This window comes from Beta vulgaris, chromosome 9 (assembly GCF_026745355.1).
Source record: "Beta vulgaris subsp. vulgaris cultivar EL10 chromosome 9, EL10.2, whole genome shotgun sequence".
NCBI classification, from domain to species: domain Eukaryota; kingdom Viridiplantae; phylum Streptophyta; class Magnoliopsida; order Caryophyllales; family Amaranthaceae; genus Beta; species Beta vulgaris.
Genome location: NC_079210.1, coordinates 43,325,317 through 43,397,405, shown reverse-complemented (window position 1 = coordinate 43,397,405; position 72,089 = coordinate 43,325,317). Strand labels below are relative to the sequence as shown.

The 72,089-nt window shown below is 35.7% G+C and overlaps 5 protein-coding genes and 1 non-coding gene across 7 annotated transcripts in view; 3 read left to right on the top strand and 3 right to left on the bottom strand.

Moving 5' to 3' along the window:
• The window catches only part of LOC104903911 (aquaporin PIP-type), a 2,390-nt gene extending 1,629 nt beyond the window's left edge, over window positions 1-761 (top strand). The window contains exon 3 of the mRNA XM_010692053.4: window positions 416-761. Within this exon, the coding sequence (XP_010690355.1) occupies window positions 416-535 (120 nt within the window). The 3' untranslated portion in view covers window positions 536-761. The remainder of the gene's footprint in view (window positions 1-415) is intronic.
• A 7,298-nt stretch (window positions 762-8,059) lies between these two features.
• Window positions 8,060-13,178, bottom strand: LOC104903910 (uncharacterized). 2 transcript variants are annotated; one of them, XM_057391895.1, is made up of 7 exons: window positions 13,021-13,178; window positions 12,665-12,809; window positions 10,960-11,156; window positions 10,570-10,810; window positions 9,557-9,693; window positions 9,242-9,470; window positions 8,060-8,285 (listed from the first exon to the last, which is right to left on the bottom strand). In XM_057391895.1, the coding sequence occupies exons 2-6, from the start codon at window positions 12,789-12,791 to the stop codon at window positions 9,243-9,245; spliced, it is 930 nt and encodes a 309-aa protein (XP_057247878.1). In that variant the 5' UTR covers window positions 12,792-12,809; window positions 13,021-13,178; the 3' UTR covers window positions 8,060-8,285; window position 9,242. The 2 variants fall into 2 exon arrangements, with proteins under 2 accessions (XP_057247878.1, XP_057247877.1); XM_057391894.1 differs by having other exon boundaries at window positions 8,060-8,282.
• A 16,383-nt stretch (window positions 13,179-29,561) lies between these two features.
• On the bottom strand, window positions 29,562-29,668 carry LOC125493947 (small nucleolar RNA R71). The gene has a single exon (XR_007270270.2). It is a non-coding gene; the product is annotated as a small nucleolar RNA R71 (small nucleolar RNA).
• Window positions 29,669-29,992: 324 nt separating this feature from the next.
• Window positions 29,993-31,383, top strand: LOC130590231 (uncharacterized). The gene is made up of 3 exons (XM_057392275.1): window positions 29,993-30,464; window positions 30,521-30,660; window positions 30,853-31,383. The coding sequence occupies exons 1-3, from the start codon at window positions 29,993-29,995 to the stop codon at window positions 31,381-31,383; spliced, it is 1,143 nt and encodes a 380-aa protein (XP_057248258.1).
• Window positions 31,384-50,051: 18,668 nt separating this feature from the next.
• LOC104903909 (transcription factor ABORTED MICROSPORES) lies at window positions 50,052-55,014 on the top strand. Its single transcript, XM_057392097.1, has 9 exons — window positions 50,052-50,181; window positions 50,713-50,815; window positions 50,951-51,124; window positions 51,221-51,299; window positions 51,879-51,947; window positions 52,037-52,681; window positions 53,446-53,781; window positions 54,064-54,240; window positions 54,790-55,014. Exons 1-9 carry the CDS (start codon window positions 50,052-50,054, stop codon window positions 55,009-55,011), a joined length of 1,935 nt encoding a protein of 644 aa, XP_057248080.1. The 3' UTR covers window positions 55,012-55,014.
• Window positions 55,015-64,741: 9,727 nt separating this feature from the next.
• Window positions 64,742-66,480, bottom strand: LOC104904203 (stellacyanin). Its single transcript, XM_010692399.4, has 2 exons — window positions 66,207-66,480; window positions 64,742-65,368 (listed from the first exon to the last, which is right to left on the bottom strand). Exons 1-2 carry the CDS (start codon window positions 66,403-66,405, stop codon window positions 65,022-65,024), a joined length of 546 nt encoding a protein of 181 aa, XP_010690701.2. The 5' UTR covers window positions 66,406-66,480; the 3' UTR covers window positions 64,742-65,021.
• Between the last annotated feature and the right edge of the window lie 5,609 nt (window positions 66,481-72,089).

The window sequence follows — 72,089 nt, the reverse complement described above, 5'->3', positions numbered from 1 at the left end:
GTCTTTTTTTAATGATTATCATGATAAGGGTATTTTCGTCATTCTAGGTTGTATTATTGTGACAAGGGTATTCTATTCATTTTACGTTGTAAGTCTTTTTTTTTAGATTTTTTAGTTCAATTTAGTTAATTTTAATTTAGTTTTTAGTTTCGCAATTCAGTTTCTCTTTGTTCAAAAGCAAAAATTATTAAAAAGACGGTCGAATTTTAATATGATAGTAGACCTAGTCATAAAATGAATTAAACTAGTTACCAAAAGAAATTAACCTAGTCACTATTAGGCTAATTCTCCTTCTATTATTGTACTCATTATTATCTAATTTTAATTTAAAAGTAGACAATTTCTTATAAGACAAACTCGTTTAAAAGAACGGAACCGTATTATGTAAATTACTAATGTTTAAATAATTATGCAGTGGATATTCTGGGTTGGACCATTTGTGGGAGCATTGGCAGCAGCAGCATACCACCAGTACATCTTGAGAGCAGCAGCAATTAAGGCTTTGGGATCATTCCGAAGCAACCCTACCAACTAAGAAGAATTGGAACAAGAAAAGGAAAAAAAAAAACAATGGAAAAAAATTGATTTGTTTTTTTGTGTGCAGCAATCAAGTATGAAGAAGAAATATTGTTCAGTCATTCTCTCTCCTCTCTAAGTCTTTGCTCTTTTTTTTTTTTTTTGGTAAATTTTCCTCTTGTAATTCTTGGGTATGTGAAGTAAATTATTGAGTTAGCATCAATCAATGTCTCTATTATTGCTCATCATCTAGTGTTATTATTTTTTACTCCTATTGGCCAGATTGTCTCGTGCTGTTAACGATATTCTTTATCAAATTACCTTTTATTAGGACGAAAATGCCCTCAGTACAGAAAGGAAGTCTTTTGATTAGATGTTATCATGCTAATAGATGATTCCGGGTTATTCAAAATTCCCACATTAATTCATGTGAATTATAAAAATTCTTTAATGTTTGACGTATTAATTACATTTTTGAGGAATTATATAAAGGAAATTTCAAAAAATAAAACATGCAATGAAAATTAAATTTACATGTATACCAAACCACCACTAAATTTACATGAGACAAATCAAACAAGATCCTACATGACTATATTTTTTCTTATATATTGAGAAAAATATAAAAAGATAAGATCTTGTAAATCAAATCAAGATCATATAAAGATTAGTTCAGATCAGAAAAAATAAGTTCAGATCAGAAAATTTCAGGTGAGTTAAACATAGTCTTACAATAAGTTCAGATAGAGTCTAATACGTTCAAATTAGTCCAGAAGAACAAAAGTAAGCTTACTGACTATGATTATATTTGGTAAATGGCCTTTTGATTAGTTTTTGGTTTGTTAAGTTGGTCAAATAGCCAAAGAAAGTGTTCAGTGATTTAAAAGCTGGCTTTTAAGCGAAAATGAAAAACCTGTTTGAAGCAACTTTTTGGATTGACTTTTGGCTTGTTGGTCCACAAACCCCCTAAAAAACAGCCAGCAACTACAACTAATTTAACCAAACATCTTCACAAACAAGTGTCTTAAACTACCAACTTAAAAACCAATGCATACAACCAATTTCCAGCCAGTCAAATCAGCCAAAAACCAACAATCGATTGCCAAGCAATCCTTATATCGATTAGTTAAGCTCGTTCATTCCCAAGATTCAACTTAGATTCTCACATTGCTGTATTAGAAGCTTTTAAAGGGCAACAATTTGTTTTGTTAGCTTTAATCATAGTAATTTTTGATATTTATAATGTTTAAAGTTGTTCTTTACAAACTTGCAAAAGAGAGATGATATAAATTAAGAAAAACAAAAGTACTTTAAACACAATTTCATCTCAATTATTAGTTATTATCTTTTAACTCTTGGCTAGTGAGCAACCTAGCATCTAAATGTAGTACAACTCTTTTCTACTACTACTACTACTAAAGTAGCAGTAGATTTACTAAATTCATGCAAAAAGAACCAAAATATAGATAGGTCCAAAATAATATGTGTTGTCATATCACATGGAAAGACACCATCAGCAAACCCATTTGCTGGACGTAGAATTTACTCATTCAGATAAGAGACCACGCAAACTCAGGACACTTGTCAGCTAATCATTGAATTACACAAGAATTTACCCGTTACAATTCTTGAGAATCGTGCAATGTGATGACACGTGTCAGTACAACATAGGGGATTACCAGTAACTGTTCAACCAAAAACAATCAGTGGTGGTTTGAAGAAGTGTAATTATAGAGTGAAAAAAAAGCTGGTGAAGTTTGGTCACTTTTTGACTAAAGTCCAAACAAAGCGCAATAAAGGGTTTAGCAAAAAGATGGAAAGATGCATAAAATTTGAGCCCAAAATTTATAATTTAATGTGTCGTTAAGATATGATGGGCTTTGCTAGTTTTTTAAAGTAAATTAAAGATCACATGGGGGGGAAGTTGGGGCCATATTCAATGATTTGCATAGTAGAGAGAATATAAATAATGGAATGATATTTTTATTTTATTTACTTTGATTTTCTAATGGATTCTTTTTATTCAGTGATTAACTGCCCCAAGTAAGATCAGATCAACCCTCATGAGTTGGGGGTAAGAAGGGAGATCCTTACTCATAAGAAAACTTCCAGAGACTGGAAAGTGAGAACTTATATCCAGAAACAAATATTTATACAAATTTTCAAATTGAGGCTAATGAGAGTCGGATACCCGACCAATAAGTTGGAAGGTGGGAGCTCCAATGATTGGACTCCCACATGATTCTCAAGATTTTCTAGTGGATGAATCATGAAGGTTCATATTTGTGTTTCTAAATAAATTAAAAAAAAGTTGATTTCAGTGAGGTAGGGGTTGCAAAGTACCATCTCTGATTTCTGTCACAAGAACAAATTATGTAAATAGTAGTCAAGACTCAAGAATCAGAACAAAATCTGCATTTGACTAGCAACAATCTGACAGATATGATAATTTTTCTATCCTTGGTTGTTATTTTCATTGATATGATCTTTTGTATCAAATTTCTTGTCGATTTTGGATCCGGTCTTTATTAGTTTACTCGTTTTTTTTGTACAAAGTTTTAGGAGAAACAATATTGTGAGATATAGAAGGAAAGAGAAAATATTATTTTATGTTAAAGCTGAATGTATGTGTGATGGAAAGTTCGTGATCTCATGCCAAAAATAAAAACAAAAGAAATGATTAAACTAATAAGGGACATTCCAAAAAGAAATACGGGTAAATTAATAAAGACCGGAGGTAGTAGATGACAAGTTGTAATACACTATCTAATACTGTAACTATTATATGTTGAAATTATGGCCAATAAGTTAAGAAATGACATAATCTTAATTTGAATTTATCGCTACTTTAATTTCGTACAAATATATGGTGATAGATACTCTTATTGATGAATTTAAAACATTTATGATGATTGATTGAGGAAACACCAATAAAGCCATAAATACTTATCTCTGAAATGGAAAAGAATATATCTAAGGTGCTTAAACAAGTGAAAAATTAGGTTATACATAACTTGCTTTTATCAAGCACTGTGGTTATCAAGCGAGGATAAATCCCAAGAAATTCATAGGTAATTAATTTGAAAGGTACTTCTCAACAATATATTCTACGTTAATATTCAATGGAAGTATCAGAATGAGAATGTAATGCTAGATTATTATACTCCTATATGGTCAGACTGAGACATCAAAATAGCTAAATTTAGATCATCTAAACTTTGTTAGAGTAAGTTCATTACCAGAAAAAGAAAACCCCTAGGAAAAGTTATTTATAAGCATAGTTTAATAGAATTTCTACTTATTTCAAAGTAGAAATTAATCTTGTTATAGAAAATATTCTTGCATAATTTGAATAAAATATTGTTGTTAGGTATCTTAAGTACTTCCTCCATTGGTTTTTAATTGCGACGTTTTCCTTATTTGCAAGTTTCATATTAAAACCTTGTTTTTTTCAATTCATTTCAGTTTCTCGCAGTTCAGTTTCCCACAATTCAGTTTAGTTTCTCTAGTCCAAAAAAACAGACATAATTACAACGTTTCTTTTTCTTAAACAGTAATATCTTCTCTCTACCTCTCTCCTATCACATAGTCGGATGACCCCTTACTTTTTGTATATCTCAATTTCTCTTCACTTGACATGAGTTTCATAAAAAATGCGCTAATTAAGTACTTCCTCTGGTCTTTATTAGTTTATCCGTTTCTTTTGCACAAAGTTTTAGGAGAAACAATGTTGTGGGATGTAGAAGGAAAGAGAAACTATTATTTTATGTTAAAGTTGAATGTATGTGTAATGAAAAGTTAGTGGTCCCATTACGAAAATAGAAACAAAAGAAATGGGTAAACTAATAAGGAACATCCCCAAAAAGAATTTAGGTAAATTAATAAAGACCGGAGGTAGTATGTTGTAACTATCATAGAACGGAGGAAGTAAAAAAAGCTTACAAGCCAACTATGTTTTTTTTGTGTTCTAAATTTTTTTACTTTATTTAATGACCCAAAAATATGAATTAAACTTGATACTAACCCCAAAAACAAACAAAGATACTGTTACCATCAAAGCAAAGTATACAACTCATGTTAAAATGACCTACAATTCTACAAACAATTCTAGTGCATCATGATTTATGACCCTTGTCAATATCATAAGGGTATCTAGTCCTTTAAGAATTTAAAAAGGTGCAAAATTGCAAATTCCAACTTGTAAATCACCAAGTTTTGTTTTTAACAAGGAGAGCAGAGAGCAAAAAAAAAGGACCAATGAAGAATAGTGAAACAGAACAGATTACAGAGGTGGAGACTTATCATCTTGTGGACCACAATTTTGGGCCTACATCTCTTATTTAGATGCTCCTTTTTTAAGGGGGTTTTAATAACAAATCAAAAAAATTGAGTGGTCCAAAATCAAATCATCTTATCTCTAGAGACTTCTGCCAAACTTAGCTTCAATGTCTTTACCTCATCTACTTACACCTTTAGCTTACAAATTACAGAAATTTTACAGTTGCAAAATGACACAAGTCACGTGCAATGCAGGGGTCATGAAGGTGGGAGTGGGAGTGTGGGACCCACTTGCATAGGGTGCTCTTTTCTACGGAGTGGGTTTTTTTACTTTTTAGTTGGAAGCTGTAAAAAATAGCACAAACAGCTAGGTCAATAGTAAACAAAAAAGTATAGGCTAATGGTAAACTTTGAGATAGTTTTTACCATAAAGGCCTCGAAAAGAAGCAAAGTGAGTGTGGACTAGGGAGTCAAGAAAGTTGAGAATTACGAGGGAGTTCAATAGTCGGAAGTTCGTCTCTCATTAAACTCAAATTTGGTGTGTGTGTGTGAATTTTGTGAGTATAAATCCCCACTTTGCATTTTTTGGAAATTTTTTTATGGGTGGAGATCACCTTGTTACTCTCCTAACTCATGAGGATTGAGCCTAATTAACCAAATAATTACCGAATAAAAAAAAAAGAGTCAAGAAAGTTAGTTGTGCGATTTGAGCACTCCAACAGGAAAAAAATTATTGCTAAAAGAGTGGTAGCATCAAGTATGATTATAAAGATAACATGAGAAGAGTAAAGAGATAAAGACATTTTCAAGTTATGGTTTTTCTTTGTTTCCGTTCTTTTTGGAACTTTTTTTTATAGATAATGCTAGACTAAAAAGAATTTTTCCACTTTATACTGCTTTACAAAATATTTCTCCATTATCGTCCACGTCGAACTAGACAATACAAATTATTCTTTTAGTTATTACCCAAAACAAAAATACTACACCAATTAGACGTTCCCTTTGAGGAGAACTGCTAATCTGATAATCGAATATGTTTTTCAAAAAAAAAATGAAGAACACTGTATCAGGAAGAGAGAATAATTGTTTTTACTTGTTCAATGCTAATCGAATTAGTGGTTTATCACATTCATAGCCCACTAATTCCATAACACCAACCTCTCAAAGCTCATCCTTTGCCACATGAAGTATCCATTATCAGATGCACCATCAACGTCAGCCTCAAACATCTCCAATTATTCTTTTCATTTTTTTTTTTCCTGCAAATGATGTCTACGGTATACCTTGCGAACAAAATCGGAAGACTTTGGAAATTAAAAGATTTTGGCTGGCTAATCTTTAGTTAATAACATGATCTTACTTTAAAGCTATCTTCTGTACCCTTCGAAGACTCAATTATGTTAGTAGGCCAATTGCAAATATACGAGATAGGAAGCTGATAGAAGGCTAGGGATCAAATCTCACCAAGCTCATTCTAGAAAGGATTTCCCCTTAGGCATTATACCGTTTCTTAGGATGAGATCTCTTACCGCAAATTTTTTTTTACAGGGGGAACAACTAGCTCAACTAGAGTTTATTATAGTAAGACCTTGTTTGGTTGGATTCCTAGAAAGTTATTTTTTCCATGTATTTGAAATTCTTAGAAAGTGTAAAATTGTGTTTGTTGATAATGAAAAGTAGAACTTCTTATGGGAAGCTCTACTTACCTAGGGGGACCTAGGTAAGTAACTTCTTCCATTTTGGAAGAAGTAAAACTTCCTAAAAAGTGCAAATTCCCATGGTTTTGCCAACCAAACAACTTCATATACTTCTACTTCCTAGGAATTTGCACTTCCCACGATTTGTTTTGTCAACCAAACAAGGCCTAAGATGCTAATTGAATTAACGGCTTAGTACAGGACAAATCGCTATTTAAGTTAACAATTTATCCAAGGATACTGTTAGTGGTTGTGTCTAGTAAAGGTAAAACATGGTATGCTCAGAATGATTTTCCAAGAGTGTATTTTTTACGTTTTAGCATTATGCAAGGACGAAAGTATTATGGCCCCTACATTATTAAGTATGATTATTACTAAAAGAAGAATATGGAGTACTTGTTAGTGTTTGATGAGAAAGAGAGGAAGCTAATACTTACCAACTCTCCCATAGGCCCTAAAGTAGAGTAATAATAAATGTCACAAATATAAGGTAATCATATTCATATACCCTTTCCGTTATCTTCTTCTCTAAGCATCAGAACTCCACTTATATATCAATTACCACTGCACTAAGACCTTATTGGCTTATTCCTAGGGGTGAAAGTTTGGTGTACGATTTGGATTAGGACCTAATGCAATCCAATCCAATCCAAATAAAATTTAGATTTTAATTTTTCAATCCGGATCAAAACCAATCAGAGCTTGAATCCGATCCAATCCAATCAGAATTTTCATATTCGAAAATCCAATTTTTTAAAACTTTAGTTTTTCGATGAAATAAATTAAACACAACAACAACCTAGTAGATATAGGAAATGAGGAATTAACATGGTGTTAGAGTTTCAAAGGAAGAGTTAAAAGAAATTCAATTAAACACTTAAACTCAATCTAGATATATAATACAAAGCATATTACTATTCGGTTATATTGGATTTTTCGATCCAATTACCCTCAATCCAATCCAATCCAAAAATTCAATATTTTTTTAAAAAATTGCAATCCAAAATCCAATCCGAATAACTTTCACCCCCACTTATTCCAATATTACCCCATAAAAAATCCCCTTGTTCAAGCGTGGACGGATTGGCGAAACTTTCCAAAAGGCAAACGGAAATCTCACCACTAAACGTCTAATTGATGCCTATAAGATCTTTCTATGATCAAACAAAATAATAGTACCAAAGGGAACATCTAATGGTCACTCAAATCATCAACGTGATACAATGTGTATGAACGGTGTGATGGCATCCGTGTTGTATTTGGTACTTAACTATCGAGCAGGATCCTTTCTCGTGTATATAGAAGTAGAACTGCCCATCCAATCCTACAGTGAAAACAAGACAATGCTTGCTACATTAAGCTACAAGACCATAATTTCCTGCATTAACTAACTAACTAACTACCTACCCTCCTCAAGTTTAAATTCGTGATCTCACCCCCCAAATAAAAAGAAGTAAAAACATCAAGTCCTCGCCTCCTAGATGTTCCTGTTAACCCCACATCTCAGAATTCGACAGGTGATATCCGCGAACAGTGTATGTAGCGGAAAAAATGGGGATCTTGACTCCATGCATGAATGCAAATAGTTTAGAAATAGAATTACTCAAATAGGTATTTACCTATTCTTGCATGCCAACACAATTTGTACAACACAAAAGCCAAAATATATATAGAGCGCTGGTCCCTTGTCGAGATTCTTATTTCTTCAGAAATGAGACTCTTCCAAAGAGAAGGCTGTTACCCTTCTTGTCCACAACCAACTTGTCCATTACCCTAGTTACTTAGATGAACCTGCTGACAAGCAAGAGAATAGGCGCCAGAAACATTAGACAAAATAAATATCTATGTACATTATTAAGGCTACAAGTTTTCTCTGAAAATCTGACATTATGAGCTGATATATTGGGTCTCTCCACCTTCATAGTCCCCTAAATAGGACACTAGCTTTCCAAAGGTGCCTACAGGATGGACCAGACGCAGCAGAGCGACGACCCGGGAGTGACTAAACGACAACCATCGTATATATCTAGCAACATGGATGTCCATCATCTTTCGACACCTACTATTGATGACAGATTTTCCCTTTAAACGACTTTGGGGCAACCATATCATATCAATCTAACACTTGTATGTTATAGTATACCAAAGGAGAAGAATTACTAGATAATTCAAGTCAATAACTGTTACACACTGTCAAATTCAAAACAGGAGCTACTCAATGATTGAACCCTAAGAACGGCTATCATGAGTCCCATCATGTTAGTAGCAAGTTTTGGTCCCAAGCTCTCTGTCAGATGTTCATTAGGCATTAGACATGTTTTGTGAAGGATAGATTTCAGATTAGGATCATACCAGATCCTAAATAACTAATTAACCAGAGCCTACAGTTTAGATCGGGTCAACCAAAATCTAGACTAGTGTCTAAACATGTTATAACCCAAAAATGATGATCAGTACTGGGTTTCTTTTGTATATTTCTCTTCCCCTTCATATTTTGGAGTTAAAGGTGGGTGTGAGTACCTGAATAATCTGTAGACACCTCCTAACAACTTAAAGGTAGGAAAGATATTAATAGTTCACATGATAAAAGTTGTAACTGGAAAAGCAATCAATAAAAAAAATTATTCATCCATACAACAAATATTGTACACAGATTAATTCCTGAAAGAACAAGACTTCTACAAGCAGATCAGCAGCTCGAACATTGAGATCATGCATTTAAAGAGCAGCAGAAAACATTGCTAGTGTACCTCAGTCAGGTAATGCAGTTCCCCTTTCCAGATTGTTCTTGATCTCCAGTGTGTATTTACCAAATGCCCGTTCGATTTTCTTGTTGAAATGTTCATTACGGTCATTGATAGAGTCAATATCCTTTTCTTCGTGAAACTTCCTCCTCCTACTGAATGATGTACGCTTCTCATCTCTATCTTTGAGCTCCTTAACCATTCTATCGATCTTGTCTTCAGAAATCTTTGGCGCCTGCATATCCAAAAAGAGAAGCAAATATCATAAATGAGAAGCAAAAGCTTTTATCATCAATGAAACTCAGGATCTGCAATACATACCTTCCCATATTGGAGGCTTGAAGCCTCTCGATAGAATTCAGGATCCTGTTCTTTCAACTTGTTGTATTCTTCAAGGTCAACCTCCATATTTTTTGTCCGCTTCTTGTATGCATTGTACAATGATTTTTGGTTAAAAACTGCATCAATAAACAATTGGCAAAAAGGAAATGTCAAAACAAGTTCCTATCACAAGCATTCTTCTAAAATCCAAGCATTCTGCCCAGAAGTTAGTACATCTGGAATATCCTTAAACACCACTTTTAGTTGGAACACCATATCTCAAAGAGAAAAACCTCACACTAATGCTCTCATGAGATTGACAAAGAAAGGTGAAGCAAAGTCCAGCAGAATATGAGACGATTAATACAAGAAGAGCAGAGGAAAAATAAACTCCTATAGACCTTCATGAAGCGATCAGCAAACTCACTAAAATAATAACCCGCCATAGATAGGAAGTTAAATGTTTCAAAAATCTAAAAAGAATGATTATTTGCTAACATTTGAAAAGGGTTTAAAAATAAACTTAACATTAATAATGAAAGCATATTAGTTATATGCACAGCACAGGCTTGAAAGCTAATAAGAAATACCTGAGTACAATTAATCTATTTATGATGATGATCTGCATAAGCTTTTGTGTTGTTTATATAAGAAAATTACAATGTTCACTTGCATAGTTGCATCAGTGACTTACAAACTTGAAGTCTCTTTCAAGAAACATCCAACTCTCAGGTGCATGCTCAAGTATCAAAAAAGCAAACTAGAAAGTAGTCAAACCACAAGAACTAAATCTCCATCCTCTTAAACGCATTCTTTCGGAAACGAAGTTCTCTTATTTACTAAAATGATATTAAGCAGAAAGTGCACAGCAATCATGCAGATGAGAAATGTCAAGGTGAAGCAGACAGCACTTCCCTTTTCATGGGGAACTTATTTTCCTGTTCATTAATACCCTTAAGTAATTTAGTCACTACGTTTTGGATATAAGCTAAAATTACTTGTCCAGGACTTACCATCCCATCCAACTGGAGCTGGATCTTTCTCCCATTTCTTATATTTCATCTCTGCTGCATCTTGGGTATCCAGCATGTATGCCTTTGTCATGTCCAAACCATTAGCTTCCAGAAGTCTGCCAACTTTTTTCTTCCTTTCTTCTAACCATTTTTCTTTGGACACACCCCTAGACTCAGTAGGAGCTTCCATTCTTTTTTTCTCCGCCACCATAGCTGTTTGATTGGCTTTTCTGGCTTCATTCTACAAAATTTTAGACAAAATTATTGCAAGTAATGAAAATTGCAGAAGAACGCAAAAAAGTTAACACTCATGAAATCCAAATTCAGATATTATTTATAGCCAGCATATTGTAGAGAAGAGCTCAAACTTTGGGCTTAGCACATACTCACCATCTTAAGCCTTAATTCAAACAACTTCTTCTGTCTACCAGTAAGTGTAGACAAATCAACTTCTGGAATAGCTTCAGCAGTATGTTCATCAGCACTGTCAGCATCCTTTCCCGTTCCTACTTCCTTGTATGATTCTTCGCGTTCATCGGAAGCAGCTGGATCGAGCTTGGTTTGGCTCCCACCAACTCTTTTAACCTCTGTAAACATTCAGTAAAACAGCTAAAAATATCAATCATCGCCACAATATGAAATCCTCACCACTCAATTCCTTTAAAATTGCTTAATTACCACGATAAATCTAGATACCTGTTAAGTAACTACAACAAATTTAGCAGAATGCAATACATGGTACTTTTTGGAGAGGGCTGAGAAAAAAATGCTATTGATTTAAGTTAGTAGACCAATGCTTAAATTAGGGTGCAACATAAAAGAGGCACGTAAAATTAAAAATTCAGACAGCCATACAACTTTGACGGAAGTACGAGACATAATACCTACGAAGTTCTCAAGTAAGAAATATACTAAACCAATGGTAGCACCATCTCATGGTATCCCTCCCACCTACTAATAATTGGCATTTCAATGTCAAATGTGATTTTGGCATCCAACTCTAAATGGCAAATAAAAACTACTATTTACCACTTTCAGCCACTATATCAAGGTATAGGGCACAAATACAATAAACTTAAACAAGAGACACATATTGGCATCTATTTAGTAGATCTCTAAACAATCAGCAACATATTAGCAAAAACAAAATACTAAAAAAAGAGTCCATGGCTAATTATCAGCCTTTACTATTATATTCATTTACTTCTGGAAATCTTTACAAGTGAATAATTCTTGAACTTGGCGTGAAAGTTTCATTAATGTCTTAATAAGAGGTGAAAATAGGGTACAACACCAGGACTCGGTAAATTAAGTTTCAATGTCAAATTTAATATGCTCATTGCACTCAGTCTTATATAGAGCTTTGGTCTAGGATTCTGCAGCCAGTATAAATCTGATGCAGGCTTAAATAATCTGCAGAATTAGGCCAATACAAATAGCTAGCAAGGTAGTTACCATATTAAGGGAACGTCCTAACATATCAACGCTCCCAATATTGTTGGACAAAACACTTGTAATGTTAGCGATTTTGTAGCAACCACTTCTAATCGATCATAACTAACAAGTGCTCAAATTAAGTGAACCTTGAAATCGTGCAAGACAAGGAACTATGTAAGCAATGCATCTCCATGAGAGTCCATGCTATCCTTCTTCACTCTATCAGTTAATCGTTCTTCCAAAGAAAGTCACTCTGATGTATTCTTCACAAGATAAAACCTTCCTGTTTAAGTTATTCAAACCAAGGTTTGCCAAATATCCTAACTCTTGTTTGGCTTGACAACATTATTTAGTAACAACGAAACTCACTCAAGTCTAATTGCAAAGAGCATAAATACTTTCTTAGATGATGCATCCCCATGAGAAATCATATATCTCTTCATTATCTATCCAAGGATCAAATCTGTTTTGCAACACATCGCTTTTACTGAAATTCGGCATTAACTTCCATCTCTTATAGTAAAATTTCATACTACCATTCATATTGATTCGTTTCACCCGAAACAAAACAATGCAAATAACAATTCATATAAGATTTGACCTAAAACATCACATTAAGTAACAAGAAAAATAGATAAACAAAGAAAAGAGACAACACCTGTGTTGCTTTCGGCGAAACGAGCTTTGGCTTCGGCAATCACCCTGAAGCAATAATCAACGCATTCATGGTATGGGTTTGATGCATTCCTGCAATCTGGGTGAACTCCTCTTTCTACACCCATCATTCTTATCTCCTCTGCTACCTAAAAAGCGCAAATCCCAAAAAATTTAGGGTTTATACACTTGAATAGGAAAGAGGGGCACTTACAATTAAGCAACTAATTGCAAAGTTTAGGTTGTAGAATGCACAAAACAAGAAAAGATTGCTATTTGCAACATAATGATTGATCACAGAATAAAGCAATTGAAGTGAGAATTAACCTATATTAGGACGAAGGAAAAAGAGAATTGTACCAGATAATTAATTGAAATTTGAAACGCAGATGAGCTAAGATTTCTTATAATCAGCGAATTAAGAGATTTACAGGAGTTTTTTTTTGTTTCTTTCTGATTAAGAAGCTGAGAAAATAGAGAAAATAGGGGGACGAGCCCTAGAGTTATGACAATTAGTGGGCAGTGACGATGAAGAGAAGGGTAGGAGTTCTTTTTCTATAAGAGCATCTACAATGGGTGGGTGGATTTTTGTTGGTCTTTGTAGTTTTTTCATTCTCTCTCCTTTCCTCCTTACACCTCACATCCCACTAACTTCCCACCAACTCATCTTTTTTTTCTCACAATGGTTAGACGAGTTCTACTTGGCTTTTCTAATTCTCTCTCTTACTTTTGGTATACTCCGTCATATACTCTCTTTCCTATTGAAAATGTTATTGTTCTTATATAGAGTAGATAATTTTTATTCATGTTTTAATTAGTGATATATTAATTAATTTATATACATATTGAATAATTTTAGGTAGGAGAAAGTTATTAAAAAGAAAAGTAGGTTGTGAAAAAATATGATAAAATATATCAAATTTAGGCTCAATTTATAGATAATTTTTTTTATAGTTGTAATGTAATTTTTTAAAAAAAATTATAAGCTGATTTTATTTACTTTAAAACAAAAAAACAATATTGTAAAAAAAAAACAGCAACAATAAAGCAATATTGATACATATGGCAACACCCCATTTGTTGTTATGCACACCATCCAAGGCATGGTTGGTCTAGAATTCCAGACCAACCAACTCCAAGGGCCAATTGCTCCAATGGTTAAGCTAAGTAAAGCTAGCTTTACTTTTTGCTAGACCAACCAAAACCAACCCCATTGCTCATGCTCTAAGTTCATCCTAAGGCTATGTTCAGTTTACCTTATTTTTGCTTATTTCAGATCTAATCAGATCAGATCAGATCTGTCAGTTTTTAAACTCATTTTTACTATTAAATATCTTTCATTACATATTAGTAAAAATTATAATAATTGAATATTAATAAAGTATTCATTGAGACGAATCAAACAAGACCCCACATGACTATATTTTTTCTTATATATTGAGAGAAATCTAAAAGATAAGATCTTGTAATAAGATCAGTTTAGAAAAAATAAGTTCAGATCAGATCAGATCAGAAAAAATAAGTTCAGATCAGATCAGATAAGTTCAGATCAGAAAATTTCAGGTGAACTAAACATAGCCTAAACCGCCACCGTCGAACCGGTGGCTTTGCCTTTGCTTCCCCATTTTAACACAAGTGCATGTGGATTTGACTTATTTGAGTACTAGTTTTTTTGCATGTAATATGTGCGTGAATTATTTTAGCGTTTACTATTAAATTTTATTTGAATGTAATTTTGAGATGTGATTTATAATCATCATTAGTTCTAATTAAATATTATGTGGTGTAAATATAAAATATAAAAATTATCTGATAAAGAAGTTGTTTTCTTGGGATTTTTATTACACGTTGTTAATGGATGTTGGTATATTATTATTACATTTCAAAATTTAAGTAAAACTAAAATTTTATGTCTTTGATTTTGTAATTGATTTGAAAACTGATTTAGTTATGTTAATTTGTTATCCAATCATAATTTTTTTTTTCAATACACATATTCTTATGAAAGTTTATTTTAGCAACTTTGAACTTCCTTTAATATACATATTTTAAAATAGGAAAAACTATGAGGGAGGAAAATCTCAAAATCTAAGTAGTAATTTTTTTTATTGAATGAACGGTTAAAAAATATTTTCAAAGGGGACACCATAACTCTCCCTTGGCTTATATAATAGAGACTAGTCTTTTGTGCACGCAATCCCCATCCCCGCCCCATCCCCGCCCCATCCCATACCGCCCCGCTCCACCACCGCCCGCCTCACATATATATGATTAAAAATCTACTTATATGCTTATATTATTAATAATTTTATCTTGCAAAATATAAATATGTGGGTATGACGCAGGTATGAAGTGGGTGCGGATACCCATGAGGGTAGTGGGGGTGGGGATGAAGCGGGTATGAAGCGGGTGTGGGTACCCATGCGGGTGGTGGGGTGGGGATGGGTATAAATAAATACTTGGTGGGGAGGGGATGGGTCTGGAATTTTCCCCCGCAATGGGTGGTGGGGCGGGGATGGGGATTGAAATTTTATGCGGGTGCGGGTGTGGAGGTACCATCCTCCGCACCCACCCCTCCCAATTGCCATCCCTATTCAAAAGGATTATTATTGTTGCTGTTGTACTTATTAATTATTAATATTGGTAATTATTATTAATCTCGTTGTTATCATTATAATGTTATTGTTATCATTATTTTAAGTTATTTTGTTGTTATTAAATAATAGAAACTTAAAAGTCACGTGTTAAGAACATAAGATTTGCGCAAAAATAAGAAATATATAAAATATGATAGCTCAAATTCATGACAACGAAACTACTAAGTTCGGATTACATTTCGAAATAAGCTAAGTGCGAGATACGAATTATAAATTTAGATCTGGTATACCTCTTCCTATCAAATTCCAAATCTCTCTAGCTATTTGAAATTGCATCCCATGTATTTCTATCCCATGTATTTCTTTTTTGTGCAAGTCATTGAACATATCACAATCTGCTCTACTTGGTGCAACATTTACGATCCTTAAAATCGGTATATCCATATCATAATAGCCAATCGATATGGGACATGCCGGACATCCATGTTAGAAGCGCTCTTACAAATTAATGACTTGGGTTATAGAATTATTTTTAGTAGTAATTATTATTATTATGATTATAATTATTATTATTGTTATTATAATAATAATAATTATTATTAATAATAAAAGTTGTGATAGAAATTAAATGATAAGAATAGTAATACTATCCATAAGATCTCATAATGTATCGTAAAAGTAATAATATAATAGTAATAATATATTTTATAAAAGATAAGATCTTGTAAATCAAATCAGATAGGATAAGATCAGATCAGATCAGAAAAATAAGTTTAGATCAGATCATATCAGAAAAAATAAGTTCAGATAATTCAGATCAGGAAATTTCAGGTGAACTAAATATAGCCTTTATTATATGAAATTACGGTTTTAATTCCCTTAAAATCTCCTAATCTCAGTAATTCATCAATAACCGAATGAAAGATAAACAACCCTCAAATATTTCAAAAAGAATATCTTTTACAATTTTTAACCCTTTAATCTTTCAAAAAAAAACATAAGGGTCCGTTTGATTCAACTTATTTTGTCTTATCTTATCTGAATCTAACTTATCTTGAAGATAAGTTGAACAAAATATTTTATTTTATCTGATCTTATCTTATCTTATACGATCTCACATAAGTTAAAATAGGTTGAAGCATAACATTGCCTAAGTCATACAATGCACCATGAGCTTATTAACTTAAAAAAAATATATAGGATAAGATTATAACACATGGCTATTCAGTAAGCCAACTAAAAAAAATATAAAATTTTATCGAGATTTTATCATTGTACATAAAATCCCTAAATATATGAATATTTTTATATTTTATATTTTATACTACTAAATCAAAAAAACATATTTGTACTTTTTAATTTCTTATTAAAGGGTCATAATCGCAGACAATTGAACCGTCTGGCTCCAAACTCTATCAACACTGTCGATCAATGCGGAATTCACTCCCACTAATAGTGAAATAAATTGCAGCAAAGTGACGCAACACCCAAAATACTGGTTTTTATTCTAAGCTGTATAATATTGGATTGATGGTAAAATTGAGAGGATAAAAAGTACACTAAAGAGCATATATTGACAATTATATATATATAAAAAAAGAGTATATATTTGTTGGTGCACATATTTGCCCATAGTGCCATAAACAAGATAACCATATGAAACTAACTGCTTTCAATAATCCATGCAAACTACAAAACTTATGACAACCTATAAGAGATAATTTTTTGTGCATCATAGCACGCTATTACTTAAGTTGAAGGTTCAATGCTAAGAAATGAGGAGATCAACCTTTGAACTGTTGCACTTCTCTGAGTTCTCCTACCATTGAAGTAAGGCGAAACAAAGCTTTCAACGCAGCTAATTGCACATTGCACAGAAGATAAGCCATGAACTAGCTCAAGCGAACAAGGATGATGTAGACGGAATTCGATCCCAACTGTATTGGACTCTCTATATCCAAAAAGATAAAATAAGCTTCCTTGTATATTATTATTTCCGAGCTCAAATAAACTCGGATATAACTTCAATGATTTCGACCTCAAATACTTGTGCTTACTTCTAATACGGCATAAAAACTTCCAAGAATCCCAATCCCCATATTTCTCTAACATCCACACCTCCAAATTCTTGCTTGATTTATCATCATGCCTCTTATGCCATGGTTTAATTCGACCGACACATAAACATTCATTAATTTCACATAAAAATAACTCCTGCCATGAATAATTTCCTTCTTTGTTTAAGTCATCCATAGGTGGTAAAGGTATAAATGAAAAGGATTCTTTAGCCAAATCAAACGCTATTAAGTGATTATTCCTACCTTCGATTCTACTTCGTATCAACCAGTGTAATCTCTCACCCACTATAACTTGAACATCTCCACCATAATGATAAGGTAAGAGAGAAAAGTCATGTAGCGAGATAGGAAACCATACCACGTCAAGTTTCTTCCAATTGTTGTTCTTGAATAATGTACATAAGTACACGAACGAGGATGTGCTATATCCCGATCTACATAACATTAATAGTTTATAATCATCGGAGGATGAATCATAAGCAAACCCGTAACGACATATTTGTGTTTGTCGTTTCATGTATCTAGGACCCTTAATAATACGTTGTTCTTGAGTAGTAGGGTTCCAAACTAGAAACAACATATTGTGTCTAACATATTTTTGTATGATGCACACGCAAATTAACCCGTTACACGAACCAACTATGTGGCTATAACCTAATGTTTCATAACCATGGGTCAAGTCGGATAGTACAAATTTTGATTCTTTGGGATTATTCTCAACGTTTAGGCTTAACTTTGTAAGTGAAAGTGTTTCCTTTGTTTGGCAAATTAGGTGTTTGTTTGAACTTTGATGTTGGATTCGGAGATGATATTTGCTGAAAGTGGTAGAAGATATGAATGAATTCCAGTGTTTCGCAACGGTTTTATAGCGAGCAAGAGATTTCATGGGCAATCGAGCAAGGATTTGAGTAGTAAGATCTTGAGGTATGGGATAAAGACTAGGTTCATCGTTCATGCTAGTTCGTGCCCTTTTTCGCTCCCTCATATTGTTAAAGTGAAAAACTCAAGACTTTAGATAATAACAATAAGCGCGTTAGAGAAGAAGGGAGAATATATAACGTGGGAAATTACTATTATCTATTAAAGAAGTTTCAACTTATCTAGGAAAAACAGGAAAAAAATATTATCCTAACAAAGCAATTAATAGAGTCAATGTGGTGTTTTACTTAGATTAGGAGATATTTTTAGGGAACTAAAACAGTGATTTCGGGTGAACTCCTCTTTCTACCCCATCATTCTTATCTGCTTTGCTACCTAAAAAAGCACAAATCCCGACAAAATTAGGGTTTATACACTTGAATAGGAAAGAGGGGCACTTACAATTAAGCAACTAATTGCAAAGTTTAGGTTGTAGAATGCACAAAACAAGAAAAGATTGTTATTTGCGACATAATGATTGATCACAGAATAAAGCAATTGAAGTGAGAATCTATATAATACTATAAAGCAATAAGGATTTGCTTATGTGTCAAGAGCAAATTGAATTGCTGATGTGTCAATCCTTTGTAATATCATTTACAATTTTTTGCCACGTGTATTTGTCTTTAAATATTTCTGTTATGCATTACTTTTTTTAGGCATATAATTGAAAAGCTATTTAAGAAAGTTCTCTGTTATCTATATAATACTATAAAGCAATAAGGATTTGCTTATGTGTCAAGAGCAAATTGAATTGCTGATGTGTCAATCCTTTGTAATATCATTTACAATTTTTTGCCACGTGTATTTGTCTTTAAATATTTCTGTTATGCATTACTTTTTTTAGGCATATAATTGAAAAGCTATTTAAGAAAGTTCTCTGTTATGGAATGTAAATCAACTAAATTTTAGGAATCGATTGCTATTAATTAGTAATTACTTATGCATCATAAAACTGCCAAAAAAATATATCTCCTAAATCCGATATTTTAGGCACTAATTAAAAAAATCATATCCCTTAAATACGGTTTTTTAGAAACTAATTAAAAATTCATATCCCTAAATTCGGTATTTGAGTTACTAATCATATATTTTGGCACTAATTAAGAAATAAATTTATAGAAGAAGCTGATATTTTAGGTACTACTAAGGTATTATACTATTTAAATGAACATGTTGTACTCTCTTCTTAAACCCAAATAAAAAAAAGTCTTAACAATTATAATATTAAATTAAAGTTTACCAAGGGACGTATTAATCATACAAAAGTTGTATTATAGTTTTTTTTTTAAAAAGTTCAAATTATAAGATCATTGACCACATATCTCATACCATCAAAATTATAAGTTCATTGCAAACTATAAAATCGTGGGCCGTCATATTACAAACTACGGTGTATCCCATAAAACGATGATAATTATTATTAGTGAGTTACAATGTGATTAGCAATAAAAAAAAATCCACGATAAAATCAATAATAATTGATATTAGCACCTCATGTATAACACAAAAAAAATAAACATCTTATGTATTAACACTTAGCTTACATAAAAGAATAAACATCTTATGTACTAACATTTAGCTTGCACAAAAGAATAAACATCTTATGTACTAATACTTGCACAAAAGTCTAAACATCTTATGTACTAACACTAATATTAAACTATCAATAAAAACCGATTAGCCAATATATAAATAGATAAGAAAAGATAACAAAGTCTCAACAAAAGTTAACTTTTACTTGGCTCATGAGGTTTGTAAAACTTAAAGAAGGATAGCCTAATTGTAACAACAAACATGAGATGTCTTAAAGTTTAGTATAATAACAATGAGACCCATTTCATTGTACAAAATATCACATCACAGTATTTAAAGTTCGCTAGGAATATGCAATCTTAACTGGTAAATGTATGGCATCTCTATGTAAGGTTAAAGATTAAAATTACATATAGAACTTATGTGAAATTTATTGTCCATAATTTTAGTGTAGTTGTATCTTTGTGAAGTTTATAAGTCATATACTTCCTCTGTTTCGAATTACTCGCTACATTTTGAAAATTCCACAATTGATGAATGAGGTTTGACCATGCATTATTTACTATTAGATAAAATCAAATGTTATAATGTAATTGTTGGATTTGTCTCAATGTATAGTTTCAGAAAATCAAAAATTTATACTTTACTCTAATACATAATTAAAGATATTAGTAGTCAAAGTAGTGCATCGACAAGCGTGAAAGTCAAAGTGTAGCGAGTAATTTGAAACAGAGGAAGTATATTTGTTCAGTTTATTCACGACAACCGAATCACAACTAAAAAAAATAATATTACCATACATATGAAATTTGAGAGCTCATAATTTCTAGGTGTTCATCTCAAAGAAAAGATAAAATGTTATATAATATATTTCCACATATAGATTGATTTTTATTTCTATATATTACCGTTCATTTGGAACAAGTATTATTGACCTGGATCAGTGAGCTAATCACAAACTCACAATAAAAATGAAAAAAAGGGTGAATTATGCATGTTAATAATTGACAATATAATTTATTCTATATTTTACTTTCCAAAATAAAATAAAAATGGGTCAAATAGTATGAAACTTACAAGCTTTAAATTCTAAGAGAGTGCATAGAATCTTACTTCTATCTAGAAGCCGAATATAATCTTAACAAAATCTAAATTCGCTAATAAAGTTCCAAACTGTAACAAACCCTTGCTTAGAACTCTCAGTTTTCACTGCCATAAAAATTCTGTCTTTTTCCATCTCAATTTGAACATCTAGAAAGTGAATCATCATCTTCATATTAAAATACTTATGTAGATAACATCTGAATCTCACACATCCAACGTTAATGGATAAAAACGCAATCAAATTCATTTTTTCTCCATTTTCGAAAATATCAAGTGTGTTTGATGAATTTGTGGTCAAACTTTTTGGATAACTTTTTTTCGAATAAATCTGGAATTGAACGGAAATTTTTTTTCTTTAATAACATAAGATTCAATTGATCGAATGTAGCAATTTTTCGAATAAATCTCCAATTTATTTAAATATGATATTTTTCTTTAATAACATAAGATTCAATTGATCGAATGTAGCAATTTTTCGAATAAATCTCCAATTTATTTAAATATGATATTGCCCAAATTCAGGAGAAAGGTTCAATTAAATATAACAATTCTAGCTATGTTTTAAATCTCCATTTTTGGTTTGTAATTTGCACGTGTTTAGTTAGCCATATCAAGAGTTACCAGCATTAGGGTTTGAAATTTTATTTGTGATAAAGATCACGAGATCTCAAGCACAAAAAGAGTGAGGGTGATTAAGAGGGACTGTGGAAAGTAGGGACGACAGAAAGTAGGAAAAGAAGTTGTTGCATGATTGAATCCCAATAATGGAGCGAATTGTGATTTTATTTGGTCCTCAATGTGAAACAATGGATAGAGCAAAGACTTTTTAAGTCAACGCCGCATGATAATATTAATTACATCAGTCATTGAACGCACGAGTTATAAGTTAGTTTTAAATATTCCTCATAAACGCTATGATTATATCAAGTTTAAATCACGATCTAATATTCACCCCATGATTTTGGGAGAAACATCATAAGTCGATCATAAAATTTATAAATAAAAAAAAAATCCGTGCATTTTGCACGGGTCAAAACCTAGTTAACATATATTAGGACGAAGGAAAAAGAAATTGTTGAATGGTCCATGAGCTGATTTTTTTGAGCATAATATAGCTCATGAAAGCCCACTAACTACACCACGCAACCCAAGTCACCCCGCACAACCACTCGTATTTCTATTCTTTTTTATTTAAATTACTATCAATATGTAAATTGTAATGACTAAGGTTATGTTTAGTTCACCTGAAATTTTCTGATCTGAACTTATCTGATCTGAACTTATCTGATCTGATCTGAACTTATTTTTTCTGATCTAATCTGAACTTATTTTTTCTGATATGATCTGATCTCAACTTATTTTTTCTGATCTGATCTGATCTGATCTGAACTGATCTGATTTACAAGATCTTATCTTTTATAAAATATATTATTACTATTATATTATTACTTTGTAAATCATTGTTATGCAATACATTATAAGATCTTCTTTATAGTATTACTATTATTATCATTTTATTTCTATTACAACTTTTACACAACTTTTATTAATAATAATAATTATTATTATTATCATTATTATAAGAACAACAATAATAATTATAATCATAATTATTATTATTACTAAAAAATTATATAACTCAAGTCATTATTTTATAAGAGCACTTATACAATGTTTCACACTTTCCCTTAAAAAAAAGTTTACACTTGAGAAGTCGGCAAATCAACTCTTTTTTTTCCATATAAAATAAAATAAGATTACAAACAACTATGACTTGAGCAAAAAAAAATAAATATCGTGCAACTTCAAATAGCTAGAGAGATTTGGAATTCGGTAGGAAAGGTATACCGAATCTAAATTTTTATAATTTGTATCTCACACTTAGCTTATTTTGAAATGTAATCCGAACTAATTCGTTGTCATGAATTTGAGATATCATATTTTATATATTTCTTATTTTTGCGTCAATCTTATGTTCTTAACACGTGGCTTTTAATTTTCTATTATTTAATAACAACAAAATAACTTAATATAATAATAACAATGACATTATAATGGTAACAACAAGATTAATAATAATTACCAATATTAATAATTAATAAGTACAACAACAACAATAATAATTCTTTTGAACAAATGTACTAGTAAATAATAATACTCCCTTTGTATTTTTTTTTATCTTTTCACTTAGAATCTTGACACTATTCACAATTAGAGATAATCTTTTAGATTTTTCTCAATATATAAGAAAAAATATAGTCATGGGGTCTTGTTTGATTCGTCTCAATGAGTACTTTATTAATATTCAATTATTATAATTTTTATTAATATGTAGTGAAAGATATTTAATAATAATAGTTTTTAAATATAAGCATGATATGATCTGAACTGATCTGATCTGATCTGATCTGTCTGATCTGATCTGATCTGGTCTGATCTGATCGATTGATCTGATCTGATCTGAACTTATTTTTTCTGATCTGATCTGATCTGAACTTATTTTTTCTGATCTGATCTGATCTAATCTGATTAGATCTGAAATAAGCAAAAATAAGGTGAACTGAACATAGCCTAAGGGCCTGTTCTTTTCGGCATAAAACAGCTGAACTGAACTGAACTTATTGGAGCTGAACTGAACTGAACTTATTGGAGCTGAACTGAACTGAACTGAATTGAATTGAATTAAATTAAATTGAATTAAATTGAATGTAATAATTATGTATAAATAATATTTTAAACATATAATATGAATATTAAATAATAATCATATTGATAAGTAATAATAATGAATAATAATAATAGTATTTTGGATATTTTTATATGATAATTATAAATAAATAATATTAATAATAATAATTAATGATAATAATGATAATTAATAATAATTATTTTATATTATTTTTATTAATATATTAATACTTGATGATGATATATAATAACAATAATATCTAAGAAGTAAATTAATATTACTATTTTAATAATTAGATTTAATAATATAAAAATATTTAGTAATAAAAATAATGATTGGGTTGGACCGCGAAAATTACATCATAAAACGTCTTGACGCGATTCAATTGGTTTATGGGCTAAAAAAGTGGGTTTATTTGTGCTTTGAGTAAAGCTATAATAAACAAAATAATATATAGAAATAACAACAACAACAACAATAATAATAATAATAATACTTAATAGTAATGATATATATTTAAATAATAATAATAATAATAATAATAATAATAATAATAATAATAATAATAATAATAATATTAATAAGAGTAATTAATAAAATAAATTATACCAACTAACATAATAATAATATTTAACAAAATGGTTATAAAAGAATAGAGCTGAACTGAACTGAACTTATTGGAGCTGAACTGAACTGAACTGAACTTATTGGAGCTGAACTGAATTGAACTAAACTGAAAATAAGCTGGGGAGAACAGGCTCTAAGATGTAATGATAATAAAAATAAATGTTATATTGACCATGAAAATTATTAACTATTATTTATTTAGTTTAATTTTCAAAAGTGTAAAATATTTAAATATTATGATAATATAAATCATTAAGGGTAAAATTATATAATACATCATTAATATTACTCATCAGCTCATGCTCAAATTACAACTTTTTTTTATTAAAAAAACACGATAGCTTGATCCAGTCCATCAAACCCATAGCCTACCAACCTGTTCCATGAACCCGCAAAAGCTTAAATAAGAGTGATGTGGACCAAGCAAACTAGTCCACCACACCAGCCTGCCAAATCCTCAAAACTCGTGGTCTAGTCCTGGGCCATGGCGCGCTAGTCCAACCCGTCCATTGACCACTTGTAGGCGCAATTCATGTAGGAAACTTCCAGCTTTAGTTTCCTAAAATCTATGAAATTGCTGATGGTAGTGATAAGCGGTGGTTGACATTCATTGAAAACTTATTGTGAAATCTAACCTAATTCAAATTTAGTGTTCGATCTTCATATCTAACTTTAGTGCCATGAGGTCTAGCCTCATCCAAGTTTAGTGCCCCGACATATTCATATTCAAAATTTAGTACCTTTAGGTTACGTTATCGATCTTTTTTTAGTTGTTACATTTCATTTATGAATACTATTACATGACAACTTTAACCTTATTTAATTTTATATACATAAAGAAATCAACAGGATCTTGTTTGATTCCTCTAAATGTATACGTTCCAAATATAATTTTTTTATAATTTTCTATTATACATATAATTCAAGATATCTATACAAATATATTAAAAGGCGTGCATAAACAAGAAACTGTGCCACGTGGCGCTCTTCCTAGGGAGTTTTTAGTTCATGTAATCCATGTACAATAATTTTTTTTAGAAATTGCATAATATAAAGGTTTGATCCCGAGACCTCAAGTACATATATTAAAGTCTTAACTACTAGACTAAGTTGTAATAGTGTTATTATCATAAAGTATTATATTAATAAATGAATTTTTTTCTTAACGGGGTATAGCCCGGATCTAATAATTAGTTAAAGTTTTAAACTGTGTCTTGAAAACTCTAAAAACAAACTGTGGCAACAAAAGAAAGACAAATGGAGTATAAACAATCTAATTAACTTTTTTTTTTTTTTTGGTGAAAAAGTAAGCCACATATTATATAGTCATATTAGAACGAGTTTTAAATCCGCAATATAAGCCGTAGTACAATAGCTAGGGGGAGTTGGGAACATCCTAGTTACATTGCAATTACCATCCTTAATTCTACTTTCCTTGGCAAGCAAATCCGCAACTTGATTGTCCTTCCGGCTGCAATACTCAATTGTCACTTGGGGGAGATCCCTCCATAACTTTCTGCATTCAAAAATAGCACTCATATTTTTGTCAGCACAACTCTCATGATTATACAACAATCCTACTACATTCATGCAATCAGTAAATATAATGGCCTCAAGTAACCTAAACTGCCTAGCAATAAACAAACCCTGTTGAATGGCCATGATTTCAGCCATGACCACATCTATCGCAAAACTCCTAGTCCCGAAACCTATGATCCAAAACCCCCTCTCGTCTCTAGCCACACCCCCGGTACCCATGGGGTCCGCTAGGTGGTGAAGGATGCATCTACATGGATGGTCGGACGAGTGGTCTGCGAAGGAGGAGGCCCCGTGTTTCGAGGGGCAAGGGAGGGTAGGACAATGGACTTTTTGGATTGAATAAAAGAAGAGACAGCGATATGGCTTTGGGGATGATAACGTCAGCTGAAGAAGGGGAAGCCCCATTAATGCTGCAGTCATTCCTATTCTTCCATATTTCATGACATAAATATGGAAAGATGTCCGCCCACTCATTCCCTTTAAACCTAAAATCAACCTCCAAATTGGTTCGGAGCCAATCATTGAAGGATAAGAGGGGGAGGGGATCAAAACCACATGCTTTCCAGATCTCCATAGAGAATACACAATCACGGATCACATGGGCTGAATTTTCACTAGGAAGGTGACAGCGAGGACAACAGGAGTTAGGGACAATATTTCGAAGGGCAAGAAGCATTTTATGTGGGATTCGGTCTCTCCACAGGAGCCAAAAGAAAAACTTTAGCTTTGGCTCCATCTTTGACTTCCAAATCCAAGACAGGTTGACATGGGGGGAGTTAATTTGGCTATCATAAGCCTGAGCAAGAGAAAACCCCTTCAAGGATACGAAATGAGGGATGAGCAAATCTCCTCTAGTCTCCTCTTTGGGGGGTGGAAGACTAGTAATGCGGTCCTGGATTATTTGGGGGAGCTCAAATGAAATCCTAGTGAAGTCCCATTGACCATGGGAGGATAGGTCACACACCCGTAAGGAACTCTCCGACTCCAGCAAGGGTCCATGGATCAGGCTACGAAGACACCCTATAGCAAGCCAATTGTCCTCCCATAGATTAATTGAATGTCCATTTCCTACACTCCACGAGCTATTGGATTGGAGAAGATCCCACCCTTTTCCTATGTTTTTCCACATAATGGAGCCATTTTTGAAAGGAGTAGCATGGTTATGGTGGATGTATTTTGATTTGATGCAGTCTTGGGCAAGAGATGGTGGGCCCTGAGAGATCTTCCAACCCAGTTTCATCATATATGCAACATTGGTCAATTTTTGGTCCCTTATCCCCAAGCCACCCCTGTTCTTAGGTCTAAAAGTCACCTCCTTCCCCACAAGGTGAAGTTTTTTATGATTTGTGGAATCCCCCCATAAAAAGTTGTTGCATATAATGTCTAGGTCTTTAAGAGAGGCAGCAGGAAGAAAAGCAGCTTGCATATAGTAGGCCGGGATTGTGGAGAGCGTAGAGTTTACCAAACAAAGTCTCCCTGCCTTTGATAGGAACTTAGTTTTCCATAATGCAAGCTTTGCACGAACCTTATCCACCACAAATTGAACTTGGGCACGTGTAGGTCTTTTATGGGAGATGGGTAGGCTTAGATATGTCCCTAAATTGCCATTTTCTTTAACCTTGATTGTCTCTTGGAATAATGCTTTAAGGTCCGGAGGGGTATTGATATGTCTATTTTATATAGAATTTTACCCTCATTTCCCATGGATTATTGGTATTAATTGCGCTCTTCGGAGCCCTTTTTAGTACTAATGTGTGTCTTGTAGTGCATTAGTGTTTTCAGGCTGATTATTATAGGAACAAGCATATTTTGGTGCATTTCCTAATCTTTGATATCGCTACATGAGACAAGAAGTCGGGACGTGCAAAAATCTCACATTGAGCCCAAAAATCTGGTAACCTCCCGACCGGGCGACATCTGCCCCGGCTGGTCGGGCGAGTCTTACTTAGTCAGAAATCGAACGCTGAAGTTCCAAGAAAATTTGCTCCCGCGCCCGACCGGGCGAAATCCGCCCGGGCGGTCGGGCGAATGCTACTTAGCCAATTTTAGAAGATTAAAGCTGCCAGGCGAATTTTACATGCGGGCCCGACCGGGCGAAATCCGCCCGGGCGGTCGGGCGAAGCGAATGATTATTGTGCTGAAAGGCGCCCGGCCAGGCACGACGAAGGAGCACAAGACCTGACGACCGCCCGACCGGGCGAAATCCGCCCGACCGGTCGGGCGGGACGATCTTTTGGCTGTTTTGAGCGCGTGTTGCGCCGGATTTGCAAGACATATAAATACTATTTTATTAGAGTTAAAAACCACGCCTTTTTACTAGAGAATACATTTTATAACTTTTTAGAGAGCTTTTGAGTTTATTCCTTGGTTGAACATTGATTACTACGCTTTGATTCCTTCAAGTAAAGACTAAGTTTTCTTAATCTCTTCTTTCCTTTCATTATTATCATGTCTTTTAATTTGTTCATTATTTGTTTTGCTATTTCAATTATGTGTGAGTAGTCCATTAATCTAGGGTTAAGTAAAACCCTAGCAATGATTTAATATATGAATTCTTCCATTAATCCCAAGTTTATATGATCAATTGTTCTTGTTTGATTGGATTGTTCTTATGCTCATTATCATACTAGGGATAGGTGATTTTGATTTTGACTCCGTATATCTTATTTTCAATGGGAATTGAATCTAGATGGTTTTGTTGATCCAATCAATGGTATGAATATCTTCTATGGGAATAGTTAGATGGGATTGCTAGGAATTTAATTGTGATGCTATGCTTAATGCCTCTTTCTTGCATGATTCTATGGGAATAGGTTGATTGCTTTTTAGAGTAGCCATTGGTACTCGGGAGAGATCTTTGGTAATTATAGGGTGCATTACTCCTCTTGATTCTTGATTATGTTATTTGGGATGGAATTTATTCATGTATTGGTCATGCTAGTGGTGATGCTTAATTCTAGATTTTAATTAATTGATTATATCTTGTGTGTTCCTAGAATTGTCATAGTTTAGTGTTAGTCTTAGTCAACACCCTTTTCATCATTGTTTGTCACTCGTTTAGTTAAATTGAGTCAAGATATCTAGTGTTTGATACGTTTGTCCCTGTGGATTCGACCCTGACTTGCTCTGCTACATAGTTGGGTAGTTGGTTAGGTAATTACTTTTGATAGGTGCGCGACACGCCTATCAAATTTTGGCGCCGTTGCCGGGGACAAACGGTATTAGATTAGTTTATCTTTGATTTTATTTAGCTAAACTGTCTTTGTTCGATCATTGTCACTCTATTTGCTGTTTGATCTCTTTTCTTTCAGTCTTTTTGTTGCATGCGTACTCGTAGCAAGGGTCCACAAGATCTGATTACTCTTGATCGCGAGATCGAAGCTACAGCAAGGAGATTAGGAGGTCGAAGAAGACAACAACAACAAGAACCAACAATGGGAGACGAAGCACCACCAAAGTCTCTACGGGAATATGCTATGCCCGATGAGACCACCACCACCATAAACAGACCGACAACCGCTGCCAATCATTTGAGCTCAAGCCACAATTCATCCAGTTTATCTCACAGGATTCCTATGCGGAACACCCAAAGAGAGCCCTACTGATCATTTGGCTAATTTTTTAGAAAAATGCAATACTTTGAAATTAACTAATGTTTCTGACGATTTAATTCGGTATTGTGCTTTTCCTTTTTCTCTCAGGGACGAAGCAAAGGAATGGTTTAAGGAAGAAGAAGTGAGGAAGATTGCCACATGGCCAGAACTAAAAAGGCTTTCTTTACAACTTTCAATTCTTCCTCCTATGAGAACTTCCAAGTTCAGAAACGAGATATCTGGCTTTCAACAACATGAATTGGAGTCTCTCTATGAAGCATGGCAGAGATACAAGGCTTTGCAAAGGCAGTGTCCACACCACGGCATTCCTGAGTGGTTGCTGATTCAGACATTCTACAATGGTCTGAAGCATGAAGTTCGAAGTTCTATTGATGCCGCATCTGGCGGTACTTTCATGGCAAAAACTCCAGAAGCCGCGAAGACATTGTTGGATGATATGGCTGCCAACAATTACTGAATGACTGGAGTATATCTCGTGGAGCCCCTAAAAAGGGAGGTAAGTATGAGGTTGATGCTATTGCTACTTTAACTAACACTGTGCAAGTTTTGGCAGCTAAAGTTGATCAGTTGAGTAGCGGACCAGCAGCGCCTATTTGTGAGATTTGTGAAGTGCAAGGTCACTCTTTCACGATGTCAATATATAATCTGGGAGCGGGAACTGAGCATGTCAATGCCCTCCTTAACACAAATACAAGGCCACAAAACAACCCATACTCAAACACATTTAACCCAGGTTGGAAGCATCACCCAAATTTCTCCTACAAAAATAACCAACCTCAACCTCCACCCACCAACTACTCCCAGCCACCTGGTTTCCAACAAAGACCACCATTCAACCCTTCATCATCATCCTCTCGACCCAACCTTGAGACTATCATGGAGAATTTAGCTTCCTCTCAGGCTAAGCAAGTTGAATACCAAGCCAAGCAGAATGAATTTTTCAACAATTCTCTCCAACAAATCACTGCTCATAATAAATTGATGGAGAGTCAGATGACCCAACTAGCCCAACAAATAAGCCACCTCTCTAAACCTTCAGGCCAACTTCCTGGGCAAACTGAACCAAATCCAAGGGCATATCAATGCCATTTCATTGAGGACGGTAAGGAATTCAAGAGCCTACAAGGAGGGTAACTGAGCACCACAACACTGCAAAAGAGGTTATAGAGTTGAGTGAGGAAGTTCAAGAGAAGACGGGTTTGGAAGATGAAGCTAAGAAGCCTGAGAAGGAGGAACCCACTGTCATTCCTATTAAACCATACAAGCCACCTGTTCCGTTCCCTCAAAGATTGGCACAGGCAAAACTTGAAAAGAAATATGGGAAGTTCCTTGACATCCTGAAGAAGCTACACATCAACATACCCTTCTTGGATGCCATATCTGAGATGCCTTCTTACGCTAAGTTTTTGAAAGACATGCTCTCCAACAAACGAAAAATTGAAGAAAATGTCACTGTTTCACTAACTGCTGAGTGTAGTGCTATTTTGCAGAATACGCTTCCAGAAAAGCTAGGAGATCCGGGCAGCTATTCCATTCCGGTCAAGCTTGGAAATATTGCTATCAAGAATGCTCTATGTGATCTTGGGGCTAGTGTTAGTCTCATGCCGTTATCTATCTGCAAGCAACTCAACATGGGCGAACTAAAACCCACACGCATCTCTCTACAACTAGCTGACAGGACAGTGAAGTTTCCACTTGGTATACTTGAAGATGTTCCTCTTCGAGTGGGAAAATTCTTTATTCCTTGTGATTTTGTCGTCATGGAGATGAAGGAAGATGCACAAGTTCCCATAATTCTTGGAAGACCCTTTTTGGCCACTGCTGGAGCCATTATTGACATGAAGAAGGGTAAAATCACTTTTGAAGTAGGTGATGAAAAGATGGAGTACACACTCACAAACTCCATGACTTCTCCTTCTATGGGAGAAACTGTTTATAGAGTGGATGCTCTTGATGAGGTGATAGAAGCAGAGGCTTTCAATCTGCAACTGGATGCCTCTCCAGGAATTGCTGCATTCTGAGGACACTAAGGAGAGTACTACGCCTCCTAAGGTAGAACTGAAACCTCTCCCCTCTACTTTGAAATATGTGTTCATGGGTCCCAATGATACATACCCTGTTATTGTTAATGCTGAGCTTGATGACATTCAAATTGAAAAATTGCTCGTTATTTTAAGAAAATATAAGAATGTCATTGGGTACACCATTGATGATATCAAGGGTATTAATCCCTCATTTTGCATGCACAAAATCATTCTTGAGGACGAACATGCTTCCTCTATAGAATCTCAACGAAGACTTAATCCAAATATGATGGAAGTAGTCAAGAAAGAGGTTCTTAAATTGCTTGATGCAGGTATAATCTACCCTATCTCAGATAGTAAGTGGGTTAGCCCTGTTCAAGTAGTCCCTAAGAAAGGAGGTATGACCGTTGTTAAGAATGATAAGGGTGAGCAAGTTCCCACTAGAACTGTGACAGGGTGGCGCATGTGTATTGATTATAGACGATTGAATAAGGCCACCCGCAAGGATCATTTTCCCCTCCCCTTCATTGATCAGATGTTAGAAAGACTGGCAAAACACTCCTTTTTCTGTTGGTTGGATGGATACTCTGGTTTTTTCCAAATTCCTATTCATCCAAGTGACCAGGAAAAGACTACCTTCACATGTCCTTATGGCACCTTTGCATATCGAAGGATGCCATTTGGACTGTGTAATGCTCCTGCCACTTTTCAGCGTTGCATGATGGCAATTTTTTCCAGTCTTATTGAGAACTCTATGGAAGTATTTATGGATGACTTCTCCGTCTATGGAACATCTTTTGACGTTTGTCTTGCTAATTTACAAAAGGTGCTCCATAGATGCAAAGAAGTTAATTTGATTCTCAACTGGGAAAAATGTCATTTTATGGTGCAACAAGGAGTCGTTCTGGGTCATATTGTTTCTCATCGGGGCATTGAAGTCGACAAAGCAAAATAGAGGTCATTGAGCGTTTACCACCTCCTAACTCTGTCAAAGGAGTAAGGAGCTTTCTTGGTCATGCGGGATTCATCGCCGCTTCATAAAAGATTTTTCCAAAATTGCTCGACCTCTAACTGAGCTTTTAGGCAAAGATGTCCCTTTTGTGTTTACTGATGCTTGTACTGAGGCTTTTCACAGGTTAAAAGCGGCTCTTATTTCTGCTCCTATAATTCAATCGCCTGACTGGAATCTCCCTTTCGAGATTATGTGCGATGCTAGTGACTACGCAGTGGGAGCAGTATTGGGTCAGAGGGAGGATGGTAAACTGCATGCCATCTACTATACAAGCAAGACTCTTACTCCGGCCCAGATGAACTATGCCACAACTGAGAAGGAACTGTTAGCAGTGGTGTATGCGATGGAGAAATTTCGGTCCTATCTGGTGGGGTCGAAGGTGATAATTCACACTGATCATGCGGCTCTTAAATATTTGATGAGCAAGAAGGATGCTAAGCCCCGTTTGATTCGGTGGATTTTGTTGTTACAAGAGTTTGACTTGGAGATTCGAGACAAGAAGGGTGTTGAGAACGTTGTTGCAGATCACCTTTCTCGAATTGTTATGGATGCTGAGGGTGATGAGGCTCTACCAATTGATGATACTTTTCCTGATGAGCAGCTTCTAGCTTTAGCCACTGCAGAGATCCCATGGTATGCTGACATAGACAACTATTTGGCTAGTGACACTATTCCTCATGGATATTCATCTCAACAAAAGAAGAAATTCTTTAAGGATGTGAGGAGGTATTTTTGGGATGAGCCCTTCCTTTACAAATCTTGCGTAGATGGGGTGATCAGAAGGTGTATTCCTGGAAATGAGGTATCCTCTATTATATCTCATTGTCATGATTTACCTTGTGGAGGCCATGCTAGTACCAATAAAACTGCCGCGAAAATTCTTCAATGTGGTTTTTATTGGCCTACTTTGTTCAAGGATGTTCATCATTATGTGCATTCTTGTGATCGCTGTCAAAGAACGGGAAATCTTTCCCGTCGGAATGAGATGCCTCTTAACGCTATTCTTGAAGTGGAGATATTTGATGTGTGGGGTGTAGACTTCATGGGTCCGTTCCCTTCTTCTTATGGGAATAAGTATATTCTGGTTGCTGTGGACTATGTCTCCAAATGGGTGGAGGCTCTTGCTTCTCCAACTAATGATGCTCGGGTGGTTAGTAGATTTTTCAAGAAAACTATTTTTCCTCGCTTTGGCATTCCACGGGTTTTGATTAGTGATGGAGGTAAGCATTTTCTGGAGAATAAATTTGAAGCTATGCTTAAGAAGTATGGGGTGCATCATAGAGTGGGACTTTCATATCATCCCCAAACTAGTGGACAAGTGGAGGTTTCCAACCGTGAGATAAAACTATCCTAGAGAAGACGGTTGCACGAACACGAAAAGATTGGGCTGCTAAACTTGATGATGCATTATGGGCTTACCGGACAGCATTCAAGACCCCCATAGGTACCACACCATATCGTCTTGTTTATGGGAAAGCATGTCATCTCCCTGTTGAGTTAGAGCATCGTGCATTTTGGGCTATTAAGAGCCTCAATTTCGACTCTCACACGGTGGGCGAGAAGAGACTCCTTCAACTTGCTGAGCTTGATGAGCTTCGTCTGGATGCTTATGAGAGTTCTAGATTGTACAAGGAGAAGACTAAGAGATGGCATGACAAGGGAATTGTGCGCCGCGAGTTCAAGGAAGGGGACTTGGTTCTTCTTTTTAATTCTCGTCTGAAGCTATTTCCTGGTAAACTTCGTTCGCGGTGGTCCGGTCCATTCAAGGTCTACAAGGTTTTTCCTTACGGTTCAGTGGAGCTTTGGGACCGGCAAGGAGACACTTTCAAAGTCAATGGCCACCGATTGAAGCATTACCGAGCTGGAGATCCCATTGCTGAGCAAGTTGACATCATACTCTCCATCCCTTCACCTGAGTGATACTAGAGGAGGTCGAGCTAATGACCTTAAAAACTAGCGCTTATTGGGAGGCAACCCAATTCCCTACTTTTTCATTTCTTTTTCTTTTGATTTGATTTGATTTTATTTTTTCTCTTATTTTATTTTTTTGGAGTGATTTTGGAGTGAAAAAATTTGCATAAGTGTGGAACTCTACTGCAGGAAGATGAGAAAAACGGACTCAAGCGAACAAATATGTGCACTGGGCACCGCCCGGGTGGTCGGGCGAAATCTGCCCGGGCGGGCGCGCAAGCAAACTTCAGCTGGGACATTCAAAAACACGAAAATTGACTAAGGAAGAAATTCCGCCCGGGCGGTCGGGCGAAATCCGCCCGGTCGGGCGAGGCGCAGTTTTGTCGAGAAAAACCCACGATTTTCTTTTCTTTTCTTTCACTTTCTTTCAAACCCTCATCTAACTTCATCTTCTTCCTCTCACTCTTTCTCTCTCCTCTCAAACCCTAACCCCAATTCTCTCTTTCCTCACCATTTCCACTCTCACATTTCTTCAAAATTTCTAATCTTTCACTCATCCTCACCAAATTCCCCATCTTACTTACAAACTTTTCCACCTCACTCTCTCTCTTCTTCCTCCTTCTTCTCACTCCTCCTCTTTGGGTTTTTCTTGACTAAAGGTTTGATTTTTATGGTGATTTTTGCTAGATTAACCTTGCAAATTGCGTTTTCAAACTTTATGGTGCATTATGAGATGATTTCCTTCAATTTTTTGTGAAATTCTCAATTTCTCCACCATTGCTCTGTTTTTGCAGGTTTTTCATCATCTCTAATGGCGGGTCGTCGAGGTACACGTGGCTCTCACCCTACTGCAATTGAGGTAGATCCTGACTTTCCCCATATAATTTTCAAGGATGAGGCTCAAAAGGTGCGTTTTCAAAAACTTAAGCACCGTATGATTGCCCCCACCCGATTTGTTCATAGTGACCTCTTGCATGTTTTGGGTATTGCTGACATTACCCGCACATTATTTGTTGGTATGGGAATAGAACAATTCCTCACCTTGTACCATGGCACATATGCGGACCTGACCCTAGAATTTCTAAGTTCCTTAGAGATTCGAAAACACGCTCAAAACGACCATGTCCTGTATTTTCGTCTTTCCAATGTGGATAGGCGACTGACCCTGCGCCAATTTGCCCAACTATTTGGTATGACCGTTAGGGTGGAAAGGAAGAAACCAGAGACATTTCTGCTAGGCCAACTCTGGGAAGCCCTCACTGGTGTTCGACCACCCAACTGTCAGCATTTACAGATTAAGTCGGTCCATCATCCTAGCATTCGATTCCTGTTAAAATTCTTGGGGAGTACTATCTTTGGGCGGTGGGAACCCAACACATCTAGGATGGAGGAACTAAGTGCTCTTGGCACTTATCTGTGGCCCGTCACCATGCCTATGCAGTTTGATCTTGCGTATGCATTTATGCATCATCTGCATAAGATCTCTACGACTTACCCCACTCTTGAGGAGGACGGCAGTGTCCGTTCCTCCGTACCTATTGTCATTGGGGGACTAGTCACCCATATCGCCTGTCATTTCGGCCATGTTGAGATTCGGGCCAATGCTGTTCCGGGGCCTTCTTACCTTGACCTTGACCACTTCTTATGCGCCCGGTACATTGTCCCTAGTGGTCGGAATTATAGGTGGATGATTGCCGCTAACCAGTCTATACTTCTTCCAGACCCCACCTTAGCCCAGCCGCTCATAGAGGATGACCACACAGGGAATGCCGCTCTACCTACCTATCTCCTTCCTGTTGGAGATGCGGCCCACCCACCTGAGACTGGTCCCGTACCTGAGCCTCCACACGTCTACCGTAGGCGAGAGGCCGCTTCCTTCATGCCCTCCTCTTCCTTCATGCCCTCCTCCTCTACCCAACCCCCTCCCCCTACTGCTGACTTTGAGGGGATGATGAGTGTGTTGCAGCGTATGGAACTGAATATGACTGCAAACACTCAAGCTCTAGAGCGCCTAGAGCGCCGCGTAGACACCATCTACGATGACCAACGCCTTGCTATGTTCCCTATGTATGATGACTATTGCAGGCTTGGTACGATCGCACAGGCGGGTCCCCACCCCAGTTGGTACACCTGGAACCCCGCCTATGGTGGAGCTGGAGGGAGTGGCACGGCACCGGTACTCAGGATCCTGCTGCTGATGATTCTGATTCCGATTCTATGGCCGACTGAGGGCCGTGTTCCTTGCCTTCTCCTTGTTGCAATGCGGACATTGCCAAGTTCAGCTTGGGGGAGGAGCTTCACTGCACATATGGTATCTTCTATCACTTCTTAGGTAGTTTACAACTTTTGTAGTTCAGTTTAGCATAGTTTTCTTTGTGTGTTTGGTGTGTTTTGTGTTTTTCTTTTCTTTCTCTTTCTTTCTTTTTCTTTTGGTTTGTTTTGTCTTCACCATGTATGATGGTGAAGCCTGCTGAAAAAAAAAAAACAAAACAAAACAAAAAAAAGAAGAGAAAAATCAAAGTCAAGGTTGAATAGTTGTTTCCCTGTGCCCCATGCTATCATAATGCTGTTTTGACTTTGGATTGTTAATGGACACGAAACAATGATTGATCACCAAGGCATGGCATAACTGTACTTAGATCTATGATAAGAATCAAGATTGTGGCACTCTATATGTCCTGCAAGCATGTTTAGGCTTAACTGTGAGCTTCTGTGCCTTAACGTCATGCTTTTCTTGTGTGTATGCCCACTTCATGAGGGATGCTAGAACTTGTGTTTTCTCTCCATTGATGCATTAGTTATACAATGTCTAAACAAAAATGATTATGACTCACGTAGGAATTTGCACCAAAAGACCAAATACCTTCCCTGCATTCATTTCCCCTAGTTAACCACTCTGAGCTGAGCCTGTTTCTTTTGACAACTACATTATGAGCTCCTCATTTTTCCAAAAATACGTCTCTTTACCATTGGTAGTGAAGTATTTAGGAATTTTTGGTTGATTAACTTGTGGATTATGAAATTGGTTGTTGGTATGAATGAAAAGATTGCAAGAAAGAGAACAAATATGATTGATTACATGTGCAAAAGAAATTCTTCTCTATCCTCATTAGCTAGTAGCTAAAGTAGAACTCCTAAAAACATGACAAGTAAGATTTCCAAGAGCAATTATGAAAATCAAATTGAAAAAAAAAAAAAAAAAGTTTCTAAGAGAGAGATCTCATTTGAATGATGTCATATTGGAAGTCATTACTTGGGTTATATGAAGAATAAAGGAGTGAGATGAAAGAAAAATGGGTCATAGTTGTGTTGCAATTTATTTGATGTGTGGGATGTTTGTTCAAAAGTTGTAGTAATACTTCACTACCTTAAGCACCACATTCCCAAATATTGCCACACCTACCACCTTAAGCCCCATTACAACCTTAATTGAGTCATATGATTTGTTTGCATGTATAACTACCTGATGTGGAGAGATGATACAAGCCTATGGACTAACTTGGTGAAGTGGAGCAATTGAGCGCCATATATCACCCTTCAAACACACGAGTGTGAGAGTAGGGACGGGTACTGGGGATGGAAAGAAGCAGTCATTTTAACTGCTTGGAGAGTGCTTTACAAATGAGTGGTGAGTCCCCTTGTGAGATCCTTCTCATTGATTTGCAGCGCATATTTAGTGGCCTCTCATTGATTCTTATCCCTGATTGGTATTTGTTTTTGTCAACCTTATCGATTATGACTTGTGGTGTGTTTGGATTCGATCTATTGTCATTTCAAGAATTTTATGATGGGGTGAAACTACTATTGATGCTTTGAACTTGATTTTCAGACAGGTTTTGCTTAGGGGCAAGCAAAAGTCTAGCTTGGGGGAGTTTGATATGTCTATTTTATATAGAATTTTACCCCATTTCCCATGGATTATTGGTATTAATTGCGCTCTTCGGAGCCCTTTTTAGTACTAATGTGTGTCTTGTAGTGCATTCGTGTTTTCAGGCTGATTATTATAGGAACAAGCATATTTTGGTGCATTTCCTAATCTTTGATATCGCTACATGAGACAAGAAGTCGGGACGTGCAAAAATCTCACATTGAGCCCAAAAATCTGGTAACCACCCGACCGGGCGACATCTGCCCCGGCTGGTCGGGCGAGTCTTACTTAGTCAGAAATCGAACGCTGAAGTTCCAAGAAAATTTGCTCCCGCGCCCGACCGGGCGAAATCCGCCCGGGCGGTCGGGCGAATGCTACTTAGCCAATTTTAGAAGATTAAAGCTGCCAGGCGAATTTTACATGCGGGCCCGACCGGGAGAAATCCGCCCGGGCGGTCGGGCGAAGCGAATGATTATTGTGCTGAAAGGCGCCCGGCCAGGCACGACGAAGGAGCACAAGACCTGACGACCGCCCGACCGGGCGAAATCCGCCCGACCGGTCGGGCGGGACGATCTTTTGGCTGTTTTGAGCGCGTGTTGCGCCGGATTTGCAAGACATATAAATACTATTTTATTAGAGTTAAAAACCACGCCTTTTTACTAGAGAATACATTTTATAACTTTTTAGAGAGCTTTTGAGTTTATTCCTTGGTTGAACATTGATTACTACGCTCTGATTCCTTCAAGTAAAGACTAAGTTTTCTTAATCTCTTCTTTCCTTTCATTATTATCATGTCTTTTAATTTGTTCATTATTTGTTTTGCTATTTCAATTATGTGTGAGTAGTCCATTAATCTAGGGTTAAGTAAAACCCTAGCAATGATTTAATATATGAATTCTTCCATTAATCCCAAGTTTATATGATCAATTGTTCTTGTTTGATTGGATTGTTCTTATGCTCATTATCATACTAGGGATAGGTGATTTTGATTTGACTCCGTATATCTTATTTTCAATGGGAATTGAATCTAGATGGTTTTGTTGATCCAATCAATGGTATGAATATCTTCTATGGGAATAGTTAGATGGGATTGCTAGGAATTTAATTGTGATGCTATGCTTAATGCCTCTTTCTTGCATGATTCTATGGGAATAGGTCTGATTGCTTGTTTAGAGTAGCCATTGGTACTCAGGAGAGATCTTTGGTAATTATAGGGTGCATTACTCCTCTTGGATTCTTGATTATGTTATTTGGGATGGAATTTATTCATGTATTGGTCATGCTAGTGGTGATGCTTAATTCTAGATGTTTTAATTAATTGATTATATCTTGTGTGTTCCTAGTAATTGTCATAGTTTAGTGTTAGTCTTAGTCAACACCCTTTTCATCAGTGTTTGTCACTCGTTTAGTTAAATTGAGTCAAGATATCTAGTGTTTGATACGTTTGTCCCTGTGGATTCGACCCTGACTTGCTCTGCTACATAGTTGTGTAGTTGGTTAGGTAATTACTTTTGATAGGTGCGCGACACGCCTACCAGGTATTGGGTGAGAAAATGAGTTTACTCTTCAGTTCGTTAACTTTCTGCCCTGACTGAAGACAGAAAGTTTCAAGAGTATCACGGACAGAAAAGGCCGTTGTTTCATAAACTCGACCAAACAACAACAGGTCATCAGCAAAGAGGAGGTGAGATATGGGGACTTTCCTTATCCCAACCCCAAAAGGTGTCCACTCAGAATTCTCACAAGCTAGATGGATTCCCTTAGAAAGAGATTCCAGGCAGATGTTAAACAGGTAGGGTGACATGGGATCCCCTTGGCGCAGACCCCTAGAATGGTTAAAGGGTTCAGATTTTCTACCATTGATCAGGACGGCTGAGGATGCTTGAGAAACACAGTTCATGATAAGATTGATCGAATCTAAGTCCAGGTTACAGTCTTGGAGGCACGACCTAACAAAGCCCCACTCTACTCTATCATAGGCCTTTTCAAGGTCAATTTTCAGAGCAAACCAGCCCCACTTACCCTTTTTCTTATTCATGGAGTGGAGGACCTCCGAGTCCACCACAAGGTTAATATCCGCCCCCCTCCCCTTAATAAAGCTGTTCTGATTAGGTGAGATCCAAGAGGGGATGAGGGGCTTAAGTCTGTTGACTAAAATTTTCGTCACAAGTTTGTAGATGGAATTGCACAGGCTAATCGGTCGAAATTGTTTGATTGTCTCAGGAGAGTGTTGTTTTGGAATGAGACAGATAAGCGCCTCGCACAGAGATTCCGGAATCTTGCCCCTCAAAAACCAACTTTGGATGGTTTTGCAGGTGTCAGGGCCAATAATATCCCACGATTTTTGAAAGAAAACCGGATGAAAGCCATCACAACAAGAATGTCAGCCTTTAGCGTCCGCAAAAATCAGACGCTAAAAACGCGGAATCGGACGCTAAAATAATTAGCGTCCGTCAACGGACGCTAAAAGTCTGATGCAAATCCCCTGGTCGCTAATACTTGGATTAGCGTCCGAGAGGCGGACGCTAAAGATTTAGCGTCCTATTTTTCCATTTAGCGTCTGATTTTCTGACGCTAATTAGCGTCCGACATTTCAGACGCTAATTAGCGTCCGAAATGTCAGATGCTAATTAGCGTCTGAATTTATGACGCTAAACGAAGAAGGCAGACGCTAAATGCCTAGTAGGCCACAACGCTAAACCACTTAGCCCAGCAGGTATTATGAGCTGTATGAGCTTCCTTTTTCTTTTTTTTTGACAGTATTATGAACTTTCACTTTGCCCAAGGTTTTACTTTTATTATTTTTATTTAATTCTTTTATTAACTTTTAATTATTATTTCAAAATGAATAATATTAGAATAACAAAAATTGACAATTAAACAAATGAGAATTTTATTTAAAATAAATATATATAATTACAATCTAAAATTACATTGTAACTAAAATCTAATACAACAACTTCAATCTAATAAGAGTCGGACCCACTGCCAATGTACCGCACCACCGCACCACCGCGTCTGCCACCGCAACACCGCGTCTGCCACCGCAACACCGCGACTGCCACCGCAACACCGCGACTGCCACCGCACCACCGCGACTGCCACCGCACCACCGCGACAGCCACCGCACCACCGCAGCCACCACTCTGCCACGCCAGAAACCTATAAGTACCAAAAAATAAAAAAATCAACCAAAACAAATAAAACTAATTAATTTTAAAATTGATTAATGTTATACAGTAGATTCAAGCATTCATACTGCCATAGAGACTAGATCTGATATTTTCCAAAAAATAACCCAGCACTAAAAACGAAAAACGAAAAAAAAAAACAAGAAAAACTGATTTCTAAAAAAACCAACCATAATTTCCCAAATTTAAACAAATAAATCCGAAATTCAACCAAATAAAATTCAAGGTACTTAAACTCATGTAAAATTTCAGAAATCCGAAAACTCAAAAAAATAAAGAAAAATCGAAAAACAAAAAAAATTAAAAATCTTATGGAATTCAGATCTAGGAAAAACTGAAAAACAAAGAACAAGAAAACGCAAAACGAAATTAAAAAAACAAAGAAAATCGAGAAAAGAGAGAGAGAAACTCCATAATCAACAATCAAAGCAAAAAAAAAAAAACATTTACCGTGAAAAGAGAGAGAGAACCGTGATCTCTTTCGGACGTGGAGAGAACCGTGGGCTTCGTGAGATCTGAAACAACAGAGAGAGAATCGTGAGATCTGAAACAAAGAGAGAGAAACGTGAGATCTGAAAGAAAGAGAGAGAGAGAAACGTGAGTGAGGAAGAGAGAAAGGTGTGGAAAGAGGAAGAGAGAGAAGCATGGGCAGCGTGGGCTTAGGGTAAACGTTTTGGTCGACTTGAGGTAGTTAAGCGCGTATTTATATCAATTATTTACCGTCCGTCTGTCGGACGGTAATTTCACTCAACGGACGCTAATTAGCGTTCGTTTAAAAGAGCAGACGCTACATTTCAGAAAGCGGACGCTACTTTGCGTTTGTCATACATCGGACGCTAATTGTGAATTTACCGTCCGCTTATACTGTCGGACGCTAAATTCAGACGCTAGAAAGGCGGATTCTTGTTGTGCATCCGGGCCAGGCGCTTTGAGGGGTTTCATGTTAAATAGGGCACTTCGGATTTCCTCCAAAGAAGGAGGGGAAGCAATGCTGGCTACAGGGAGGTCACCCAAGTACGGAGTCGACAGTCTAGGATTGGTCACATGGTCAGTAGAGTATAGGCCTTTGTAGAAACTCAGGATGTGGTCCCCTATCTCCCTAGGTTCAACAATCTCATTCCCTACGTCATCCCTAAGACACTGGATACGGTTTACCGCCCGTCTAATAGTGACACTTTTATGGAAGTACCTCGTATTTCTCTCCCCTTCACTAATCCTATCTAATCGGCTTTTAGTCTGCCATAGCAACTCTTCTTGATCTAGGACTTGGATAAGCTCATTTTGGAGGTTTATTTCGAGGTCCTGGTGGAACCGAGATAGAGGGTGTGATTGAAGATAGGATTGAGTTCCTTTCAAACGAGAGAGTATCGTTTTTTTCCTAGCATAGATGTTACCAAAAGTAGATTTATTCCAAACAATTAAGGCTTCTCTCATATAGTCCAGCTTAATGTCCAAACTGAGGGAGTATTTAGGCCAAGCCTCATCAATGATTTTAATAAAATTCTGGTCAAGGGTCCACATAGGCTCAAAACGAAAGGGTTTACAACCTATGTTATTCCGCGAATTTTCCAAATTAAGCAATAAGGGGCAGTGGTCAGAAGTAACACGGGGGAGATGCCAAAGATTTTGGTCAGGAAATACACTTAGCCATTCAACATTAGCCCAACCTCTATCTAGTCTCTCATAGATTGGGTTAAGCTTTCGTTTATTCGTCCAGGTAAATTTCGAGCCATTGAAACCAATATCTACTAGATTGCAATCATTCATAGTATTCGCATATAAAGAAGTTTTCATATATGAAATTCTATTACCCCCTAGTTTTTCATTTTGATTGACAACCTCATTAAAATCACCAAAAACAAGCCAAGGTTTATTGATATGAGCAGACATGGTTTTTAAATCTTCCCACAGATGTTTTCTAAGACCGAACTTAGGGCTAGCATAAATAGATGATAAAATAAAGGATTTTCTAAGGGAACGTACCTCAATCACGCCATGCACTCCTTGAGCACCTTCCCCAAGCGCCTGGAAATCAATCACATGTGAGTTCCAGAGGAGGAGGATGCCTCCAGCAAACCCGAGGGGTTCCACAAGGTACCAAGAATCATAACCCAAACCGGTAATAAGATATTCTGTTCTTTGACGGCTAATGCACGTCTCCACTAAAACAACAAGGGATGGAGAGTGCTGCTGAGTGAGTAACCTGAAGTTCGAGGCAAAAGAGGGGCGTGCCAGCCCACGGACATTCCAAAGGAGGATCGACATCCGTTTAAATAAGCTTGGAGTGTGCATGATCCTCCTTAGAATCCCCTCGTTTCCGGTTGCCCACGGATCGACTTCGTTGCCTGTCTTTGGGCACGTCCAAAGCCTCCGGTGTGGCCATAAAACCAACTCGGCCTCTCGGGGGTTTTTTCTCCCTTTTGCCTCTTCCCAAGAGAGAGTGATCCCCAACTGTTTCAGAGGGCGTTGGAGTTGTGCCACCAACACTGCATCTGTGTTGCTCATTTCGCGAAGTCGAACCGGCATGTATTTCACTAATACTACTGACCGTATCAATGGCAAGAGAGGGGCCGGGTCCAACCAAGGACCCAAGTTCTGCATTATGTTTCGGTCGTCCGTCTCCACTGTGACTTCCTTTTCCAGAAACCAGTAAAGGAATATTTTCATCAGCTTGGGTAGATGGGCTGCCACCTGAATCCGGGGCATATGAGGGGGCATTAATTCCGAGTTTGCATACATTAGAAGTTGATGGGCTGCCTCGGGTTCCCTCATGGGGTCCAAAATAAATGCTTTCACCTCCTGTAACATTAGGTCCGAGTAATACTCGGTCGGAACTTGAATGTCGTCGGGGATCAGAAAGTCGACGAACCCCGGGTTCAGCTCTGGGGTTAGGGGTCTCACTGGGCGAGAAAATAGCAGGGATGAACACTCTCTCTCTATCTGAATTCTCGAGGGTGGAGGAGGTGATGGGGGTGAGCGAGGAGGAGGGGATGAGGAGGGAGATATCAGAATGGATTCCTGGTCGCTCATTTTTTGAGGGGGTGATCGTTTCAGGGGAAGAGGATGGAAAAAGAGTGAGTAGTTGTTCATTTACCTGGGGTAATATAGGAGGGGTGGATGTTGATGAAGATAGGTTCAGGTGATGGGATGTCATAGAGCTTAGAGAGGGAGGAGGAGTGAGAAGCTTTAGGTGAGTAGGTCCACGTTTCAAAATTTTAGAGGGGGAAATCTGGTGTTGGGAAGAGAAAGATTTTCCGTCAGGTTCATCCAGGTTTTGAAGGATAGTGAAGGAGTTTTGGGTTATTAAATCCCCTTTTGCAGACTTAGAAGTTTCTACAACAGTAGACAAATCACTCTCACCTTTATCTGATACAGCCGCCTGTTTGTTTTTACTTTGATTTTCCACTTTTCTTGGGGTCCACCTGCTTCGTTGACTTTGGGACTTCTTCACCTCTCCTTGACTTTTATCTTTTGCTTTTTTCTGGTCACCTTCCTTCTGATTTTCCCCTTGGCCTCGATGCCTCGCCGGAAACCAACCATTATCCTCCTGATTGACTTTAGTCAAATGGAGGTTTTGTTGAGAGTTTTTTAGGCATCCTCTAGTGGCGTGGCCCACTTTATGGCAAGTTGAGCACCACCATGGCCCTTCATTATACAGTAGCACTTGGGATATGCCTCCAATTCGAACCCTCGTTGGGGGCGGTTTTTGGTTGTCCATTAAAGTACAAATTGCAGCGTATCTCCTTTTACCACCCTCTATAGAATGAGTATCAATTTTCAGGACCTTGCCAAGCCCATTACCAATTTTCTCTAAAATATTCCGGTTATGAAATTCCATGGGAAGTTCAGGAAGATGAAGCCAAACCGGGAACTTACTAATAACAGCCGCCGACGGTTGGAACCCGGGGACCCATTGTTGGACCCAAACCAAGCACCCTAAAATAAACCACGGTCCATCTGAGAGAATGGTTGTTTGCTCAACTTCCGAAGAACACTTGGTACTGTAAAAACCCCTGCCCAGGGATATTAACTCCATTTCTCTAGATTTCCTCCATAATTTGCTGAGTTCCTTCTTTAAAAAGTCGTGAGAGAATGACCGACCCAAAACCTTGCAAATTATCGCATTTTCCCAAGGTTGGGACAACTTTTCATATTCTTCTTTAGTAATAGGTACGAAAATCTCATCTTTTTGGAGAGTGGGGGGAGCATCTATTTCAAAAGGGAGATGAGGCCTTTCCAAAGGGAAGCTATGCGGTATTAAATGCCCAGGTTGACTATGACTGGAGCTTACAAGGGCCTTCATAAATGAAGTGTCATTAATGGCATTTAATGCTCTGTTATCACAGCCGAAAGGCTCAGGGGGTGGGGGTATTGAAACAGATAAAGGAAGGGTGGGGGCTGTGTTTGTAACTAGGGGAGGGTGGAGAAGAACCTTGGTACCTGAGGGACCCACTGGACTGCTGGAAGAGTGCTGGCATGGAGGGTGGTGTGGTGTCATGAGGACGGTGGAGGAGGGAGGGGTTTCTTTTGTGGAGTTTTCTCTCTCTCTCTCACTAAGCTTTTCTCTCTCTTCCATCTCTCATGTGGTACCACTTTAGTTTTTTTTTTTATTTCAACTTCTTTAGACTTTTTTCTTTTTCCTTTTTTTTTTCTAATTAACTTTAATGACTTGAGGACCGGCGGTTCTATATTTTCGTCAAGGCCACGTGATGTATAGTTTGATGCTTAATAATAATGTGTTAAAATCATGTATTCATCATACTAATAAATGTTAGAACACAAATAATATTTACTTCGTAGCCCTTGTCAATTACTTCCTTTACAATGTTCTAACAATTTAGTACAATGAGAACGTGATTTTGACACATCTATACAAATATATTAAAAGGCGTGCGAAAACAAGAAACTGTGTCACGTGGCGCTCTCTCTAGGGAGTGTTAGTTCATGTACAATAAAAAAATTAAGAAATTGCATAGTATACCCAAATCCTCAAGTACATATACTACAGTTTTAACCACTAGGCTAAGTTGTATTTATTGTTATTATCATAAAGTATTATATTAATAAATGAAATTTTTTCTTAACCGGGGCATAGGCCGGGCCCAATAACTAGTTAAGTATTGAACTGTGAACATGATCCAGCAGATAGGAGTTTATGACCGTTAGCCTTGCAAGCTACCCCCTCCGTTTCATAATATAGTGTTTGTTTCTTTTTTACCGGTCTGCAAGACGTAACTTTGACCTTTGATATCTTCAATTCCGTATTAATAAAAAATATAAAAAGTTGATTATGAAACTACACATTGAGACGAATCTAACAAATTCCCACATAAATACGTTTTTTTATATATACGAATAAGAATATTCGGTCAAAAATTTTAAAGTTTGACCTACCAAAAATGAAATATGTATTATATTATGGGATGGATGGAGTATCAAAGTTGGATTCTTTCATAATATTAAGGCACTAAAGTTGACTTCATTTGTAATCTTAGAGTACTCCCAGTGGTTGCCCTCCTTGTGGGTTATGAGGAGAGAGAGTGTAAAAGTATTATTAGTTTATTAGGAGAGAGAAAAAAATTGGGAAAAAAATTGATGACCAGCTCTTCATGATGGACCAAGAAAAAGATCAGAGGAGCAAAGAAGGAATTGGATGAAAGAGAAAATATGGTGGGGTAGGTGGAAGAGTGAGAAAGTAATAGAATAATCAATGACCCCAAACTATAGGGCAACCATTGGTTGTGCTCTTAGGACACTAAAGTTGAATTTTTAATCTTAGGGCACTAAAGCTAATTCTTTCGTAATCTTAAAGCAGTAAAATTAAATTATTTTGTAATTTTAGGGCACTAAAATTGCACTGAAGTTGAAATATAAAAAGGACATCAAGGCATTAAAATTGTATCTCTAACTTGAACTATATAATGTCATATTAGAATTTAAAAACACAACTCTTAAATGCACATGTCATACTCTCCCATTCCCTTGAAAATCATGTGGGAGCCCAATGGTTGGAACTCCTACCTTTCCATCGCATGGTCGAGAGTTCAATTCTTATCAGCCCTAAATTAAATTTGAGTAGTTGATGTGGATATTCACCTCTGGGTATAAATCTTCATTTTCTAGTCTTTGGAAGTTTCTTTATGGGTTAGGATCTCCTGTATTAATACCCCCCATCTCATGATGGCTGACCCTGTTTGGACCAGTTTATTACCGAATAGAAAAAAACTCTCCCATTCTTTTTCTTTCTCCAATACATAATATTTCAAACTTAGAGTTATATAAGCTTAATATAAAACATGTCTGTGACCCAAATTAAAGAACTAGTCATTATCAAGTTATGTCTGTTCGAAATATAGGTTGGATTGATGTATTCATGAAAAACAAATATTTAAACAATATTGATATATGTAGAGAAGGAACTAATCTGCAGATAACAATTAATTGAACTTGATTGAATTCCACAAGAACAACGTAATCGCCTTGCGCCGTGGTATGGAGGCCATTGTCATTCAGGAAAGAGACGCGACATGCAGCCACGTGTGCTCGGCGCATCAACCTGCGCTAGGTGCAGGAAGCCACGTGCGCTCCGCGCACCAATCTACGCTAGGCACAAGCTTCTTGCGCCGGACGCACCAAGGCTTGATTCCTTCGCGTTATCTTTGGATGTTTTTCCAACAATACCCCACAAAAGCAAAGGTACAAAAACAAGAAGCGAGCAGTAAAAGGAAAGTTTAACCTTGATTTCATTCCTGATTCCAAACCCATACCACTATGTGAACCAAACGCCCCCGTAGTGCTCCCCAACACTTAACCCTAAGTGTTGCTACTCTCTATAATGATGGAAATTACAGAAAGAATGATTCCTCAAAAGCGTGCTTCTTATTCAAGCAAAACAAAGGATAATTACAAACGTTGTATAGTTACCTAAGCTGATCAGAACTATGTGCCACACTATGTGCTTTAGGAATCAGTTTTCAGCTCTCAAAAATCTCCGATATTAAATTTGCAAACTTGAGTTATTATTTTGAGTTTAATTCTATCCCTTTTGTAACCTAGTTTCTGAACGAAAAACCTTCCCTAAGAGATGATTATCTTTTATTCCTAAGATTAAGGGATAAAACTTTTCCTTTTGAAACCAACTTTTATCCTTTATAAAAGCAAACTTTTTTCTCAATCCTTATAAGATAAGAATTCTCCACGTTACAAGTAATCAACTTTTATCTAAAACTTGATAACCAAAACAGTTTCCCTTTCTTTTATTATCTTTATTAAAACTCCTTTTGTTTTCGAAATTCTTTTATTAAACGTTTTCCTTTAAATCGGTTTTTACAAAGTCCTTTTTCAAATCATTTTTTACAAAATCCGTTTTCAAATTGGTTTTTATAAAATCCTTTTTAAATCGTTTTATTCAATAAACTTAGTATCGAAACTAAAATTTCCTTTTTATATAGATACATGAAATTAATTTACTTACCTATTTTCTTAACTCCAAGAAAATAAATAACCATCCTAATTTCATATTTCTAATTTAGCACAAAGTTCCAATACGTTAATTACATTGCATAAACATGACTAAGAACATAACTAGACCTAAGCTTCCATATGTTCAAGTTCTTGAGCTTTCATCAACATCCAATCTTGATAGCTTCCTTAGATCACTGTTACATCCATACATGTTATAGCACAACGTATTTATCATCATCAAAATAACATTGACTTAGAGTCACAACAGATATGCAGGTGAACCTGCTAAAAAAGAGACCTGAGCGCGGCACGCAGCCACGTGCGCTCGACACATAAACATGCGCTCAGCGCACCAAACTGCGCTAGGCGTAGGCTTCTCGCGCAGGATGCACCTGGGCTTGATTCGTTTGCGTTACCTTTGGATGTTTTTCCAACAATGTCTTGTTTGGATACTTTGATCATAATTAAGTCTCGATTAATATTATTCTTTACTCCTTATAATTTGAAACCTTAAAAAAAATTAATATGGAACTTGTACGTGACGCAGATGGAAGAACTAGTTACAACTTAATCCACCTCTTTAATACCTACCCGCCAAAAAGTATCTAAATGAGCATGATGAACGTACGACTACCAATATTACGTACAAATTGAAAAGAAAAAAAATTGCACCTCCCAGGAAGAAGTTCAAAAATTCAAGAGAAGGCCATAACAAGCCTCTTATCATGGTTTTCTCTGCCAATGATGCCATAGTAGAATATTAACAGAAAATGAATGAAAAACTTAGGCAGTTACGCCATCTTAGGTCATGCAAATCGTTCCTCCCATCATTAGAGCATTATTTTTCCTTCTTTATATCATCATATATATTTCTTATAATAAAGTTCTAATTTTAATATTATTTTCATTTGCAACTAATCAATCCTTTTGTTTCCTTCTAACCTCTTTGCAAGATGTTAAAATATATGTGGCTTCCTACTTTCACGCCTACACTACACTTCACCTACCAAGTTAACAGGATAAAACAACACCCCTTTATTGTTAAATGCTAATCCCTACCTATATATAATTAATCTCATGTAAAATTGATGCATTTTTCTTCATTTCCCCCCTTTTTTCTTAGCATCATATAATTATCTTTAAAGATGAAGGATGAAGAATTAATTTGACGAAAATTCGCCAATTTATCACATCAAGTCAAGCTTAATTAGGTTATTGCATGGATCTTTGTTTCCATATAACTTGCCTTGTAATTTGTTCTTGGTTTGCCTTTCTTCTATACGTCATACTTTGTTTTGCCGAAGGAGTTAGTCACCTAAGGAACAAAAGGGTGCACTCATTTTTTCTAGGTATGTTATTCAAACTCTTCTCATTTTTTCTCCCATAATTCTCTTGCATGAATTGTATTTCTAATGGAGAAATAATTAGATACATCATTAAGAGGTTAAATAGTAAGTTGTTACTGATAATGATAAACAAATTATGTAGACACAAGCAATTGAAAATCTTTCGAGTAGTATATTGTGCACTTGAATTAGTTCTTATTAAGAAACTTGCTAATTTCTTGCATTTTCCCTAGCCACCAAGTAAGAAGACTATAGTAATAGATCAAATTTCGGAATAATGATATAGACATATCAAATTAGTAAGCCAATTTAGGTAAAGTTAAAAACTGAAGTCAATTTTAAGTCCAATCCTTTTTTGGGTGAAAATAATTTAATTATATCGTTTTGGTTATTTTGTATTTTGTGTCAAAAAACTGTGTACAAAATCCAAAAGTGGCAAAATTATTCTAGTCAAATTTAGCTATCTTGTTATACATGAAATATTATTACATTGAAACTATTTCAAAAGCTAACAATCTAAATCATATGTTGAAGACAACATGAGCATCATGTCAAACCCTATGGAGAGGCTAAGGCAATTGGTGAACTCCAAGACTTGGGACTATTGTGTCCTTTGGAAATTGAGTGAAGATCAAAGGTAATATAATTACTTCTTTTTCAAAAATATATTTTTTATTTAATCATATTTATTTGAGATTGTTGGTCCAACTTAATGTACATTACTTCTATTGATTATTATTATCCTCTCTTTATTTTTATATTTTTTCATCAGGTTCCTAGAGTTTATGGACTGTTGTTGTGCTGGAAATGATAGCTGCATGGAAAATGCTAATAACGATGTTGGTGAAGAGTTTTTGTTTCCTTGTAGAGATATGATGTTTCAGCACCCTAAAACAAGAAGTTGTGAATTACTTGCTCAATTACCATCTTCTCATCCCTTGGATGGGTACTTCTCTTTTGTTTTTTTTGTATTGGTGTGCTTGTATTTTTTTTTCATGCTATAATATTTATGTACCATCTAACAATACGGCTTATAACACAGGATTAATATGGAGATCTTAATATCAAATCAGCCGAAATGGTTAAATTTCTCAAATGTCTCCGATTTAAATGTTAATGAAGTAAGTTATATATGCTTCATTTAATTTTTAAGCATCTTTTAAATATTACTCCCTCTGTCCTCTATTAGTTTACCCCTATTTCTTTTAAGGGTGTCCCTTATTAGTTTACCCCTTTCTTTTTTTTGTTATTTTTGAAATGGGACCACAAACTTTTCATCAGATATATTCAACTTTAAGTATAATAATTTCTCTCTCTTTGTATGCCCCACAATACTATTCCTCCTAAAACTCTGTGCAAAAGAAAGGGGTAAACTAATAGAGGACGGAGGGAGTATTTAGGAATGTGCCATATCTTAATTATTTCGTGCATTCGAGAGTATCAAGAATGGTGCTCCTAGTCCAACGCATGATGTATCTTGCATGCGCTAGACCAAGAGCACCAGTAATACTTCTGGCTGCACTATATTGGTAGAATTCAGCTCATGATGAAATCATTAGAATTTGTAATGATACAATTAACATCTAACAAAGCTCTTTCTTTATGAGTTTAAGTTACATGTATCATCTTAAATAATTTAAGATTAATCGACCTTGTAATTTGTTTCAAACAATAAAATTTGCATTTTGTACTTCTAACAGGTAACCATGGGTACAAAAGTTCTTATCCCAATTCCTGGAGGACTCGCTGAACTATTTGCTGATAAACAAGTAATAATTATGTAATTTCTGTTTTTTCTTCAAACTACAATCTTCTAATCTTATAGTATTAATTCTATTTTTATGTTTTGGTTGTGAAGATGAATGAAGATCAAAATGTCATAGACTATGTTGTGACACAATGCAACAACTTGATGGACCAAGCAACAATAAGCAGCTCGAGCAATACATGCGCCGGTTTTTCTGTGAACATTAACATGATGAATGAGCTCCAATCAAATCCCACATTATCTGATCAAAACAATGGCAATCAAAATATCAACATTAACAATGAATCTCAATCTTCAATGAATTTCTTGCAACAATTTAACTATGTTTCTGAGACTAACAAAATAATATCTAGGAATGATTTTCTTGAGGGAGCAAATGACTCATTTCAAGCTGAGAATCATCACCAACTAAATTCCTTCAAGCCTTTGTCAGATAATGGGTTTGACGACCTAATGAATAACCCTAATAATCTGCATAATTTGCATGTTTTGGATCATTCAGCCCATGATCGACAACAAGTGGATGAAAAGGGCCCAATATCAAAGCATGAGATGGGCCGGGCTGATTCTGTCTCGGATAGTGATCCACTTGATGAAGAAGATGATCCTAAGTATCATCGAAGAAGGCCCACTAAAGGCCCACAATCCAAGAACCTTGTGGCTGAGAGGAGGAGAAGGAAGAAGCTTAATGAGAGGCTTTACCTTCTTCGTTCTTTGGTCCCCAACATTTCCAAGGTAAAACTAATTTCTGTATTATGAAGTAGCTTACTAAGTTTGCATATAGAATGTCTTGGATACTATATTAGGATAATCTCTTAGGGGCCTTTACTCGATTTTTATATACATGTAATGTTTGACTTTTTTAGATCAATATTTTATGAACTTTAACATGTTTATTATATTAATTTATACTCCATCCGTTTCTTTTTAATTTACTCACTTCACTTTTGGGGAGAACCAATGAAGAAGTACAAAAATATGAGAGAAAAACTGAAAAAGTGGAGAGAGAAATTGAAAAGTGTGAGAGAGAAATAAGAGAGTGGGTTAAAATATTAAAAAGTGAATGACATGTGTGGAAAAAGAGGAGAAAGTAGATGTGATGTGTAGATTAAAAAGAAACAAACTAAAAAGAAAAGCGTGTAGATTAAAAATAAACAGAGGGAGTACGAATTATTATTGTCATTTAGGAATTAGGACATTGGTCAATTCATTTCAATTTATACATTTAAAAGTGCAATTTTTATCATTATTTGTCAACACATAACTAAAAGAATGTGCTTTGAAGACCATAATTAGTCACATATTGCATGTAATGAAAAAATTAAGAAGGTATGAAATGACATATGAATGTCATGAAATTAGTACTTACTAAGTTTACATATAATGTTTTGGATATTATCTTAGGATAATTTGATAAGCATATAATTAAGCCGCTAATGCAATATACACTAACATCTTTGATGAAAATTTACACACTAAATTCTTATAAAAACTGCTAGTTGGATAGAGCTTCGATACTTGGGGATGCTATCAAATATGTGCAAGAGTTGCAAAAGGAAGAAAAAGACCTCCAAAATGAGCTTGCAAGGAATTCAGATGATGAAGATCCCAACAACGACATGAATATCATTGATCATTTACATCATCATCCTCACCAACTTCATCAAACCAATTTCTCACCAGAAGTCTCAACTATTTCACACGGGCCGAGGTTCGGGCCAGACTATGATCAAGAAAAGCCTAGAAATGCGTATCAAATGGGAGGAGGACCACCCGAGGGCTTTAGGAGAAGCCATGAATTTGAAAGTGCTAATGACAAAGCACAACAAATGGAGGTAGTCTTAGCTTTTCATTAAATTATCGCGTTAATTTTCTTTAAGGAAAAATTCACACGAACAATCCTAGATAATTATAGTGTTATTTCTCTTGTTCCTTTTAATCTCCTACATAGCAACTTGACTTAATTTTCATACTTCATCATTTGACCTTCTAATTGAGTCATTTTAAGTCACATGATCATCTTCAAAATAAAAAGCCTCCCTATGATAGGGATTAATACCTTGAATCTTTATCCTTCTTAAGATATATTTTCTTCCTCTCATCACTGATAAATGCAGGTGCAAGTGGAAGTTGCTCAATTAGAGGGAAATGATTTCTTTGTGAAGGTGTTTGGGGAGCAAAAGAGAGGTGGATTTGTTAGACTAATGGAGGCTTTACACTGTCTTGGTATGGAGATAATCAATGTGAATATGACCAGTTGCATCAGTCTTGTTTCCTATGTTTTCATCGTCAAGGTATGTATAGCCAATTACCATGCATCTTTCGATCACTATATAATTACTTATTTTCAAGTGATGAGCTTTCCCATCTTCCTTAGCAAGGTCTACTGTTCAATTCTTACCCTAAGCATTTGCTTGGGACTCAAGCAGGGAGGCGGGTTCGGGGGTAGCTGGCTTGTAATGAGCCTTCAGATGGGGACCCTGTGCGAGGGCAATCTAGAAGAATTCTTTTTACCAATTTGAGAAAATAAAAATAAAAATAACGTATTTACAATAGATTTTATCCTCTTTTCTTTAAAGATACGAACGAGCTATGAGACCTTGACCACCAATACATTGCATAGGAAAGTATATCATCCACCTTAAAATTAATTCACTTTTATAATATTATCTTAGAATTGATTTATCAGTATAAATTCTAAGAGTAATTTACCGTTAAAGTTTGTCCTTGAATATTTTACACGCTTTATAAGAATCGCAGAGGGAGTATATATAATCTTGTTTTGAACATCTAATAATATTATACTTATGTCCGTTTTATTTCATTTGGCAATTTAATGATAGAAGAGGGATAGTGAAAATGTGCAAGCGGAATACTTAAGGGACTCATTGCTAGAGGCAACGCGTAATCAAGCAGGATTCTGGTCTGAGATGGCGAAAGCATCATCTGAAAATGGAAATGGAATCGATCATCTACACCAAAATCAGCATTATGCACTGCAACACCATCTTCACAACAACCATATAGGACCTTTCCATAACCACTTCCACCACCTTAGTAACTGAACAAAAGGGTGGTTTACATAACATATATAAGCTATTATTAAGTTTAAAGTAACTTTATTAGTAGAACGAGTAGAAAGTCTCAATTCTGTCAGCTTGCTATGAATTTTGAATAAAGATGTAAAACAGCATCTAGTGGCTAGTAGTGCTTAATTAACATGATTAGCACCTTGCTTGCCTTGTTCTTTTATTGCCTATGATATTTGGTATGATTTGGAAGTTATTTATATATTAGTTTTTCTTACAAGTTTTTTGTCGCAATTCTTTTGATTGGTTAAAAATATAAATGTGGATATGACATCAAAATGGCTGAAAGGGCATTGTAGTTTAAAATTGAAAAATTAAATCACTATAAAGTCCACTGAAATACTCTCTGTCTTTTCTTTTACTTAGCTTGCTATATTTTTCATAAATAAACATCTCTTTTCACTTGTAAGTTATGACATTTCGTTAACTATAATTTATAAAAGAGTACCGGATATTTCACTTTATTTTTGTCAGCTTCCTACCTATAGCCAAATAACTGTCATTTATCTCATAAAATTATTATGGCCACCACCACAAATTTATTTCTCTCCAAATACTTCCTTCGTTTTATAATAAGTGAAACACTTCTCTCCTTTATATGAGAGATTTTTTTAGAGGAGTGTTTCACTTATTATGAAACGGAGGAAATATATATTATACGGCAGTCTAGCCAAGTAGTTAAGGTTTTATGGAAGATAGAAATATTAATAGAAATTGAATGAATTAAAAGATAGACATTTAAGCCATCTTAGCTCATACAAATCTTTCCATAATTAGCAATATTGACCTTCTTATACTATTATATTGGGTCTTATAAGAAAATTTTATTTTCAATTCATTTACGGCTAATTATCCCCTCCCCTCAGAAAAAAAAACCCTTTTATCATATCCAACCTCTTTGTAACATATAAATACTAGCATTTTTTGTGCTTCAAGACAGAAATTCGGTTTTTTCGATGTAAGTAAAAGTCAAATTTTGAACATTAGGCATATACGAAGTATAATTGGTTTTAGTTATAAAATTTAATTGGTTTAGTCTCTGTCACTCAAGTTTCTCACTAGTTTTTTTTTTTTATACTTTTCAATGTTAAATTTTATGAATAAAATATAAATTTTATTGAATTTATTTATGATTTCTAATATTATAATTTTTTAGTTGATTTTAGAATTAAGTACACTACTTAATATATTGTGAATAAAGTGGACACTCTGATTTCAAGTCAAACTTTTGTGAGTATGTATTGACGTTGTAGTGTATTGGTGGCATTGGCGGACCGAGAAGGGTACATAGGGGTACAACTGTACCCCCGAATCCTCTGTAAAAGTCTTCCTCTCTCCATGCTCCTCTCCTATCTCCCCTTCCACTACACTATACTGGACTCATGAAGTTCTACAGGTTCCTTTGGGTCTCCGCATCTGCTCGCATCTGTTTCGCCTCTAATCGCCTATGTTCTCGACAGATGGTCCCATACTAGTTCTGCGAACTACAGCCAAAGATGCATATGGACGGCGGGTAACGGCAATCGACAAGGCGACGCCTCTGCACTTTACTTGATTTTCTTTGACTGTGGTTATTATTTTCGGGGGTTTTGATTGATTTTTGGAGTTGTGGATGGATTGTGATATGATATCACAATTTTTAGAATTTTGGTTAGGATGAAATTTCTAGAGTTTTGGTTTCTTTTCGGGAAGATAAGGAATTAGGCAACAAGGGAGGTTGGATTTTCCCTTGCCACTATGTGAAGCTTAGGGATATCAGCTATGTGGAATTGTTTTTTTTCCAATTGGTATGTGTATGACTTTATATATGTTTTATTTAGTTACAATCAAATTTGACAATTAATTAATTTTTATTAATTCAATTAGGAAAGACAAATAATACGCCTAAATCAGGCAAATTCAATTTATTCGAACTTTGAATTTTGGATATTGGTTGTAAGACTTGTGTATCCAATCCAAATCAAACATGTTTTATTTTGGATATCAGTTGTAATACTTATGTATTTAATAAATTTATGCAACTGCTATCGATTTTGTTGTACGTCCGTACCCCCAAAGCGGAATTCCTGGGTCCGCCACTGATTGGTGGTAGTTTGTAAGTTAATTTTTTGGTTTTTGTAAAGTGTCCTCATTTGAGTGATTTGTATAATATATAAATTATAAAATTCTATGATTTTAGTTGACTTGTGAGTGATTGTTATAATTTTATTTCCAGTATTTTTATTTGAAGACCCTTTTGGTTTGTAAGTGAATTTGTAATTTAGAAAGAAAAGGGGTAAAATAATCTCTTCATTCAGGAACACCATAACTCCCTTCTTCCCTTATATAATAGAGATAAAGCTTCCTACTTTCATGCTTATACTAAACTTCACCTACCTATACTTAGCCGAAAAACAGAATTAGTTTTCATTGTTAACCCCTGCCTACCAGCCTACATAGACTATCTTGTGAAATGATAAAATTTCTTCTTTTCTTTTTTCCTTTCTTAGCATCCTATCACTAACCCTAGAGATGAATTATGGAGGATGAAATGAGTAGTTTCAAAGATTTTTGTTTTATTCATATGAGCCAAGAAGAGAACGGGAAATTCAAACTCGTGACCTATCGTTCACATCACCTCAATCTTAACTACTAGACCAAGATATCATTGGTTATGAGTAACTTTAAAGATAGATGAAGTAAATTCTTTAATTCATTACTCTCAAGTCAAGCTTAATGTTAATTATGACTTGGAATCTTGTGAATGGCATAAGGCTAACTTTGAATGCACATATCTCTCAATCTATAAATGATTTTGATGTGATTCAAGTTGGAGGTGATATCTTATTCAAAGAGCTTTCCAACGATAGGTCATATGCCCAATTTCGATGAGAAACGAGAAAGTTATGACTGTTTTACGAAGAACTGACGAAACTGTTTCGTCCCGGACCCGACCGGGCGGATTTCGCCCGACCCGGTCGGGCAGTGCGCGGTTTTGAGCGCTGAACGCGTTTTTTTCGATATTTTTCGTTTTAAAGTTATCTTTTAGGGTTTGTACGGGGTTCCTTTGTTATAAAAGGGCTTCCTAGTGTTCATTATTATTTACACAATTTATGAAACACTTTTAGCCTCTAGATTTAGGACTCCTTGTATTATTCTCTCTGATTTTCTCCATTATAGTGAACTCACCTTCATTATTTCATTGATTTTCTGTTCCGCATTAATCAAACTGCAACACCGATTTCCTAACACTTAATTATGTTATTATTACTTGGACCCTGTTTCCATATAATTTGCTTTGTACTTTTTTCTTGGTTTGCTTTTCTTCTTCTATATGTCATACTTTGTTTTGTCGAAGGTGTAAGTAAAAGAGTGCACACTTTTTTTTTTTGTCAAGTATATAATTTGAACTTTTCCTTTTCTTTCTATATTTCTTTTTATGAATTTTTTCTTAGTATAAATTATTGATACATCGATAAAAGGTGTGACCTATAGAGTATCAAGTACCACCCTAGGAAAATTTGATCATATAAATAACCATAGAGATTCCTCTGTTAAACATGATTACCATTTACTTTGCTGTTGTTATTTTTTCATTCCCTTTCTTATTTGGTGTAATTTGGAGGTTTTTATTTGTTAACTAGTTATTAGGCCCGGGCTATGCCCCGAGTAAGAAAAAATTTCATTTATCAATATAATACTTTATGATAATAACACTAATACAACCTAGCCTAGTGGTTAAAACTTTATTATATGTACCTGAAGTCTCGGGATCAAATCCTATACTATGCAATTTCTTAATTTTTTTATTGTACATGGACTACATGAACTAAAACTCCCTAGGGAGAGCGCTACGTGGCACAGTTTCTTGTTTTCACACGCCTTTTAATTTATTTGTATAGATTATCTTACAAGTTTTTCTTTTGTTATGACTCTCATGTTTTAATGGTATAATCTCGAAGTATTTATGAGCCTAGCCGGCTCGCAAACTATTTGAGTCCGGATTGAAATTTTCTAGAACTGAGTATAACAAAGTTCGATTTGAAAAGTTTGTGAGCAGACTTGAAATATGTTTTGCCTATATCATTTTTTATATTATTGAAATTAAATGAAAAGTTATATTTACTTGTGCATAATACTTGTGAAAAACTCGAAGTAAGTAGTCTAACATATTTATAAAATATATATAATATAATTTTTTTTAACTCAAATTGAGATTTTAGGGTAATTTGAACTAGAAAATTTATGCTCAAAAAAGCTCGAAACTCAGCTCGAGTTCAAGTAAAAGTGTTTCGAGCTTTACTCTTCAAAGTATGAGAACTTAAAGTAGGAAAATGGTAAACAAATCCAATAATGATTTGAGACTAGACTTTGAGTCACGTGTACAAGTGTGGGAAATAATTGTGTTAACCTCTTGTAGGTTAACCTGGCATTCAATATATATAGTGTTTACAATACAGACCTATGACTATGAAAGTACCCTTCTACCCTTTATAATATAATATTATCCCTTTACATATAATATTATCCAATACACCCCCTCAATCTTTACGGGGTGAAACAACGGATAGATTGGTACGATGTTTAGTAAAAAGTCAGTAGATAGGCCTTTAGTAAAGATGTCTGCAACTGAGACTGTGTAGGAACATGTCGAACAATAAGACCTCCCTTGGCAACCATTTCTCGAACAAAGTGATAGTCAACATCGATATGTTTGCTACGATCATGATGAACTGGATTAGCAGTGAGATAAGTAGCAGAGACATTGTCGCAATAGACAATCACAGGACGACGGAGAACATGGCCAATGTCAGCAAGAAGTTGCTTGAGCCAAATAGTTTCTGCAGTTGTGTAGGCAACTGCCCTGTATTCAGCTTCAGTGGAGGATTTGGAGACAGTAGGTTGCTTTTTAGAATGCCAGGAAATAAGATTCTTCCCAAGAAAAACAGCATAGCCAGTAGTAGAACGTCGTGTGTCAGGACATCCTGCCCAATCTGCATCAGAATAGGCAATAACAACAGTAGGAGAACTGCTGCTATATAAATAAAGTCCATAATCCAAGGTGCCTTGCAGATATCTGAAAATTCTTTTCACAGCATGAAGGTGAGTAGTACGAGGAGCATGCATAAACTAAGACACCATATTAACAGCATAAGCAATATCAGGACGAGTCATAGTTAAGTACTGCAATGCACCAACCATACTACGATAATCTGTGGGATCAGCAAGAAGTTCTCCATCAAGCAGAGACAATGTTACTTTAGAGACAACAGGAGTGGTAACTGGTTTAACAGTATGCAGATGGAATTTACGAAGTAAAGAGAAACATACTTATTTGAGACAAAAATAAACCAGAGGGAGTACGCACAACCTGCACACCTAAGAAATAATGAAGATCCCCTAAATCCTTCATAGCAAATTGAGAAGAAAGGACAGAGATGAATTTGGCAACAAGAGGAGGACTACTACCAGTGAGGACAATGTCATCGACATATAATAGAAGAATAATGAGATGACCACGATATTTGAGAGTGAACATAGAAGTGTCACAACTGCTGCACTTGAAACCACTAGATAAAAGAAAGTTGCTAAACCTGGAGAACCAAGCTCTAGGAGCCTGTTTCAAACCATAAATGGACTTACGAAGACGACAAATATGTGTAGGTTTAGATGGATGAATAAAACCCGGAGGTTGACGCATATAAACCTCTTCATTAAGAAAACCATGAAGAAACGCATTTTTGACATCTAACTGACGAATAGACCATTTAAGAGAAATAGCAATAGTAAGGACCAAGCGAACAGTAGTAGGTTTAACAACAGGACTAAAGGTTTCAAAGTAATCAATACCTGCCTGCTGATGATTGCCAAAAAAAAATCTGGCTTTGAACCGCTCCACAGAACCGTCAGAATGATATTTAATCTTGTAAACCCACTTACAACCAAGTAGATTCTTATCATAGTTGCGAGGTACCAACTCCATGTGTCATTTTTAATCAAAGCATTATATTCATCTAACATAGCTTGACGCCAACGTGAGTCTTTAGACGCTTGTTTGAAATTAGTAGGTTCAGACGCAACAATTTCAGTGTTTAAGTTCATTAAGACACGTGGTTTATACACGCCATCTTTAAGACGGGTAACCATGGGGTGATGGTTCACAACAGTGTTAGATGGTTGAGGTGGGGAGGGAGGGGAAGACACTAAGGGAGACACGGGACCAGGCAGACGAGGAGAGCTCGCAGCCTCGCCAGGCGAGCTAGAAAGCTCACGGCTCCCAGGTGGCTGGACAGGCGAAGCATGAGGGGAGAGGGGGGAGGCTGGCGACACAGATGGGCTAGCAGCGAGAGGCGAAGAGCCAGCACACGAGGCTGGCGACGCCACACGCGTCGGAGAGGACCGAGCAGCAGGAGACGACGCACCGGCGTGCGTGTCGGAAGCCGCAGACCGAGCAGACACAAGAAGAGGGGAATGGACGGGGGTCGAATGTGCCACAAGAGGCATCGAGCCAGACGACGCAGATGAGCCATGAGCAACATTGGTCAAATTCCAGTCAAAGGTCAGGACCAAAGGTGAAGTGTAAGGCACACGAGACTCAGAGCCAACTAAAGCACGATACGGAAATTTATGTTCATGAAAAAGAACATGACGACTAGTGCAGACTTTCTGAGTAGTAGGATCAAAACAACGATACCCTTTATATTCCAATGCATATCCAATAAAAACACAGGTTTTAGATTTTGGTTGTAGTTTGTGATTTTTAGAGTTCAGAAACAAAGGAAAGCATTCACATCCAAATGTTTTCAAAAATTGATAGGAAGGAGGACGATGAAATAATTTTTCAAAAGGAGAAACATAAAACCGAACTGGGTAATCTTTGATAGTGTAAGTGGCAGTATATGATGCATCCACCCAAAATTCAGCAGGAAAGTCAGAATGAATAATCATAGTACGAGCCATTTCAATGATATGACGATGTTTGCGTTCTGCAACACCGTTTTGAGCTGGAGTGTGGGGACAAGATTTTTGAAAAATAATACCATTTTCATAAAAATGTTGAAGTAGAGGAGAATTGTCAAATTCCTTCCTCCATCACTTTGAAATATTTTAATTTTGCAATTAAAAAGTTTTCAACCATCTTTTGAAACATAAGGAATTTGAATAAGCTTCCGATTTTCGACGTAAAGGATAAATCCAGGAATAGCGTGAAAAATCATCAACAAACACAACATAATAGCGAAATAATTGATTTGACAAAACAGGAGATTGCCAAAGATCACTATGAATTTTATATAATGGATATGTAGAAATATGTTCAACAGAATCAAAAGGTAAACGATGTATTTTCCTACTTACATCCTACACAATCATCATGAAATTAGAGGTACATGTGATGATTTATTTGAACATAATTTTCCTATAATGCTAGAAGATGTATGACCCGACGAGCATGCCACACGTCACCGACTCCTTAGTGGCTAGGAAAGCAGGAACAGAAGGCTCAGGAGGGACAATGTTGGGCTGTAGAGGGTAGCACCTTGGTTACTGGTTCCCTGAAGCAGAACTTCCCCCGTTATCTGGTCCTTAACATAAACAGAATTTTTATCAAAACTCACAACACAATCATTTTCATGACACAACTTGTTAACTGATAATAAATTATGTTTTAAATTAGGGACATGACAGACAGATGATAAACGGAGGGGACGACTTGCAGTTTTTAAAGTTAAATTTCCAGTACTTTTAATTGGGAGTAAGGTACCATTACCAACTACAACAGAACTAGACCCAGTATAAGGAGTTTTAATAGGAAGTACCATCCTGAGGAGTCATGTGGATGCAGCTCCCGAATCCGGGTACCAGACTGAGTCATTAGCTTCACCACCAACAGACAGTGCAGCTAAGGCTCGAGTGACACTTTCTGAGGAGGAGGGAACAAAGTTATGATTGAAACGCTGGGGACAATAGGCAGCTTGGTGACCTGGAAACCAACAAAACCACATGTATGGAAGTAGGGGTAGAGGTAACATTGTTACTATTTGATGAATTACTCCCTGCAGACGACAAATTATTAGTAATATAATCTAGGCAAGGCATACTATAGGATGACAAGTTAGAAAATTTACTTATACCATTTGAGTGTCCCCGATTACCATTGTTGTTGTTGTTTCCTCCAGAGCCACGATTATTATTGTTTCCACCATTCCCACCATTATTATCCGAGCATTGTTCCCCACGATTATTATTACACCTCTGTTTCTGTTATTCCTTCCCCGATTTCTCCCTCCAGAATTATTCTGGAGGAGGAAGATGAACCAGTACCAGTAGATTTAACGGCAAGTAAGGCATGATGGATGAGGATCAGATGCATCCTTAGAATTTTCAATCTTTGTTCATGCAGTAGCAACTTGGGACGCAAATCATCAAAAGTATTGGGAAGGATAATGCAGGAGGGTAGTAACTATATGATCGTACTCAGGATCACGATCTAAACCAAAAAGGGTATACTGCACTAAATCCTGGTTCGACACAGGACATTGAATAGCAGCTAAGGAATCAGCAATCACCTTAATTTCTCGTAAATATCCATCCATTGTCTGGGAATCAGTCTTTTTAAGCCGAGTTAAACGACTCTTTAATTCCATAGATCTGGCCATACTAGCATGCATAAATCTAGATTGTAATCTAGTCCAAAATCCACAGAAGTATGCAAATCATGAAATCCACAAATACATCAGTGATAAGGTGGCAAAAATCCACGATTTAACTTGTTGATCAATGCACAAATACTCATAAAAATGAACATTGGGAACAGTATTACCAGACTCATCAATAACAGTAGCAGGAGGAATAATAGCAGTGTCATCAACAATACCAAGTAATTGATGTGACAGTAATAGGCAAGTGATTTGCGTTTTCCATAATAAATAATCTTCAGGGGAAGATAAAGTAATGGTTACCAGATTCGTCAGATTAGGAGCCGATAAATGCGGAAGAGTGAAGGAAGTCGTTGAAGAGACATTGTAGGGCAGGCCGAGTGGAGTCGTCGGCTGGGAGGGGTAGGCGACCGGTTGAGCGGCGCCGGTGGCCGTGTACGGCAGGGGAGAAGAGAATCCAGGCGGGATTCTTGGGTTCACGTGGCTAGAAGACGGACTAGGCTGAGGCGTGAGAACCGTCGGGGTAGCGTGGTCGGAAGTGGACCAGGCGTGAGAGTACAATGACGTGGCGACGGCCGTCGAAGGCTGGCCGGAAAAACCAGAGAGATGCGACCAAGAAACCCCAGAAGAAGGTATATGGCGCGAGAAAAGAGACGCAGCATGGGGCTGCTGGCCAGCGGTGACGACTGGGGCCACTGCGGCGGAGGCGAGGGTCGACGTGGGTGCCGGAGCGACGGAAAAGGTAGTCGGCGCCTGAGTGGTGGTTGATTCCATGGCCAGGATTTGAGGATAAAAGAAAAAAAAACGTGCTTTTGGTTTGTTGGTGTTCGTGAAAACAAAAACCGTGAAAAAAAAAATCCGGTGGAAGAAGGTTTTGTTTTTTTTTTTTTAGAAAAAAAAAATTAGGCTCTTGATACCATGTACAAGTGTGGGAAATAATTGTGTTAACCTCGTGTAGGTTAACCTAGCATTCAATATATATAGTGTTTACAATACATACCTATGACTATGAAAGTACCCTTCTACCCTTTACAATATAATATTATCCCTTTACATATAATATTATCCAATATCACGATTTCAGGGGCAAAAAGCATTTAGATAAAGTAAGTCGAGTTGAAAGAACAATTCAACATTAGCTAAAACTAAGTCAATTTTTTAAAATTAGAGCAAAAAGTCAAAAACCCATGCAAAATCCCTCTACCCCAATCGGAACAAGAATGAAAAACATATTAAGGAAAGCAAAAATCCAACAAAAATTCAATCTATAAGCATTAAGATGCTGTATACTTGTATTTCACCCTTTTTTGGAACAAAAAGATCATAAAAATTGAAATAAGTAAACATGAATTAAACAATATAAATTAACATGGACAAAATTCCAATAAGGGGAAGGTAAAACCCTGCATTATACATATGCTTCCAAGATGCAGAATTGCTATTAGTACTGGAAGGATTTGTTGAGGAAGAGTTGACAAAATTTGTGGTAGTTGCTGTAACATTAATGCCAAATCTCATCCCCAATTGACAATGTCTATCTACGGTGCATATAAACCAATATTGTTTGGCTTCTTTAAGCTCCACATGATCATCACCACTATCATACATTGCATTCACTCCACTGCTTGTATTACAAGATTGAAATGTTTCCCTCGTTACATCGTATACATTATGTGATCTTGGCGTGTATCCGAACACTGCAAAATTATCCAAAGTTCGATATTTGTTATATACTTATACTTGGAATAAATGGTCACATATACATGTGATTTTTAGATATACTATTGGTTTATAGTTGAATAATCAACCGTTTTCAAGGATTGCTAGAGTAGTCTGAATAATTTTGGCAACAATGTCTTATATCTGACAATTGGCCAGCAAAATATATCTACGAGCATATAATCTAATAAAACATATGATAGATATTAAGACGTCCTCTCCTTATTGATCAAGTACGAACTACTCGTTTTTAACCTTTTAGGGAAGGTCTTTTGTTACTGGATTCTTCATAAACAAACGTTCGGGGCGCCTTTCAGGGCTCTCGAACTTGTTGGAAGGCGATAGCAAACAGGATCGAGAAATCCAATTCTTTTAACTCTCGAAAACTTTAAAATGCACATTTAAACTTTTTTTTTTCCAAGGAAACGTTTAATAAACATCGAGCATATCTTGTAACACAAGGAAAAGTAACAACATTTTTTTTTTGACGTTTTAGGGAATTAAGGCCTTGACTCTTGATGCCATATTTTTGTGGAGGCGAGGTCATTTTGAACACTCTAATAGACAGCCATGAGGATTGAGGAATGGATCACAAGCAGCAATTAGCTAGTTTGGCGGAGAAGAGATCATCATCATATAAATATGCTCTTAATAAGTCTTAGGCTTTATTCAGTGGTTGACTTTGTTGATTATGGATGAATTTGATTAGCAAAAACTAAGATATATTGAACAATATGGTGTATAAATGCAATTAATTAGCTAGTTTTTTATATGATAAATTGATCAGATGAAAATAAAAAAAGAAAGAAATCGTACCAAGAACATCACCAACACTGAAATTGAAATTTTGTGCCCAGGAAAAATAATTAAAGCCATCAGTCCACCGGTTCTCATCACCTACTGTGATAACTTCAGATTTGGCAATGGTAAAAACCAGAGAAGTCATAAATAAAAGAAGTAGCATGATATTAAAGTAGTTGGAATAAGATTTGGATGTCTGAGTTATAATACCCATATCTTGTTTTGCTTGGTTTTCTTTTTGATCGGAGGCTTTAAATGGAAAATAATTGGTAGTTGTGACGAAGAAATGTTCTTTCCAAAACAAAAAGAAATTGTCATATTGTAGTATTACTATATGTCTATATATTTCGTTGACAAGGCAAACTGCCTACGCCCTATACTAAATTAACCTTTTGACTTATAAGACTCGAGCAAAATTACAATGGATCATAAACTAACAAACCTTAATTAACTAGTTTGCTCGAGCAAAATTACAATGGATCATAAACTAACAAACTTTAATTAACTAGTTTGCGCTTAAACTGAATATGAAAAAAGCCTATAAACATATAGGATGAGATTTTTTACACCACTTTTCATCACCAATGGATCAAAGGGATTATGCAATGTATTTCCATGGTCTCTTACTCATTAGTCACAAATCAAGATACTAATTCTGTATTCCAGCCTTCTCGATGCATTCGTTAAAGTGACCCTTTATCGTCGTACCTCTTTATTTTATGTATGGACGTCCTCTGTAGACAACTAGATTTTGCATCAAATCTACAAAACCAGGAATCGAAATCAAACTTGCTCCACATGCTCAGACAACTCCATGACTATTGTTTGCTGATGACGGTTTATTATTTTGTAAAGCCAACATGGATTCTGCCCACCGCCTAAAAAACATCCTTGAAAATGTGTCTTAATTCAGGACAATTGGTGAATTTTCATAAATCATCACGTTCTTAAAGCACATACCCAATTCTAGACAAAGAGTTATTACTGGTATTTTCCATATGACACCGAAGGCTTGGGAAGATACTTGGGTGTTATTTTCTCAAGTTATAAACCAATGACTACTGATTTCCATCATTTAGTTCAAAAAGTTGATAAAAAAATAAATTCTTGATACAATCATTGTCTTTCCAAAGCAGGAAAATCAGTGCTTATTTAGAGTCAACCTCAGCCTATCTTATGGCCACAACTCAAGTATCAAACAAAATATGTTGTACAATTGATAGCATCAACCAGAAGTTTTTGTGGCGCTCATCTTCCAACTCTTTCAGATTGCCTTTAGTGGCGTGGTCAAAAATTTGCCGCCTTAAAAAGTATGGTGGCCTGAATTTTCGGAAAATGACTCAGCTTAATGAAGCCTATTTAGCCAAAATGGGTTGGAGAATCCTTTATGACCAACATTCTCTTTGGCCTACCCTTATGCGCTAAAAATATATCCGAAATACATCCTTCTTTGAGTACAAAGCAAACCATATGACTCTCAGATTTGGAAGGCCATCCTTCGATCACGAGAACTTTTAAGGAAAGGAATACGTTGGAAAGTTGGATCTGGTACAAATATTTACTTTTGGATAGATAAATGGTGTTCCAATCAAAGTATCATTCAACTATTAGATCTCGAAATATTTTCTACTGTTTATTTAGAGCTTACTCTTAATAATGCTATGTTGCCTTCAAAATAATGGAATGTTGCGCTCCTAAGTGAATTAGTCCCACCACATTCCTATCCCTATTACCTCTCCCACCCCTGATAGTCCTTGTTGGAGGTTGACTAGTTTTGATGATTTTTCCGTTAAAACGGCTACCTGGCTAGCTCATGGCATCACACCTTCGAGTATCCCATGGCAGTTCAATTGGATATGAAAAATTGACATAGCTCCAAAAATTTAGATCTTCTTATGGCAATGCTTGCAACATGGTCTTCCGCTAAAATCTAATATGAGACACCGACAGATCACTAATGATAACCTCTGTCCTGTTCATAAAGCTACTAATGAAACTATTAACTATTTATTCTTCTCTTGCCCATCTAATACTCAATATTAGAATTCACAGTTCATACGACAACAACTTCATGATATAGTGCCACAAGAGCCTGCTCAATGCCTTACATGCCTCCATTCCTACTCGAAAGCCTTACAATTATTCTGTTATAATCTCTGGAGTATTGGAAATTAAGAGCGTAATTCAATTGTATTTGAAAATAGTACTCTTAATTTCAATCGTATATATTACAAAGTCTGGTATATGTATTCGACATCTGCCTCGTCACTTCAAATTCTATTCCATTAAACATATTTTTTCGGGAAGCCAATCGAGTAGCGGATCTCCTATAAAACAAAGATCACAATAGTTCTGCTGCCTTTAGTTCACATAGATCCCTCCACTGATCCTAATCTTCAAAAATTTGTTTTATTTGATTCGTTAGGGTTCTCTCTTGAGAGAAGGGTGTCTTAACTTCACTTATGTACCAAAAAAAAAACCTTAATTAACTGACCTAAAAGCTAATGTGAGTGATATTAAATGTTTTGTTTTTTTTGAAATATCGTTTATATGATGTGAATATAACTAAAAGTTGGATATTATGTTAATTCAGTGTTTATGGATTATTGTTTTCATCAATTGTTGTACCAAAAGTTGCGATAACTAAAACATATTCACAACAATAAGTCACAATATATATAGCCACGTAGGATTGTTATGTCAGCAAATTTTATTTTAATCTTTTACAAAAATAGAGTTCTACAACCTAAATTATTATATTATGTAATATGTGTATAACTTTTGCTACGTAATTCGGAATAAAAAAATGTTTCTTCCATTGAATAGTGCTCGAAATATGCTCTGAAATAAGATCCATTTACAATATGGTCCTACAACTTATGAAATAGAGAGCGTCATGTAGGATTGTCATATCATTAATTTTTATAATAAATATTTTTAAAACTAGAGTTCTACATATATTTAAATACACATAAGACTTCTAGATAACACTAGTGGAAAAAACCTCATCTGTCACTTAGTAACAGATGTGGTTTTTATAAAATCGCATCAGGAAATCGATTAAAAATATAGGAAGGAAAGCTGGGAGGAAAATTTGATTCGATCCTCTTGTAGACCGCATCAGATTAAAAAACGGACGCGGTTCTTTTAAAATCTGATGCGATTCCTAGGACCACATCAGATTTTTTATTTTTTTTTCTAAAAAAATGAAACCTCAGCCCAGTCCTCTCATTTCCCTTATAACCCCAGCCCACGTAACCCATTTCCTTCCCTTTAATATGCTCCGGTCCTCGTGGCCTAGTCCTCTCCCCTCTCTCCTCACTTGGCGCCCTCTCTCTCTCCTCACTCAACCCTAATCCATCCTCTTTCTCCTCACTCAACCCTCAACTAAACCCTGAATTCATCGCTCTTCCTTTCCTCTCTCTTTCCTCTCTACTCCTCCCTCACACACGTGAACCTAAACCCTAAACTCATATCTCCTCTAGCCTCTCACAAACTCCACCACCTCAGTCCACCTCTCCCTCTCCTCTCTACCCATCCCTCACGAACGAAGAACGAAAACAAAGAAATGAAACAAAACGAAAAACGAAGAAGTGAAGAACGAAAACGAAGAAACAAATTAAAACGAAGAAATGAGAAACGGAAGAAATGAACAATGAAAACGAAGAAACGAAATGAATAACGAAAATGAAGAACAGAGCGATTTTGTCTCCTCTCTCATTATTCATCGCTCGTGATTCTAGATTTGAGTTTTTTCGTTTTTTAATTTAGTTGTAATTTCAGATCTCGTTGTAATTTTGTCGATTTTTTTAATTTTTTTTAGATCTAAAGTCCTCTTCTAGTTTTTGCTTTTAATACGAAATTGAGTTTTTCGCTAGTAATTAATTAGTTCGTTTTATATTTTAGAAATTAATCCGAAATTTAATTTGCTCGTGAGTTTTTTCGCTCGTGATCCGAACTCCTCTTTTTTTTCAGATTTGTTTTTTTTTTATATTTAATTGCAGATTTTTTATATTTTAGTTTGTATTCAGATCTATTCTTAGTTTCATTGTTTATTTTTGTTTTTAGGGTTTGTTTTCTTAATTTTGTGTATTTTAGTTTAAGATTTAGGCTATTTCTATTTTGTCTTTCTACTTTAGATTGTGTATGTTTATTAATTTCAGATCTTTTAATTTCCTTTTAGTTTGAAATTAATGTGAATGTATTTTACTGAATTTTTAGTTGTATTTTGTTTAGTATACAATTCGTTCTATTTCACTGTTTTGGTTGAATTAATGTGAATGTATTTTGTTTCTCGATATCTAATATATTTTGGTACACAATCCAAATTTTGGTTGTAGGCAGAAAAGTAGTGCAGACCTGCAGTCTGCAGGTCTGCAACTTTTTTTTGACATATATTTCAACAAGCTAATGCGGTTCTTAAGGAAAACTGCATCAATTAATCACATTAACTGATGCGATTTTTCTTAAGAACCGCATCAGTAAATCATTTATTGATCTGGTTTTTGACCGGATCAGTAAATTAATCGGAACTGCTACGAGCCCATTTGACGCGGACCAAAACCGCATCAATAAGCCCCGTTTTGACCGCATCAGATGGGCTTTTTTCCACTAGTGTAAGCTAATATTAGAGTTTGATTTTGCATGAACAACCTAAATTATTATATTATGTAAATTGTGTATAACTTTAATTGTGTATAACTTTTGCTACGTAATTCAGAATATTAATATTTTTTGTTCCATCGAATAGTGCTCGAAATATGCTCTTAAATAAGATTCATTTACAATAGTTCTACAACTATGAAATAGAGAGCGCCGCATAAGATTGTCATATCATTAGTTTTTATTTTAAATATTGTTAAAAATAGAGTTCTACATAGATTAAATACACATACGAAGTTCTAGACAAGCTAAAATAAGAGTTTGATTTTGCATGAACAACCTAAATTATTATATTGTGTGAATTGTGTATAACTTTTTCTATGTGATTTGAAATATTATAATTTTTATTCCATTGAATAATGCTCAAAATACGCACTGAAATAAGATCCATTTATAATATAGTTCTACAACTTATCAAATAGAGAGCGCCACATAGGATTGTCATGTTATTAAATTTTATTTTAAATATTTAAAAAAATAGAGTCCTACGTATATATAAATACATAAAAAGATTTTTGGATAACAAGAACTTTTTTTTACAAAAATAGAGTTCTACGTAGAACTTAATACATATAAATTAAAGAGTTTGAGATAAGCTAAAATTAGAGTTTTATTTTGCATGAACAACCTAAATTATTATATTGTGTGAATTGTGTATAACTTTTGTTCAATTAGATAGTGCTCGAAATATGCTCTGAAATAAGATCCATTTACAATACAGTAGTTCCACAAGTTATGAAATACAAAGCGCCACGTAGGATTGTAATGTCATTAATTTTTATTTTAAATATTTTTAAAAATATAATTCTACATAGATTTAAATACACACAAGAATTTCTAGAGAAGCTAAAAATAGAGTTTGATTTTGCATGAACAACCTAAATTATCATATTATATAAATTCTGTATAACTTTTGCTACGTAATTTGGAATATTATAATTTTTATTCCATTGGATAGTGCTCGAAATATGCTCCGAAATATGATCCATTTACAATATAGTTCTACAACTTATGAAATAGAGAGCTCCATGTAGGATTGTCAAGTCATTAATTTTTATTTTAAATATTTTATAAATAGAGTCTTACATTTATTTATATATATAAAAGGAAATCTGTTAGCGAGAAATTAGAGTTTCGTTTTGAATAAACAACCTAAATTATTATATTATATAAATTGAATATAATTTTTGCTACCTAATTCAAAACATTATAATTTTCACCATTTCATGGTGCTTG

Coding starts and splice junctions, on each gene's coding strand:
- LOC104903910 (XM_057391895.1), bottom strand. CDS start 12,791: ATGATGGGTGTAGAAAGAGGAGTTCACCCAGATTGCAGGAATGCATCA. Junction 9,694..10,569: donor AGCTCCAGTTGGATGGGATG/GTAAGTCCTGGA, acceptor TTATTGATGCAG/TTTTTAACCAAAAATCATTG. Junction 9,471..9,556: donor CAAGCCTCCAATATGGGAAG/GTATGTATTGCA, acceptor TTGGATATGCAG/GCGCCAAAGATTTCTGAAGA.
- LOC104904203 (XM_010692399.4), bottom strand. CDS start 66,405: ATGGGTATTATAACTCAGACATCCAAATCTTATTCCAACTACTTTAAT. Junction 65,369..66,206: donor CAGTGTTGGTGATGTTCTTG/GTACGATTTCTT, acceptor ATAATTTTGCAG/TGTTCGGATACACGCCAAGA.
- LOC130590231 (XM_057392275.1), top strand. CDS start 29,993: ATGTCAATATATAATCTGGGAGCGGGAACTGAGCATGTCAATGCCCTC. Junction 30,465..30,520: donor ATGCCATTTCATTGAGGACG/GTAAGGAATTCA, acceptor ACACTGCAAAAG/AGGTTATAGAGTTGAGTGAG. Junction 30,661..30,852: donor TCCCTCAAAGATTGGCACAG/GCAAAACTTGAA, acceptor GCTATTTTGCAG/AATACGCTTCCAGAAAAGCT.
- LOC104903909 (XM_057392097.1), top strand. CDS start 50,052: ATGGATCTTTGTTTCCATATAACTTGCCTTGTAATTTGTTCTTGGTTT. Junction 52,682..53,445: donor TGGTCCCCAACATTTCCAAG/GTAAAACTAATT, acceptor AAAAACTGCTAG/TTGGATAGAGCTTCGATACT. Junction 53,782..54,063: donor ACAAAGCACAACAAATGGAG/GTAGTCTTAGCT, acceptor TGATAAATGCAG/GTGCAAGTGGAAGTTGCTCA.